The 71547-nt window shown below is 40.1% G+C and overlaps 5 protein-coding genes and 1 long non-coding RNA gene across 8 annotated transcripts in view; 3 read left to right on the top strand and 3 right to left on the bottom strand.

Moving 5' to 3' along the window:
- The window catches only part of LOC116195361 (protein transport protein SEC23-like), a 10304-nt gene extending 7659 nt beyond the window's left edge, over positions 1 to 2645 (bottom strand). Inside the window, exons 1-3 of the mRNA XM_031524501.1 lie at positions 1789 to 2645; positions 1525 to 1698; positions 1270 to 1431 (exon numbers count right to left, since the gene is read on the bottom strand). Of these exons, the coding sequence (XP_031380361.1) occupies positions 1270 to 1431; positions 1525 to 1698; positions 1789 to 2553 (1101 nt within the window). The 5' untranslated portion in view covers positions 2554 to 2645. The remainder of the gene's footprint in view (positions 1 to 1269; positions 1432 to 1524; positions 1699 to 1788) is intronic.
- Positions 2646 to 19385: 16740 nt separating this feature from the next.
- Positions 19386 to 27341, top strand: LOC116195976 (protein transport protein SEC23-like). Its single transcript, XM_031525453.1, has 12 exons — positions 19386 to 20341; positions 20448 to 20621; positions 20713 to 20874; positions 21697 to 21839; positions 22739 to 22814; positions 22961 to 23133; positions 23246 to 23327; positions 23742 to 23819; positions 24160 to 24321; positions 24416 to 24679; positions 25393 to 25497; positions 26697 to 27341. The coding sequence occupies exons 1-12, from the start codon at positions 19568 to 19570 to the stop codon at positions 26841 to 26843; spliced, it is 2340 nt and encodes a 779-aa protein (XP_031381313.1). The 5' UTR covers positions 19386 to 19567; the 3' UTR covers positions 26844 to 27341.
- A 2699-nt stretch (positions 27342 to 30040) lies between these two features.
- On the bottom strand, positions 30041 to 32839 carry LOC116197387 (pentatricopeptide repeat-containing protein At4g14190, chloroplastic). The gene is made up of 3 exons (XM_031527529.1): positions 32343 to 32839; positions 30570 to 31994; positions 30041 to 30481 (listed from the first exon to the last, which is right to left on the bottom strand). Exons 1-2 carry the CDS (start codon positions 32766 to 32768, stop codon positions 30864 to 30866), a joined length of 1557 nt encoding a protein of 518 aa, XP_031383389.1. The 5' UTR covers positions 32769 to 32839; the 3' UTR covers positions 30041 to 30481; positions 30570 to 30863.
- Positions 32840 to 45437: 12598 nt separating this feature from the next.
- On the top strand, positions 45438 to 50483 carry LOC116198018 (auxin response factor 4-like). 2 transcript variants are annotated; one of them, XR_004155137.1, is made up of 2 exons: positions 45438 to 45979; positions 46903 to 48218. XR_004155137.1 is itself a non-coding variant. In XM_031528318.1 (2 exons), the coding sequence occupies exons 1-2, from the start codon at positions 45731 to 45733 to the stop codon at positions 50212 to 50214; spliced, it is 252 nt and encodes an 83-aa protein (XP_031384178.1). In that variant the 5' UTR covers positions 45548 to 45730; the 3' UTR covers positions 50215 to 50483. The 2 variants fall into 2 exon arrangements, 1 of the variants encoding a protein (XP_031384178.1); XM_031528318.1 differs by lacking the exon at positions 46903 to 48218 and adding an exon at positions 50212 to 50483 and having other exon boundaries at positions 45548 to 45979.
- On the bottom strand, positions 48443 to 49261 carry LOC116198017 (cysteine proteinase inhibitor B). Its single transcript, XM_031528317.1, has 2 exons — positions 48935 to 49261; positions 48443 to 48804 (listed from the first exon to the last, which is right to left on the bottom strand). The coding sequence occupies exons 1-2, from the start codon at positions 49190 to 49192 to the stop codon at positions 48631 to 48633; spliced, it is 432 nt and encodes a 143-aa protein (XP_031384177.1). The 5' UTR covers positions 49193 to 49261; the 3' UTR covers positions 48443 to 48630.
- Positions 50484 to 52081: 1598 nt separating the features above from the next.
- On the top strand, positions 52082 to 56457 carry LOC116194870. 2 transcript variants are annotated; one of them, XR_004154543.1, is made up of 3 exons: positions 52082 to 52772; positions 55689 to 55834; positions 56233 to 56457. It is a non-coding gene; the product is annotated as an uncharacterized LOC116194870 (long non-coding RNA). The 2 variants fall into 2 exon arrangements; XR_004154544.1 differs by lacking the exon at positions 52082 to 52772 and adding an exon at positions 54106 to 55065.
- The last annotated feature ends 15090 nt before the right edge of the window (positions 56458 to 71547 follow it).

The following is a 71547-nucleotide window of genomic DNA, read 5'->3' as shown; positions in this document are numbered from 1 at the left end:
TTTTACTAGTAGCGAGGTACTTGGTTCTTGATGTAGAGCTTATTATTTTTCGAACATACCAAAACACTTCTTAAAAAGTCACTTGCTTTTAGTTAAGATTATGTATTATATGATACCTAAAGTGTTATAATAAAAAAGAAAAAAAGACTTCCGTGGAATGATAGGGTATTGCTAAATACCAAGAGTATTCTTTTTGAGGCTCCTAACCCCAGGAATGCTGTAAAATATGGTTGCAGCCTGCTTTTAACTAATAATCAACATCCAATATAAAAACTGAAAACTTGTGATGAGGCATACTGATACCATGTTCTCGCATTCAAAGCTGTCCCAAACTAAAATCCAAATAAACGTGTATGATATCTCCTCATTAATTCTGGATTTCTCTTTAACATGCTGCACCTAGATTATTGAGTAGCTACCAAGAAAACCAAAGGGCCATCTATGTGAGCAACTTTCCTAAAGTTACATCACAAGACATACAGTTTGAAATTCACAATTAGGATAATGACACCCTAGAATGACCGATCTTACGGATTGCCATTTGCATCCCTAGATAATAGCTACAAAGAGAAAGAGTACAAATTATCAATCTTAATTGTCAGCATTTATCAATCTAGATTCTCAAATCTAATCAAATAACCAAAATCAAGTATCATTTCTGGGGTTAGTCAGATTGTACACATAAAAAGCTAATGGTTAATAGATAGTACCCAAAAAAAAAAAGCAGAGATAGTACCAAAAAAAAAAAGGCAGAGATACTCAACCTCACGACTGATCTATTCAATACAAGATAGGCAATAGGAAGTCCTGGTATCAACTAGACCAAAGAGGCTTAAATGAGACAGCACATTTAGCACAAGCAGGAGCTATTATTAAAGAAACATGAAAGTTTTCAGGAAGCGGCCAAATCCGAATGGAGAATATAAAGATATATTGCCCAGTTGACAACATTATCAAATCAAATAAAGCAAAAAGAAGCAGTGTCATGACTCATGGAACTTCAAAAAGATGGAGATAATTGTAAGAAGCATGCTCCTAAAATCGTAAATGGACCATCAACGAGGGTCTCAACATGAATTGCAAATTGGAAGAATTGATACAGCTCAATTCATCATCAATCCTCTTTATATTCACTAGATGAAGAAGAAGCATTTTCAAGCCATTAAGACCTAGAAGTGTAACTTCATTCAGGCAGTTAATGAGTCGAGATGCGACAATCTACTCTGAACAGATTCATTCAAAATAAACAACTGGGGTTCACTGATGCACCTGATCAAGAGCAGATGCAAACAGGTCCAAGACATGACCCTGGCTGACGAGCTGCTTTGCGAGTCCCTCGTAGAATGTGACTGCCTTCTTAAAAAAGGGCACCGCATCCTTATCAAGATCCTTGTGCGACCGCACAGGATCAGACAAATCCTTTGACACAATCTGAAAGGGATGAAATTACAAACGATAATTGGGTGGATCACAAATCATGGACAAACACAAACATCTCATCCAGTTAAAATTGATAAAGTATACCGTGCCAGGGCCTTCGGTGCAAGGACCACCAACCAGAGCCACAATGCGGGCTCCAGTGCCCGGCATACAAGCTCCGAGCAATCCAGCGGTAACACTCAATGCCACTCCTGTGCACCTCGATTGCCTGTTTCCAGGGGTAACAGGCCACTGATCCGTTTGCAATTCATCCAACAACTAAACAATAAATCAGAAATACATCAAAATCAAACCGGTTGGGGAGTCGGATTTGTAAATTTTCATCATCCAATCGAGAAGGTAACCTACTGAATCAAGGATGTACTCGCACTCTGAAGCAGGCAGCAAGAACCGGGTGACTCCAGAATTGCTGCCCAAAAACCCATTCTGCACCGCACCCTTCTGAGGCCCCGGCGCACGCCGGCCAGAGACGGCAAGACCCAGCTGCTCCATGACCTGGTCATTGCTGATCTCCTTGCTGCCCCTGAAGACATAGACTTTCGATAGCTCAGAGAAACCCAACTCGTGGACCTGAACCTGGGTCCCGAAGGACACGAACCCAACGAGGGCATTGTCGGGAAGGAGCCCAACGGCCTGCTTGAGAGCGCACTTGGCAAACCCCAGCTCCTCGTTGATCATGCACGTATCGAGGACGAAGACAAACACAGGGGGGTGAGAATTGGGAGCGGATCCGGTGAAATTCTGGGGGTGGAGTGGGGCTGGAGGGAGAGTGTACTGGACAGTGGTGTAATGGGGGTAGAGCTCGCCGGGGAGGTTGGTTTCGGAGATCATGGAGTAGTGAGGCGGGAAGTGGTTGCGGTTGAAGCAGAAGGGGCAGATCCATAGCTTGGCGGAGAAGTCGACGTGGGCGAAGGGGTTGAGGGCGGCCGAGCACTTGCAGCGGAGTGGGGCGTAGGGGAGGGTCTGGATGTCTTGATGGGGGCGAATCGGAGCGATGGAGGCGGCGAGCGGGATGACGCACTTGCTGGCCTCCACCTTAGTCCGCGGCCAGACGTTCCAAGTCATCCTCACCCCGTCGATCCCCTCGGGATCCGCGGCCGCCATCTCCGACATGATCGCTCGCTCGGAAAACCCCTCTCTCCCCGATCTCCAGACGCTCTCTCTCTCTCTCTCTCTGCAACCTGCTGTTCCTTCCCTCTCCTTCTTGTATGTATCTGTACGTCTTTTTACATATTTTATAAAATTACACTTTAAACTCTAAACTGTTCCTTTTTTGGAATGTGACCACCTTACTATCCTCTCTGTCTTCCCTTTGGTCGATTAAAATTGACGAACATATACGGCGGGCGGATACGATTTCCGTCAATTTTGACTGATTAAAAGTGGGGGAATATATGGGGGACATCTGTCGGTCTATATATTTATATTTAGACTAGGGAGTTAGCCTATGTTATAGATCATAAATATAAGTATGAATAATTTTTGTTAGTCATTGTTAAGCAATAACATGTTTGTTTACACTTATTTTCCGCACTTATTTACCACTGACATCCTCTACTTATCCCATTGCCACCGTTTTTGCCCTTGACATATTTTTACTACCATTTTACCCCAAACGTTATCATTCAGTCTACCATTTTTGCCCATCCGTTTTCCCTCTTGACAGAAAGATGACCTCGCGTCCGACCTGACGTTAATGCCGTTGTCGACAATTATTTTTTAATCGCGGTGAAGGCCAGTGTCGCACACGACCCCCCCAACAAAAAAAAGAAAAGGTCAAATGACATTGTTTGTCGTCGACCTTCTCCCCCAACTTGCCCCTTTTTATTGAAAATCGAAATTTAATCCCTAACCCTAATTTCCAATTCCCCCAAATTTGGCTTTGTTGCAGGAATGGATAGACAGAAATTGAAAGCCTCAATGAGTTCATACTTTCAATCGCACTCTCGATGGTGCAATTTAGATGGCGCAAGTGATCCTATTGTCGGGAAAGAGAGATATTATCCAAGGAGCACGACTTTCAACAGCTCAAGCATTATTGGAGCCACATCGGTCTTCTACAATTGTGGGGTAACAGCTGCGAGATGACTTACACTAAAGCAAACCATGGAAGAGCATTCTACCGATGCCCATTTTGGAAGAACGAGAGAAGGAGTTGTGGGTACTTCGAATGGGAAGATCTGCTTGGGAGCTCATCCATGGTTTCTGAGGAGCAGAGGTTAATTAGTTGTATGCGGAGGAGGAATATCTCCAATGAGAAACTGCTGAATAGACTTAGAATTGTTTGTTGGATTTTGGGAATATTGGTAGTGTTTATGGGTTTGGTGATTGTTCTGGTGGTGCGAATGAAGTGTGGTATGAGAGTGATATGAGACCGGTTGTTTTGGAGTTGCTTTATATTTTGATATTCTTGTTTGAAGCAACTCCTATGGTGTGTGTATCGAATGATGAATCAAGCAATGGAAGCACTGTTATTCTACATGAATGTTCTTACTTTGCTACTGCTTTAACTTTGTGTATCAGTAAAAGTGCATCAGAACCATATACAACTGCTTTAACTTTGTCATTTATTTAAAAGTGCTTCAGAACCATAGACAAACTACTTGATTGATGTATTTGTGCTTCACAACTGCTTTAAAAGGCTTGTGCTTGACAGAGCTATACATTTCTGGCATTATCAAAAACTTCCCTACCCAAAAGACAAACATGCATACTGGAATCCCTACCCAAAAGACCAACCATATACAATTGCTTCATTGATGTACTTGTGTTTCATAACTGCTTTAAAAGGCATTGTGCTTGACAGAGCTATACATTTCTGGTATTGACAAAAACTTCCCTACCCAAAAGACAAACATCCTTACCTAAAAGACTAACCATATACAACTGCTTTATTTATGACTTCATTGATTTACTTGTGTTCCACAATTGCTTTAAAAGCCATTGTGCTTGACAGAGCTATACATTTCTAGCATTATCAAAAACTTCCCTACCCAAAAGACAAACATGCATACTGAAACCCATCGCGACTGGTTGTTGGAGTTGGGTGATGATGCCATCTTCTTTGACATAGCCCTTGTGACCTGGGTTGATGGCTGCATAGATTCACTTGTCACATGATTCTACCCCTTAATGTCAAATGGTGCAGGGGTGATTGTTGGAGGATCATGCTGGACAGGTGGTTGAGGAGATGGATTTGGTTGCTGAAAGGGACTCCTTAACTGTTGTCTTATCTGAACAGGTGATAGAGGGGATCGGAATGGATATCGCATGCTCGGCTTGTGAGGTGGGGGTCTCACAGGTAGTGTTGGAGATGAATTTTGCATGATTAGCCTGTGAGGTAGGGGTCTCACTACTGATGTACTTGCCATGGTTGGTCGGGGTGGTGTATATACATATGGCCTACTTGGAGCCATCTCTCATCCATAGGTCCAATTTTCTGTAATCCATTGCACAATATAGTATATTATAGTGGATTTTACAACCAAGCCAATATGATATAATGGATTTCAGTATGCATACCAGCACTTGATTAGAAATGGTTGGAGTTGGTATGAATAGTAGAACATCTTCAGGTTGAGTAACCTACAAAAATTATAAAGAATACCATTTTAGTTATAAAAGATTAGAATAACTATTCTAAATTGAATGAACTACTCAGTACTTGAACTTGAATGGATAAGGGAGATGCATCATTGCTACTGTTCCTATATTGTTCTTCTGGCCCTCACCATTTTTGCTACTGCCTTGACCTTGACCATTCCTGCTGTTCCCATGTCCTTCACCAGTTGTGTTAGCCCTCTGTCCTTCAGCCTTGATAGTTGCCATGCACAAGAAGAAATGTGAAATTCACATTACAAGCATCTTTATTAATTCTTTTCAATACTCAATTATTCAAGTAATTACTTTATCCTTTGCAGAAGTCTTGGCTTTCTTTGATGGTATTTCCTTTTCTACAGTTCCCCTACACAATCTACTATTATGACCTTGCCCACCACACTTTCGACATGTGAATGTTTTCAGTTTTCTTTTTGCCTTGAATGGATTATCAGGCAAATCATTGGCTATGTTTCTCTTCTTCTTAGGTCTCCCTACCCTTGCAATATTTAGGAGGCTGAATAGGATCATCTCCATTATATTCCCATTGGTCAGACCTCTCACTAGGTGGATGTATGGCTTGTACATTTTCTCCCATGTCTCCATCGAGTAATACTGATGGACAAAAAGCTCAGGTTGAAGGTCATTATGGCCCATACAAGCTACTGCATGAGCACATAGGATCCCACTAAGTTGTCACTCTCTGCAAGAGCAAGTGCACTCTTTAATGTCTACAACATATTTCTCATTTAATCTCACTACATGTTGCACTTCGAACTTTGAGATATTTTCATCTCCTACCCACAGTGTAATCCATGAATTGCTCTTTTGTTTGGCAACCTCAAGCTTGGTCTGTGCAGTAGGAGTAATTGGACCCCTATATTGTGTCAACTGCTTCCTGATTTTGTTCATCTTGTTCATCAGATATATCATTGTTTCTTCCAACATTGAAATGATGGGTTTGCCTCTCATTTTCACTATAGCTGCATTGAATTGCTCTGACATGTTGGTCAAAGCACAGTTCTTGCTTGTAGTACTGAATGCAGCTCTTGTCCAGTTGTGATGTTGTAAATTATTAAGGTATGTCCATGCAGGCATACTCAGCTCCTTCAGTTCCAAAAACTTCTTTTCAAATTCTGGCATTGTCAAGCATCGAGCACAGTCCCACAACAGGTTTCTCAACTCTGCAATTATCCAATATTTCCAAATATTTGCCTCTAATGGTGCGTTTGATTTCAAAGTTAAAGTAAATTTGATTTTGATTGTGGAAAAGGACAAATGATTGTGTAGTGTGTTGAGTTAAAGTTAAAGTTAAAATTTTTGACTTAGGAAATGTGTATTTTTGTTGTGTAGTGTGTTGAGTTAAAGTTAAAGTTAAAATTTTTGTGATTTTAACTGCGAAACCAAACGGAGCATAAATGTCTCAAACAGAACCCATACTTTGAGCCAGCATTGCTTGTCAAAAGCTCCATACAGTGATTCCTCAATCTTGCATATTGATCCTTCTTAGAACCTTCAACAACTTCCCTAGCAATGCGCATGGCTCTGTAAATTTTCTTGTCAGCCAATCGAACTTGGAACATGCTGGCCATGTACTTAAAGGCATCAGTAATAGTCATGTTAGGAACTTGCCTCATGAATTCGACAAGTTTGTCTGCAACCCATTTACTAATAGCTTGATGGTTTTTCAACTTCTTGCTACATGTATGAGTGGGATTGAAAGTCTTGATTTGATAACTCCCATGAACTTCTGCCCAATAACAAAATATGTTCAGTCACAATTTTGTTCACATATATACTTGTATCTCCCTTTGTCAGCCTTCAGTAGTTTCACTGGCCTCCCCAATGCTATTGTGTAGTCCTTCACAGCTTGCTTAAACATTTTCAATGTTGGGAAAAGCATATATAACTGCAAATCGACCTGTCCAAATGGTGCCCCTTCATTGAACTATGGAGGCTTAATCTCATTTCATCCTTCATCATCACTGTCCCCTCTAATGCTTCCCATCTAATAAGAATGGTAACCCCCTTCATCATCAACTGTATTTCTTGCCTCATGGGGCCTTTAAACATCCTCAATATTTGGATACCTGGGCCTACCATTACATGCCCTCCACTTTTGTTTCTTTGGCTTCTTTGACTTTGGCATTGGATTACCAAAACATCTTGGAGTGCCACTTCCAATATTTGCAACAATTTTGTCCTCATCATCTGCATCATCCTCATTATCTTCATTGTCTCCAGCCTCATCTTCATGTCTTGGTTTATAAACATCATCTTCACTGTCTCCACAGTCATCATCTTCACTGTCTCCATCAATAACTTCCACTTCATCATCATGCTCAAAATAGAAATGTATTTCTTTGTTTTGAGCTTTTTCACGAATAATAGAGTAAAGCATTCTAACGTCCGTGTCATTTTCAAGAGGTCTTAGCCCATCCTTTACTTCTAAACCTGGATCCAACCAATAAACTGTCTTGTATTTTCTATTGTCCCCATAAAGCTCTTCAAACCTCCACTCAACAAATGGAATTGATATACGATCAATGTCCACATTGTCCCACGAATCAACCATGCCCCCAATGTACTCCATCTGGGGTTCAGACACAAGCACGCCCCCATGATAAAAAACGATAGTATAATAGTCATACTCAGCCATAACTATGCATAAACAAATGATTAAACTAAAAATCACAATCATTATGTAGAACAAAGAAAATGGGGACCACGCTCTAGCACAATGACAAAAGTAAGGGACCACAACCAGAACAAAAAATGGGGGACCACATCGAACAAACCGAAAAGAAGAAAGAAGAAGCTTTTCGTCACCTTGATTGCTCCAATGCATGGACAGGATCTCGGAGAATCTTCCACAGTTCCTCATCAACTAGTCTTCTTTCAATTGTATCAGAAGATACATGATAGGATTTCAGATTTTTTCAGAAAAAACTGGGAGCAAATGTCAAATTGGTGCCAAAATGGGGGAAAGAACTGATCAGTTGGGGGAGAAGGTCGACGACAAAAGATGTCGTTTGACCTGTTTTGGGGGGAGGGAGGCCAAAACGACGTCGTGTGCAACACTGGCCTTCACCGCGATTAAAATATAATTGTCGACAACAGCGTTAACGCCATGTCATCTTTCTATCAAGGAGGAAAACGGAGGGGCAAAAATAATAGACTGAATGATAACGTTTGGGGTAAAATGGTGGCAATGGGATAAGTCGATGATGACAGTGGTAGTCTACTCTTATATTTAGACTAGGGAGTTGGCTCGTGTTATAGATCATAAATATAAGTATGAATAATTTTTGTTAGTCATTGTTAAGCAATAACATGTTTGTTTACACTTATTTTCCGCACTTCGTGATAAGTTAGGCTTAGATGTGCAATGAACTGAATTAGGTCCGAAGATTAGCTCACAATTGAAGCCCATGTGAGAATCGACCCGAATTCATGGTAAAATCTGATCATGAATAGCCGCGTATGGTGGGGTAGCTGAAGGATAGAAATTGTGAGAAGTTTCCAAACATGAGCTAAAATGAATACGGACAACTCCAAGGTTGGTAAGATCCCTTAATCTCGGGAAATTTCATATTTAATTGCCTCAAGAGTTACCAAGAAGAAGAAGACATGGGTGTCATATATGGAAGCAATATTTGACTCTAAGATGGAAGAAATCCCCAAAGAAGGAGACAACCTTTAAATTGCCAAGGGAATGGAGAATTATATATTCCCACGTATAGAACATTCCAAATTGAAGAATGCATGGTATGGAGAATTGGACGTGCACCGAATTTGAATTTATTTCCTTTTACTTAATCCTGTTAATTAAGAAATAATGGAGGATTGTTCTCAAAGAATATTAGGCTTATTTCTTGCTTTCATTAGACAATGTTAGCTAGGCAATAAGAAGTAGAGTATTCCCTTGTTAGGAAAATTACCCTTATTGTTCGATGTTACATATTTGATATCTCGAGCTCGATTATAGATTGAGGCCTCTAAGTATTGGCTCGGTCTAGTATTGTAAACCTTCTTCGGCATATCAATCAAACGCACTTATATTTTTCATCCTTACTTATCGCACCCGCACCTTTCAATATCTATTTTTCCCGCACATTTATATACCATGCACTAAATCACTTTCCGGAGCAACCCTATCAACTTTTTGGGGTCACCGTACCGCTGATCCGTCGGCTATCACAATTAATCTTGTCTTTAGGGTCCAGGTAGTCATCGAGCTAAGGTTTCGGCCTTTAGCTCAATTCTCTCGGCTATCCGTAGTCTAAACCAGCTAGCTCATTGGCCTCCTTAGACCATGACTCATTAACCTCAAGGTCGGCTTCCAAGCCTTCTCTTACTAAGAGTTGTGCTACAACAATCACGAGCACGTCGGGAGAACCAAAGCGGCCTTTCGCTCATGGCCACGACATCGTCTATCCAAGCATCACACACCCGACTAGCTCATCTCCTTGGAAACACAGCCGCCGACTAGTCCTTCGGACCTGAGGGACCGAGGCGCTGCGCACTAGACCAGTGAGGACGGTTGGTGGTTTTGTCACCTCACTATCTTGGGGCTGCACCTTGGTAGGCCTGACGTCGTAATCGCAACGCGCGTGCCGAAAGAAGGTTCGCCAGAAAAAGAGGTGGAACAACTGTCTGGCACACCCGGTGGGACCCACCGGTGCGGTTATTGCAAGCCCGTCCTGACTCGTGCCCAAACAAAGAAACTTTCGGAGATGGATCCCTCATACCAAGGGAGCTGAGTGAAAAGAAGATTGAAGACCCGTCCCACGACAAGTCAGTCGAGCGCAACATGGCTGGAGATGAAGCGGTCAATGGACATCTAGTTACTTCAACAGATGTCAATGACCAATTATCTCGAGTTGATAAATATATAGAGAAACAATCCGAGAATAATTCTTTTACCATGAATGATATGATGAGGGAACTCAGGCGCATGAATGACGGATTTGATTTGCTGGAAGCTTGGTCGGTCACTGCACAACAAGTCACCGAGTCGTCACTAAGCAGATGAGTCAACCTCTAGCCATCAAGGAGGTAGGAAATTCATCTAATTCATATGCTCAAGTACAAGCAGGCCAATCATGGTCGTAGTACGGTGGCTCGACATATTTGACGTATTCACCGTATTCGCCATATTCTTATTCTTCTTCCCACAGTGAGACATTGCCACTTGTACCCATGACTTCTCAAGCTTTGTAGCCATATCCCGTGCTAGAGCTGTAGGTATCGCAAGCTCCTTGTGTGGATCCAACGATGCAAGAGCTCTTTCATACATTAACCACGGCAAAAGCCAGACTTCAACAGCTCATGTCTTCGTCTCATGGGCCATCAGCCTCGTTACCTACATCCTATGGACGCCAATAGTCTGGGATTCAGTCATTAACTAATCAGCCTACGCAACAACAGCCAACGCTGTCACCAACTGCGACTTACTAGCTTGTGCACCAGCCCGCTACATCAGCTCATCAGCTGCAGCAATCTGTGCCACCAGTTGCAAGCACAAACCAGCTAGCTGCTGTCATTAATCAACCAGTGCAGCAACAACACATATATATGCAATTGGACCACAACGGCAAGCAACACAAACACCGCTAGCAACGCTGGCTAATCAGTCGATACAACAATTACAACAACGTCAGCCGATTGCAATCAATCAGCCAGTACAACAACAATCTGCTAATTAGTTGCAGCCAGTCGTTGCTGCCTCTCAGCCCTAGGACTACTAGCCCCAGCCAGTTTTTGCTACCTACTTACTAGCTTAGCTACCACTACAAGTTCAACAAAGGCAAGTACAACCCGCACAACTATTGCAACCAGCTAATTAGCTGGTACAACAAAAAGTTCGATGACTACAGATTGATCGGAACGACTTGCAAGAGTTGATCTGAGATATGTATGGGCCTACTTTAAACCGCGTGGATAGGCCAATTTACCTCTAGCCATATCTCGATGGGTGGACCAAGACCATCCGTTTCATAGGGGCTTTAAGATACTCTTTTTTTTTCTTTTTTTCTTTTTTTGGTGACGACTCGCAATCATCTATTGAACATATTGTGAGGTTCACAAGCCAATGCAGCGAGGTAGCCGGGAATGATTATCTAACATTGCAGTTGTTCTCCAATCCGCTTACCAGCACGACCTTTAATTGGTATTCTTCTTTGCTGGCCCAATTAGTTAGGAGTTTGGAAGACATAGAGGCAAATTTCACCCCTAGTTCTACCAGACTCAACCTGAGACAACTCTCAGCGATTTGTTTAATCTATCTCAAAAGTTGGGGTGAAAGGGTTTAGGAGTATATTGTCTGATTCAAACTGGCAAAGCAGACGTGCCGAACATATCTTCCTGAATATGAGTTTGTTCGGATGTGCAAAAACGGCTTTGAGCGAAGGCTGTTTCAAGATTTGGACTTTCAAGATTTCTTTAAGTTATCAAAGAAGGCAGCTAGATACGTGAGATTTCTAAGATTTCGAGAAAAAAATATGGTCGCTTAGAGGATAAACAGAGAGTCCATGTTATTTTAAACGACTATGATGAAGATTACGAGGTCGGCACGGCTGAAATAATCGTCGATAAATTTGTAGCATGCCCACCTTTTGTTCAGGCAAAAGGAGGAAGAGATGAAAGGCCGAATGTCTTTGGCCAAGTGAAGTATTATTCCTTCAATGTCTCCAAGACTGAAGAAATTTTTGATCATCTTGTTAAGGCAGGCTTGGTTAAGTTTGGCTCGGACCAAAAGCACCTAACGACGGAAGAATTAAAGGGCAAAGACTTTTGTCATTTCCACGATTTTTCGAGGAATGCCAGTAAAGATTGTGTGAATTTGTACAATGTCATCTAAGACAAGGTCAATCGGGGAATACTTACTTTTGTCGAAAAGCCAATGAAGGTTGACACAGACCAATTCCTCGCCTCGACTAGTGTGCTTGTTGGAGCAGGTAATTTGGAGTTCATTTTGCCCAAGCAGAAGCCTGAGAATGAGCAATACGTAATGGCTGAGGAGGTGAAGGAAATACTTGAGGCGCTGCTTGGTAAAATATGCCTTTATTGTTTGAATTTCTTAGTCAAAGGAAATACTTCATCTTATTCGGGGTCAGTTGAGAAGAAGTTGGCTACTATGGAACAACCAATTGTTGTCATTAAACATGATCAATTGAGTCTCAAGAACGCTCGGGGGATTGCAACTGATCCACAGCTATGATCGGGAGTAATAGGCCGAGCGAGAAGTACGCTCGGGGGGTTGTAGCTGGACCTGTAGTCATTGCCCGACAATATTAGTCGAGCGCCAAGAACGCTCAACGGGTCGCAGCTGATCCTATAGCTATGATAAAAACCCATCAGTTAAGCATCAAGAAAGCCCAAGGGTAGCGGCTAATGCTGTAGCCGTGACCAAAGTAAAGCAGCCGAGCGATCAGCACGCTCGAGGGATTGATGCCACGCTTAGATCAGCCCTAAGAAAAGTTTAGAGGATCACAGCCCAACCGCATCAGAAGTAGCTGAGTAAGTCGCAGCCAGCTCCTCGAAAGATTCTGGTTAAGTAGCACTTCATCGTCCAACCTGCTAATGTTCCCATTGATCAGTAGAGAACATTGGTGCATCCAAAGAATCCACTACCGCTCACGAAAACCCAAAAGTGTCGTGAGCAACACCGCCGAAGAACGGAAAGGCTAGCAATTAATCAGTCTCCAACTAATCCGTTTCCAACTACCCAGTCTCTGGCTAGTCAGAAACAGTCATTAGTTAATCAATCTCTAAGTGTTTAGCTACCAGTTGCTCAGGCTAACGAGAAGTTATCAGTCGAACAACTGCAGTTGGAATTCCCATTGAAGGCTGAGGGAGAGCTAGTTGCGAGTAAAGGGGCTGAACGCAATGTAACAATCGGCTCCATCATCTACAAAATATCCCAAGCTTCGTGTAGAGCTTGGAAGGTTGGTTTCTAGCTGAATTCGATTAGCGGCCAATTACGGCCAACCACCCTAAGGCCGACCCCACGACTAGAAAATGCACTCATTGTGCTAGCTTGCTACATGGCCGCTAGAATTATTACTACGAGGAACATTCAGTTTAGAAGTCTAATGGCTGATACACGACTAATACATTCCATACTATTCAAGGATCAAGCTAGGCTCGTGCGGAAACTAATAATCAAGATTGTTAGAATCGCGATTCTACCTAGAATCGGTCGAGGGTCGTAGAATCGTGAATCGTAAGATTCTACCTGTAATTAAAAAAACAGTATATATATATATGTATCATACGTTCCTGAGAAAAAAAAACTAAGGTAATAAGTGAACTAAGGTTTAGAACTTTCATAACCCAACACATAATGCTACATCCAGAGGAATTAATTATTAACCGGTGCTACCCGAGTGCGTCTAGTGAACTTGCAAATCAAGTGCTGAAAATGGTTACAAGTGAAACATAGTGAGAAAGCAAATGTCTGAAAGTATAAAAGGTACAAAATGATACAAAATGATAAATCACAGAGTGACTAATAACATAATTAATGAATCCATTTGATTTTCGCCTAACTAGTGCTCAAACCTCTCTTTATTATTTGTCTTGCCATTGTTTTGCCCTTCACTTGCCCTGATTCTTTCCCCCTTTCACACCTAAGATTTTCAACTAACTTAAACAATTCCTTCCGTTAAACTTGGAGGGGGGGTGGTTTGGGGTGGGGCTGGGAAATACTTCCCATGAAGCATTAGGTCCTGCGTTGATGACCTTCTTAGATAGGCCTAAGGAAGGATTAGGCTGGATGAAAACCTGGGAAACCCCGACTGCACCAACCTACTTCAATGCTTTAGTGCTAAACCCTCATATTCTCTCTCTCTCTTTCTTGGATGGTCGAAGCTTGGGCACTGGCAGAATAAGACTCTACCTGGTCGAACGGAAAAAGGTACCTAGTCGGAGGATTAGGGCAAAGTCGCTGATCGATGAAGAAGAAATGGGAGACTGGAGTTTGGAGAATAGGGGAAGTGTCGAAGAAGAAGAAAGGGAAAAGAGGGAAAAAAAAAGGTGTTAGGCTCAGGACCAATGGGCTGGGCTTCGACACAACTCAGGCCTGGCCTTCGCCCGATGGCTCGACTTTGGGCTGGGCTTCACCCAAGTTTGGGCTGAATCCGAAATCGCAGAATCGGCCCGATTTCGCAATTCTGCAATTCAAGGTCCGATTCACCAGCGATTTTACAAAAACTGACTCAGCCTATTGAATCGGAATCGTGTACCCCCTATGAATCGTAGAATCATACGATTCTAAGATTCGAATCACGATTCTGACAACCATGCTAATAATTACATCTCTAGCCCCGTTGGTACTCTCCCGGGACTAGACATGCGGGAAGTATTATTTACACTAATTTTTCACACTTTGTAGTAAGTTGGGCTTTGATGTGTAATGAACTAAATTAGGGCCATGAAGTTTAGCTCACAATTGAAGCCCATGATAGAACCGACTCGAATTCACGGCAAAACCTGATCATGGACAACCATGTATGGTAGGGTAGATCAAGGATGGAAATCGAGAGAAGTTTCCAAACATGGGGCTAGAATGAATATGGACGACTCCAAGGTTATTAAGATCCCTCAATTTGGGAAATTTCATATTTAATTGCCTCCATACAAGAATTACCAAGAAGAAGAAGATATGGGTGCCGAATACGGAAGCAATATTTGACTCCAAGATGGAAGAAATCCCCAAGGAAGGAGATGAACTTAAAATTTCCAAGGGAATGGAGAATTAACATGCAGTAGATTCCAAATTGAAGAATACATGGTATGGACATTTGGATATGCATCATATTTGAATTTATTTCCTTTTACTTAATTTTGTTAATTAAGGAATAATGGAGGATTGTTCTCCAAGAATATTAGGCTTATTTCTTCCTTTCATTAGACTATGTTAGTTAGGTAATAAGAGGTAGAGTATTTTTCTAGTTAGGAAAATTACTCATATCCTTTGATGTTATTCCGTATTCGAAATCTGGGGCACGATTCTAGATTAAGGCCTATAAGTATTGATTCGGTCTAATATTGTAAACCCCATTTCGGTACATCAATCTAACGTACTTATCTTTTTTGTCCTTACTTGTCGCACCTGCAACTTTCAATATCTAATTTTCTCGTACCTTTACATATCATGCACTAAACCGCTTTCCAAAGCAACCATATCGACATTCTGGGGTCACCCTACTACTGATCCGTCGGTTATCACAATTAATCTTGGCTTCCAGGGTCAAGATAGTCACCGAGCTAAGGTTCTGGCCTTTAGCTTAATTCTCTCGACTATTTGTAGCCGAAACAAGCTAGCTCACGGGCCTCTTTAGACCGTGACTCGATGGCCTCGAGGCCAGCTTCCGGGCCGTTCTAAGAGTCGGGCTATAACAATCACGAGCACATTGGTAGAAGCAAACTAGCCTTTCCCTCGTGGCCGCAACATCGTCTATCAAAACATCACACACCTAACTAGCTCATCTCTAGGAAACCTAGCCGCCGGCTAGTCCTTCAAGGATCGAGGCGCTATACACTAGACCGGTGGGGACGGCTGGTGGTTCTACCACCTTACTATCTTGGGACTGCAACCTGATATGCCTGGTATCCTAACCGCCACACGCGTGTGTTAGAAGGTGTTTCGAGTGGAAAAGAGGCGGAACAATGTTATAAATGTTTATATATAGATTTATATGATTCATATATATTCATTGAAATAATGATTACAACTTATTCAATGAATGAAGAAATGCTTGCTTCACTTAATTGATGTTGACATGTCGTGATAGTTTTATGAATTGCATGATTTTCTTCAATACACAATTGTAGTTTGCTCCAACTCCTAAAGATTCTCTCTATAAACCTCTCTATAAATTGTAGTTGGCTCCAAACTTGTTGAGATTCTCTTTGTAAAAGGAGCATTGTTTTTCATGACTTGTAAGAGAAAATTTTATTGTCAAGAAAAAATATATGAGAAGGGATAAAGAGGAAACTCTCTCCAATACAAAACACGAAAAATTTAATTGAATGAAACTTATATGGTTGTGAGGCTTACATATAGAGTAATAAACTGATAAAAATTATACACGTTAAAACACACATCAATATTCAATTGATTGCATGATAATAGTTTCGTACATATTGACTGGTGTATTTTGTAAAAAATAAATAGATGTGTTGAGACTTGTTTTTAGTTTGTTATGCAGCAGTTTTAGGATAAGTTTTTGGAGTCAGTTTCAAAATTAAATATTTAAGAGATATTATCTATTATATATGGCATGATACTGAAATTTTTAAGTCACATGGCTAGACTTCCAGCCTTATTTTGTCAACTCGAGATTATTGTTCATCTCTTTAACAAAATTGACCACATTTTTGGGTTTAAATATATTATTATTATTTTTTACAATAAGCTTAATTATAAGGAATATTATGTGACTGTATTATAACATGAGAAATTTTCTTAAATAATAGTGTAATATAGATACTAGCTATTGGTAATTCGTTTTTTCCTTTATGGAATTGAAAATTCAAAAAAAAAGTTGCTGGGGCGCCAGTAAAGGAGATTATGGAGGCATCATGGTAGTGAAGGTTTTTTTTTTCCTATGTCCTTAATTGCCAATCCTAATTATGTGTTAATGTGACATTTTTTTTTACTAATTATGTATGAAAAATCAATTTGATCCCTCAAATTCTAAATTTTTATTAATTTATGTTTTAATTATCTATAATAAGATTTTAGTAACAAATTTTTTTAAATTAAAAAAAATTATAACAAACGTTTTAGATACTTAATATTATTTTATGAATGAAGATAGAAGAATATATTATCTTTTTTTTTTGTTAGGAGAGAGGAATATATTATCTCGATCCATGTAATTGCATGATCTTGAAATTGTCATCCCAAATAATCGATCACATCACCTTTCCCGATCCACGGTGTTACCGCGAGAATTCACCTAGTAATATAGAAAAGCGAAAGAGTGGAATCGTAGGAGTTTCATTTGAGAACCTGCAGCTCCTAGTAAGATATCATCGATTGCTCAAGTCAATCTATTTAATAACCATGAGTTCCCTGTGAATTGACATTTCATTTTTCGTTAAATAAACTTATATTATATTTTATTGATGTTATATTCAACGAATTTTAAAATTTGTCTAGATTATTTGCATGTAATAATATATAGAGAAAATAACCCCATATAGCACAATTTTTACTTTATTTTCACTTCCTGGCACGTTTTTAAAAGTTGTCACGATCTAGCACGAATCACCATTTTATTCTCGGATCTAACACACTGTTAAACTCCGTCTAAAAACCGTTAAACACCGTTAGACGGAGTTTAACTGCGTGCTAGATCTGGTAATAAAATGGTGATTCGTGCTAGATCGTGACAACTTTTAAAAACGTGGTAGAAAGTGAAAATAAGGTAAAAACTGTGCTACATGAGTCTATTTTCCCTTAAAAAATATTTACCACTATTTTTCGGTGTTCTGATTTTGATAGTTTTTGTGAATCGTACGATTTCAAAACGAGGTGAAATTTTTACCCCATGTTCCTGATGTTATTATAAACCTCCACACTAATTTTTAGATATTTCTGGATAGTGAATTTTCAGATAAAAAATATTTACATTTTTTTAGTGTTGTGATTTAGATAGCTTTTGTGAATTGTCCGATCTCAAAATGAGGTGAAACTTTTACCCCACGTTCCTGATATTATTATAAAGCTCCACACAAAATTTCAAATTTTTATGGGTGGTGAATCTTCAGATAAAAATAATTACCTTCTTTTCGATGCTCTATTTTGATAGTTTTTGTGAATCGTCCGATCTCAAAATGAGATGAAACTTTTTTCCCACGTTCCTAACATTATTATAAAGCTCCTCACAGATTTTTAGATTTTTCTGGGCTGTGAATCTTGAGATGAAATATATTTACCCATCTTTTCGGTGTTTCGATTTTGATAGTTTTTATTAATCGCTCGATTTTAAAACAAGATGAAACTTTTACCCCATGTTCTTAATGTTATTATAAAGCTCCACACAAATTTTCAAATGTTTTTGGGCAGTGAATTTTCAGATAAAAAATATTTACTTTTTTTTTTGGGTGTTGTGATTTAGATAGCTTTTGTGAATTGTCCTATCTCAAAACGAGGTGAAAATTTTACCTGACATTCCTAATATTATTATAAAGCTCCACACAAAATTTCAAATTTTTTTGGTCAGTGAATCTTTAGATAAAAAATAATTATCCTTCTTTTCGGTGTTCAAATTTTGATAGTTTTTGTGAACTGTTCGATCTCAAAACGAGATGAAACTTTTTCTCCATGTTCCTAACATTATTATAAAGCTCCTCACAGATTTTCATATTTTTCTGAGCAGTGAATCTTCAGATAATATATATTTATCTATCTTTTCGGTGTTTCGATTTTGATAGTTTTTGTGAATCGCTCGTTTTGAGATGAAACTTTACTCCATGTTCCTGATATTATTATAAAGCTCCACACATATTTTCAAATTTTTCTAGATGGTGAATTTTCAGATAAAAAATATTTACCAATTTTTTCGGTATTTTGATTTTGATAGTTTTTGTGAACCATTCGATCTAAAAAGTAGTTTAAACTTTTAACTCATATTCCTGATATTATTATAAAGCTTCACACTAATTTTCAGATTTTTCTGGGCGGTGAATTTTCAAATAAAATAAAGGGAAAATAACCCTATATAACACAATTTTCACCTTATTTTTCACTTCATAGCACATTTTTTTTAAAGTTGTCACGATTTAGCACAAATCAGCATTTTGTTTCAGGATCTAGTACACCATTAATATATAATAAATTACTTTTGAAAAATTTTAAAGTTTCTTCTATAATAGGAAAGAATTCATCGAAATACTTAATATGCTTTCTATTCATTATGCTAAATTCTTTATAAATATTTGATAAAATCATTTTATTCATCACCATTATATTCGCTGTGTTCTTTTTTTCTAAGCACTTATATATATTATAATATTACCATCTCTATAAGCATATTGTTTGATTTATATATTTAGAGTACGTGTTTGTTTATTGTGATTGTGATTTTACTTATGCAGCTACATTTTTCTATATATTTTTATTTGTATTCATTTGTAATTCACATCTGTTAATTATTTTATAAAAATGATGAAAAATTGCTGCGCCACGCGCGGGATCAGCTAGTCTTATTGACAACAATAATGAGATACATTATATAATATAATATAATATAATATAATATAATATAAATTAATTATTAATTAAACAAGAGACTCAGACATAGGTAAAAGTAAAACAAAAAAAGAAAAAAAAGAAAAAAGGGGAAATTGAATCCATCCATCCCTTGCCCTTCCGGCAAATTTCACCTTCGTCCCCAAACCTTCCCACCAAACAAACCCGTCGTCGGAAGGGAAACCGATACTTCTGAAAACCTCTGGGGGCGGAGGAGAAGGCGGCATCGGATCGGAGGTCAGAGAGATTCGTTCACGAGCGATCATGTCGGAGATGGCGGCCATGGATCCCGAGGGCATCGACGGAGTTAGGATGACTTGGAACGTCTGGCCGCGGACCAAGGTGGAGGCGAGCAAATGCGTGATCCCGCTCGCCGCCTCCATCGCTCCACTCCGCCCTCACCAGGACATCCCCACCCTACCCTACGCCCCACTTCGATGCAAGTGCTCGGCGGTCCTCAACCCCTGCGCCAGCGTCGACTACACTGGCAAGCTCTGGATCTGCCCCTTCTGCTTCAACCGCAGCCATTTCCCCCCTCACTATTCCATGATCTCTGAAACTAACCTCCCCGGCGAGCTCTACCCCCATTACACCACTGTGCAGTATGCTATCCCTTCCAGCCCCCTCCAACCCCAGAGCTTTGACGGCTCCCCACCCAATTCTCACCCCCCTGTGTTTATGTTCGTCCTCGACACCTGTATGATCGAGGAGGAGCTGGGCTTCGCCAAGTCCGCCCTCAAGCAAGCCGTCGGGCTCCTTCCTGAGAATGCCCTCGTTGGGTTCGTTTCCTATGGGACCCAGGTTCAGGTCCACGAACTGGGTTTCTCGGAGCTTTCGAAAGTCTATGTCTTCAGGGGGAGCAAGGAAATCAGCAAGGAACAGGTTATGGAGCAGCTGGGTCTTGCTGTTTCGGGCCGGAGGGCTGCAGGTGCTCCCGGGCTTCAGAAGGGTGCCGTGCAGAATGGCTTCCCAGGCAGCCATTCTGGGGTTACCCGGTTCTTACTGCCTGCTTCTGAGTGCGAGTATACCCTGGATTCAGTAGGTTTACCTTCTTTATAGGATGAGTGAAATCTATTGACTTTGGTTGGGTTTTCGGTGTTCTCTTTGATTTATATCTGTTTGTGGATTTGGATTTGCTGTGTAGGTGTTGGATGAATTGCAAACAGATCAGTGGCCCGTCGCCCCTGGGAACAGGCAATCCAGGTGCACAGGAGTGGCATTGAGTGTTGCTGCTGGATTGCTTGGAGCTTGTCTGCCTGGCACCGGAGCTCGCATTGTGGCTTTGGTCGGTGGTCCTTGCACGGAAGGCCCTGGCACGGTAATCTTTGTCAATATGCCCACAGATGGGATGTTTGCTTCTGTCTGATCCATACAGTTATTATGTTAACATTTTGTTTCTCCCACTGCAGATTGTGTCCAAGGATATGTCTGATCCAGTGCGATCACACAAGGATCTTGACAAGGATGCTGCACCCTTCTTTAAGAAGGCGGTCAAGTTCTACGACGGCCTTGCGAAGCAGCTTGTCAGTCAGGGCCATGTGTTGGATCTCTTTGCTTCTGCGCTTGATCAGGTGCACCAGTCAATCCCAATTCTTTTCTGAATAAATTTGGTAAAACTACCACCACATCTGGACCCATTCGAATTGTTAGATTGGCTTGTAAGTACTCATTATACTCCTAGAAATATGACTGGGATTAACGCTGTATTGAGCTTTATTAGATGGTACTAATTTACAACGCATGTTCAGACTGGTTGATGTTCCATGTAGGATGGCACGGACATGCATCTGACAGTTCTAATATCTAGGGAAAGGAAATGGAAGGGGTTGATGCCGTATATCACTGTCCTGTGCTTAAGTTCCGTGATACACTTTTTTCTCTCTATTTGACAATGTTGTCAACTGAACAATATCTCTTCAATTCTCCATTTACTATTTGCACAGCCTTGAATGCCAGAGCATTGCGTTCTGTATTTTTAGATAAGTACATGAGAGCATTATATTGATATGCCTCATTGACATAGTATGAATTTGCATGATGTTTATAGAGCAGGCTACTACCCCTGCAACATTTTTGTATGCTGTTTTACAAGGTCCTAGAGAAAACAGAATTTCAAGGAATACATGTCACATACCTCCAATATTTGGTTGAGATTCTTTTAATGGAGCTTAGAGTGGGAGGACGTTACAATTTTAATGCTTTATTTATAGCGACAATCAGTTGGTACACTAGATATATACTTAGTTGTAAAAGCAGTATGCTATCTCGACAGTCAACATGTTTTTGTTATATGATTTTTATAATTAAAGAAACGCTCTGCACAGAGCCTGTGTGCTATCATTGTTTGCTGTACTTCTGTGTGTTTGTTTAATTTTGACTCTCCCACTCATTAGGTGGGGATTGCAGAGATGAAAGTTGCAGTCGAAAGGACCGGGGGGCTTGTTGTCCTGTCTGAAAGTTTTGGTCATTCAGTTTTTAAGGACTCTTTCAGACGTGTATTTGAAGATGGAGAACAATCACTTGGCCTTTGCTTCAAGTGAGTAATTTCATTCCTCGTTATGCACTCATTTATGCCACTTTGGGTGGAAGTGACTGGTTTGGAGACAGATTATTGGGCATTTTTTTCCCTCTTTTTTTCCTCCTTTTTTTTTTCCTGTAAAATCAGTTAGGTTTTCTGATGTTTAGCATAATTATATAGCAGGTTAGATTTATCTTAAACTCTAATACTTAAACAGCTAGAGAATTGATATGTCAAGTTAAATTTATCTTGAACTCAGTAATACATTATCGAAGGATTCTGGGTTACAGGACTAGTGGAATTATAGATGTAAAGCTATACTGTGAGTTACAGGACTAGTGGATTTGTAGTTATAAAGCTATACAGGACTAGTGGAATTATAAAGAATTGTGAGTTATAGGACTAGTGGAATTATAGATATAAAGCTATACTGTGTTATAGATAATTTGTTTTTGAAACTTAGACAGCTAGAGGCGCTGTTTTATCTTAGGTAGAACAAAGCATGCATATTCAGGGAATATTTAGAGGCATGAAATCGGTCGTAGAGCTTTAACCTTGAAGATTGCTTGAAGTCGTGAATTGCAAGTCATCGCACAATTGTAGAGAATTCTGGGTTACAGGACAAGAATAATCATATGTAAAAAACTAAGTTTGATATGTTGAAAATTTTGTGGAACTTTCAAAGCTAGAGGGGACTGTTTTACTTTGGTGGGTCAAAGCATCCACAGAGGGAGAATAGTCAGAGTTGCATGCTCTTCTGAGCCCTGAGAAATATCTCTTGCCTACTAACATCCTGTTGTCCTCTTCTGGATCACATTTATGTGCTTGTATATTTATATACTCTACATTGACTCCTCCGGACACTTCATTAAGCTGAAATGGATTTTAGAGTCGTACCATGTTTCTTAATTTTGTAGTGGCACTCTGGAGATCATCTGTTCTAAAGACATCAAAATTCAGGGAATACTTGGACCATGCACATCTCTGGAGCAGGTTGAATAAGTTGACTTAATGGCCTACTATTTTTTTATTTTTTAATAGTTTGATTATAGTATCTTTTTTTTGGCCATGATTATAGTTTATTAATACGAGATAAAGTCAGCTCTTCCAAATTGACGATTCTACCTGTTTGTTTGCAGAAAGGACCTGCTGTTTCTGACACGATTATTGGAGAAGGGGGTACTACAGCATGGAAAATGTGTGGCATAGACAAAAGTACTTGCTTGACTGTTCTGTTTGATCTTTCAACAAGTGATAAGACATCTACTTCAGGAACTGTAAATCCTCAATTGTATCTACAATTTCGCACAAGGTTTGATAAGTTTGCCTCAACTCTTTACATTTCTTTGAGGAGTGGTCTATGGCCAAATGTTGATGAGTTCTGCATTAGTCATGGTTGATATTCTTCTTTTCGTGATCTGCAGTTATCAGAACCCAGATGGTCAAACTATGCTAAGAGTTACAACTGTTACTAGAAGATGGATTGATAGTGCTCTTAGCTCTGAGGTCTGTTTTTCACCTGTCATTCTTGCCCGAGGATGAGTTGATAAGATAGTTGATAGCCAGAGTCAGTACCCATATCATTGATTTGCAAAATCCTTCTCTGTAATGTTGTCCAGGAACTATTGCAAATGTTACTACAACCAGTACACTGGACTTAGTTTTTAATTTTCCCAGATTTCCTTGGTGCCTATAAGTCTTGTAATGTTTCTTTGGATTTTAAAATATGCCTATAGTCTTCCACTTGACTCAAGTAGATTCATCACTTGATAGGACCATGTTCTTACTCACTTCAATTTATTTTGAAAGCTGCCATAGTTTTGATTGATTTTGCCCATTAGTTTTCTTGATTATGCATGCCATTTGGTATGTTAATGCATCATTTCTGAGAATCAGGGAATTGGGATGTGGTATTTGCAGGATTTGCTACAAGGTTTTGATCAAGAGACTGCTGCTGTAGTGATGGCAAGAATAACTTCCTATAAAATGGAGACAGAGGTAATATTTTTCTTCAGTTGAATTGATTTTATGGATGCCATTCACTATTTAGCTCTTATTTTACCTGTTTTCCATTGCTATGAAAGGATATGTATGATCAGTACTCATTTCTTGTTTGGCAATAGTTTTGCTGGTAAACATTTGCTTAACTCATCATTGAAATTGAATGTTTTGTGCTGTAAATTCTGCAGCAGAGTACTTGAGATTTTCCTTAAAATTTATTATAAAACCTTAATTTGTATTCTTATTGCCATTTCAGTTTTCCTCTGTAATGTTTGAAGTACCTAAGGAGTAAAAAATTGAATCTAAATATGTACTTCTGACTGTCATGTATATCCAGGATGGGTTTGATGCTACCCGGTGGTTGGATCGGAGTCTCATTCGTGTCTGCTCCAAATTCGGCGATTATCGAAAGGATGACCCGGCATCATTTACCCTGAATCCTTCTCTCTCTTTATTCCCTCAGTTTATGTTTAACCTACGTCGTTCACAGTTTGTACAGGTAAAATATGATGGTAACATCAAATCTTTCTCTGGATTTGATTATTTTAACCTTATATCCTTAAATCAGTGAAATCAACTCCTTGCCTTCACAGGTTTTTAATAACAGCCCTGATGAGACTGCTTATTTCCGCATGCTGTTGAACCGAGAGAATATCTCAAATGCAGCAGTCATGATTCAGCCTTCATTGATATCCTACTCATTCAACTCATTGCCTCAACCAGCTCTGTTAGATGTGGCTTCTATTGCAGCGGATAAAATTCTTTTGTTAGATTCATATTTCAGCATTGTCATCTTCCATGGAATGACGATTGCTCAGTGGCGTAACATGGGCTACCACAATGAGCCAGAGTATCAGGTCTTTCTGTGCCTCCTGTTCGTAGACATTTGATAACTGCAATTGAGTCTGCATCTGTAGCCTAATCTTATGAAAGCATGGTCTCAGTGGTTTCCGAACTGACTCCTGGAACTGGCATGAAGTATCAAAAGTACATGTAAAGTGGTACCATATATTTGGACCATTTAAAAAAAAAGAAAAGAAATTCACCTTTGCTTTGATTCTATATAGAAGTCACCTTCACTTAACTCTCCTGGTTAAAGTCCTTTTCAAGCTGCGAACATGTGATTGCCATCATTGTTGTCAACTTTCTTAAAGCAGCTTCTCCCGTTGAAACTGAGAGTGAAAGAGGTGCCTTTTTTTTTTTTTAATGTTACAAAATCATACGAGATTCTTTAGAAGAGATTATCTAGATAATAGTTGAGGAACTTGGTGAAGCGATTTAATAATATATCAGGAGACTTCCTGGTACAGTAAGATATGCATTCAAAATCTGACTGGAAACTCTACATTGGGGCCCTGCCCTTTATTCTTGCTTATATTACCTCTAGCATAGTGCTGGATATGCTGCATATAAGTTGGTTCTAAGAAAAAGTTATTCGACATGAAGAAATTATACTTGCTTTCCCTTGTTTATGGTTGCATTTAATGGAGTTTTAATCTATACACAATTAACAGATTTTAGTGCCAATGTCTCAGATTGACCTCTCGTAATTTTGAAATAAAATTTACAGGCATTCAAGCAATTGCTGCAAGCTCCTCAAGATGATGCACAAATGATCATCAGGGAACGCTTCCCCGTCCCGAGATTGGTGGTATGCGATCAGCATGGTTCCCAGGTCAGTAACTGCATTCAATACTTTCAATAGCAATTAATTTCAAGTAGTACCTCTTGATTTCTTTGTTGTTCATCTATATATATTCCAGTATGGTGATTGGGAAACCAATTCACTTGGCCTTAATTAAATTGAGAAAAATTAGAAGTTTCATTGAGATCCATAACATCATCGTCTCTGTTCTTTTTGCTTTTTCGAAGCTGCAGCTTCTTGTCGAGACATGAAAATGTGTTGCTCTTCCTGAATTACAATGAAAAGAAAGTTTTCCACCCTCATCCTCCTCAGCTCTTGTGGCAATAAATCAATTGAAAGTATCCTTATTTTGGATCCCTTCTACAGGTTCTCTTTTGCTGGGTCTTTTGCACTCTATAACATTATTCCAATGAGAACAGTTCCGGTCCTTTCTGTCTCAATTTCCTCAGGCACTTAGCTCCTAAAGAATTCCAGAAAAAAAATTGTCTTCATTATTGATGTAGAATTAGCGCAAGTTCTTATTTAAGATCAACTAGTTGCAGTTAAATTCTTTTCTACCTCCATCCTCCTCAGCTCTTGTGGCAATAAATCAAGTGAAAGTATCCTTATTTTAGATCCCTTCTACAGGTTCTCTTTTGGCACTTTGTAACATTATACCAACGAGAACAGTTCCGGTCCTTTCTGTTTCAATTTTCTCAGGCACTTAGCTCCTAAAGAATGCCAGTAAAAAAATTGTCTTCATTCTTGATGTAGAACTAGCGTGAGTTTTCTTATTTAAGATCAACTAGTTGCAGTTAAATTCCTGTGGAGGTCAGGCCATGTTTTTAATAAAAATGAAGACTCCTATAAACTCTTAAAAGGTGTCGTGAGTAAAAGATGTTCCTCCATTTCTGGTCATTCTCACTGAAAGGGTAATCATATTTACATGGATGACCTATATTTTTTAGTTAGATGCTTAAAAATGTTCTGTTGAATTTGTCTGTCAAGATACAGAACATTGATCTCCTTTTGCAAGCCTTACTCTTTGACAAAAAGTTGCCATGGAATTGCTTTTCTTTTCCGAATACCATAATTGATATGTGAAGTAAGCAACAGGATTGGGGCAGTGAATTTATCTTTTGTTTGCTTTCAACAGTTGAGCAACTTCTTTGCCACAGCGGAGGGTGCTAGATTGGTCGATTGTTTGTTGAACTAATTCTAAATATTGAATTCTTGGATATGCTTAACAGGCAAGGTTCCTGCTGGCTAAATTGAATCCATCAGCCACTTATAGTAATGCCCACGAGATGGCTGCGGGATCGGATGTAATTTTCACAGACGATGTTAGCCTTCAAGTCTTTATTGAGCATCTGCAGAAGTTGGCTGTTCAATCCTGAGGAAGGAAAGACTCCGTAAAGTAAATGGCTTCTTGATGTGGGTGAAATTCCTGGCGGCAGATATCCTAGTTATATCATATCCTCTCCCTGACGGTGGTAATGTGGTCCTTTTTCCTCCTTCCCTTATTAAAGTTGTCCTGTTTGTAGAATATCGAGTTGAATCCCCTTGTGCTATTTATGGTAAGATAGTTAAGAACACGAGATTTTTGTTTCGGGGTTATTAAAGAGGTATACATGTACTCAGTTCAGAAATAATTGGGGGCAGTCAGAAGGCAGTTAAACGAGGAACAGATGTAAGATGCGATCCTTTGTTTTTCCTTTTTTGTTTTTGTTTTTGTTTTTGTTTTTTTTTTTTTTGTTTTTTCTGGTTTTTAATTATAATTCTGTTTGCAATCCATTATTGAGTTAAGTATGCGATGCCTTGTAATTTAAGTGTATGTAATCTAAATGAGATTTATTTCATTGAGGTTGAGAAGCTTAAGGAGTGTCCTTCATGCATGAACTTTCACTTTCTTCTCATTTTGTTGAAGCATTTTATTTGTACGACAGTAGTTTGGCCTTTGGCCTTTGGCCAATTGCCCAACGCAGGTGGACTTCATGATTGGACTATTGATACACATTAGGCTGCCTCCAATGGGGCTTTGGCCTCCTTTCTCCCTTTCCAGGGAGAGAGGCGCGTCAGAGGCACGTGTGACTGGAGAACCAGCAGCCCGCGTCTCTGACGCGCTGGGCATCTCTTGGCAGGCGCCTGTGCCAAGGGACGCCAAGCAGCCAATTTTGGGCTGTCACGTGGGAGCCCAGTCCCCCTTTGAATTTTTTTAAAAAAAGAAAAATTGGCTTCAACGGCCAGAAAATTGGCCGTTTGGGTTTTTTTTTTTTATTTTTTTTATTTTGTTCATAAAATTTTCCTATAAATATCATACAAAATTCACTCAAAATCTACCTCAAATTCTCTCTGCGTCTACGGTCAAAGAGAGTGGCTGATCCAAATCAATTTTCGAACGCTCTTGGGTTTTTTCATCCCAAATCTGAATTTCCTCCAAAATTCAAACCCTTAAAATTCGAATTTTCGCCATTCAAATCCGAATTTTTCCTTTTCTAAATCCGATTTTTTTTTTCCATCCAAATCCGAATTTTCCCCCTCCAAATCTGAATTTTTCACAACCAAATTATCATCCATATCATCATTCTTTGTTTTATCATCATCCACTTCCTTTTTCGTATTATGGATATGCGGGTTCACCCTCCCAGTTTATGGGTGGCACCGGGTCTGCATCTGAAAAGTGTTGTTGGCTCCGATCAATTCTCACATTCGACATTGGGAGATTCACCGTTCACTCCTTTTCCAAATGGCGTTCTAGAAGGTATTGACCCTAACGATGATTGATGTTGACGCTGTTGAAGGTCAAGACACGGTCGTTCGCAATTGAATAAATGGCAGTAGGAACAAGGTCGATTGCTAATCGGTGCATAGCTATTATATGGAAAATATTCTGTGGTCTACGACGATCAAACGCCGGGCAATTCTAGGACAAAATTCACAACCATTATGGGCAATACAACGGCTTCTTCTAGAAGAAACAGAAAACTCCTGCAAGTAATGATGGTACAAGATCAACTTATACTGCGGGAACTTCAAAGGGACCAAACTACTGAGCAACGTCGTCAAAGCGGAGCAAATGAAGTTGATGTCATAGAGGTGGCGCAACAGCTATTTAAAGATCAACACGAAATAAAATCAAATTTCAATTTCCTGTTGCATTGGAACATACTTAGGAAGGAGCCGAAATTGAGAGCACTTTGAGATCCAACTAATAGTTTGAAGAGAACTAAGACAAATTCTTCCGAGGGTCACACGGCATTGTCCAAACCCGATGAAGATGGAAGCACTCTACCTTGTCTAGAAGGCAGAGACGCAACAAAGAGAGGGAAACAAGGTAAAGGTAAATATGTTCTTTCTGCAAATGAGGCGGCGGTGGAAGTTATCTCTGCCTGATGTGATTCGAGAGCTTCTCGGTATGAGGACATCATGAAGTTCAAAGCAGAGGAGTTCGAGATGAGACAAAAGGGAATTGGAGGTGAAAAACAAGGAGTTGGAGGCCAAGATGTTGTCACATCTCATTTCTATAGACAAGTCTATCATGCCTCCGAAAGCACGTTTCATTCATGAACAGTCGATAACAGATCTTATGGAAAAGTTGTACCTCTCTAATTAGCTATGTAGTAGTAATTTTCTTTTCAGTTGTATTTTTAATTTCTAGATTAATCAAATTGTGTGCCGTTATAATATAATCTATTTAATGAAATTTAAATTTCATTAATAATGTGTTATTGAAAATTAGTAATTTATCTATCTAAAAAAACTAGCTGTTCGGCATGTAATTTTTTCATAATGGGTGTATTTTTCTTTTTACGTTGTATATTTTTTTTTAACGTTACATAATATTATTTTTATTTTAATGAATTTTAATTAATTAACATATATATATATTTTAAATTTTAATAATTTATTTTATTTCTTATGTATTTTTTAATTAATTTAATTAATTAAAACTATTAAGAATATATATTAATTATATATAATAGTAGTTATATGCATTCAATTCATATAATATGTATGTCGGCCCGGATCAGAGACACCAAAATCAAGAGACATATTAGAGTAGGTGTCTCCCTTTTTTTATTTATTTATGGAGTTGTCTTTCTCTGACGTGGCGCTTTCGTGACAGTGTGAGACCCAGTTCAGAGATGAGAGAGATAGCCCGATTGGAGAGAGCTTTAAGCCTCACGCAAATCTGGCATGGCATTTTGAGCATCTGTTGCAGCCGTAATGCGATGCTACTGCAATTGATCAAAATGCATGTCCACAATCATCAGAATATGTGATTATGGATCGACTTGGTCCGTTTGTTATGTGGTGTAACCGTTGTGTTTCACGAGACATCTCTAGTCGAAGGGTTAAATCTTGGGTGATGGATCTGCAGCGCGGTGATGCACTAATGATGCTGACGGGATGGGATATCTCTTTGCCTCTTGATGATATGGAATTGACTTGCTAAACACAAGATCCTTTGTGGGAGTGTTGCGTTTTTACTGTCATTTGGAGGGGCTTTCGAGACAATTGTAAGGTGAGATATTTCGAAAGATTCTCGTAAAGCATTGTTTTATTTCAGATCAGGCGGACATGTTTCGAGTTTTGCTCCATGAATGAGGTGTTTTCCATTGACGGATGCCTTCCCCAGGCAACATCCTCAGAGGACATGCTGTTTTATGTATCGTCACAAGCCAAAAGCTAAAAGCACCGAAACCGAACTATTCAGATTGTGTGCTGAAGCTCAACCGAGTGCCTAAAACAGCCACCAGATTCAAAAACATGCAGATATCAACCTCCCATGGTTCCAATTCCAATTCTAATTATAATTAGAAATTTAAGGAAAATGACATTGGAACAAACCATGAAGAACCGACAGTTTCACCGAGACAGCCATTGTTTGAGCCCCGAGGATTGAGATAGCCATCACTTGAGCCCCAGCAGTGTGAACAAGAATCCTCATGGGGTCATCTTCCAACAGTGATGCAATATTCTGATAAATGGACGACCTCCACTGTGGGGGCCAGCTCGTTGTGGTTTATTAGAACTGTGCATGTCAAAGGTAGTCGGATTTTGATAATATTAATAACTTAATGATAACCTCTGCAATTTAACTGTTATCGGAAATCAGTTACCTTATTATAGTGAAAGAGAAAGGTGATCCTCCTTGCTGCTTCTACATGTCCGATAATCATCATCCTCCTTGAGCATACATCTCTGCTGTAGTCAGAGTATTCATTGACATAATAGTGTAGAAAAGATTTATCCCCTACTGAACTAATTGAATTCCAGATGCGTGCAAATGACAGACTTCATTCCACCTGCATCCTATCCGAGTTCGGTCCACCATCAATAGATCCTCCGGAAGTTTTGAAGGAACGGTTTCCAGCTATGAACATATTCTTAAACTGACCGGACCTGCTCAGTTCTCAAACTTTTGATACCAAGTCGATGAGGTTAGCATAAGTCCACCTTTTCCTACCTCTGGCCTCAGGCTCAAGACTAGAATATACCTCCTCACAACTTCTTAAGAAACGACCCTTCCCGAAGGCAGAAAGAACCAGAGGGTCAGTCCTCATTTCCGCATCATGATCCAGAAATCTCATCCTTCTCCACCCATGTAATGTCCCGGTCGCATCAAACCCAATTCTCTTTGCATCTAGCAGCACTCCTACGGTCACCATGTCGGGTTTCACATTTCCAGCAGGCAGCTGTGAGAGTGAAACCCTCAAGCGCTTGATATCCTTCATTTTTAGGTAAGCAAGCAAGATAGTGTTGATGAATGTCACACTCCATGGAACCCTCTCTTCTTCCATCTTGTCAACAATAGAATCGATGCCCCTCTGACTCGATAGACAAGCATGAGAAAGCAGGCGGAGGCACCAACTTAGATCTCCAATATCAGTCGAGGGGTGATTGAGTCCCAGGTCATCTAACCTCGAGAACATTAAATTCTTTATATAAACTGAGGTCATTTTCCTAATCAAGTCCTCCCGTAAGAGAACTTTTGAGTTTGAGACCCTCACGTAAGCCCTCTCCATCTTATCCAGGATTCCCAAGTTTGTGTACACCTCGAGAACTGAAACCAAAGTAGAGGGCTGAATATACATTCTTTTCGAGAGCAGGGTTCGATACACACTTTCCATACAGTGGATCAACCCACCCCTTGAATACTCTCTGATGAGTACATTATAGATCACATAATCCGGCAAATGTCCGTTGGCTTCCATCTTTTTCATGCACAAACCCATCTCATCGAACTTCTTGTGTTTCCCATAGGCCCTAATCAGACCTCTGTAAGTATCAGTGTCAGGCACAAAACCTTGTTCCTTCATTTCATTGAGAAAAGATGACACCTCCTCGAATCTCCCCAGGTTGGCAAAACTGTGTAATATAGAGTTGTACGTCTCCAGAGAGGCCCTCAGGCCGCTGGTTTCCATTTCTTTAAGCACCGAAACTGCATCATCAAGAAGGTCCTCCTCGCATAATAACTCCATGATCCTCTCATAGTCGGTTGCAGTGATCCATGATGGCTTTACATTCTTCCACGCTTCAAGTAACTGTTCAGTTAAATCCGGAGGTTTCAGTTTGCCAGCAAAACCAACAATCGTTCCGAACACGATCTAAAACGAGACAGCAGGGAACAGAGACGAGACAAAGGTGCCCATAATGTCGATATCAAAATGACAATTCAAGAAGAGGAAATGTAGAACAGTTGCTCCGGATTCAAACATACTCGACAAAGAGGTTGTTCAGAGCTCTCCCGGGTCGAGGCCAAGACTCAGACCGATACTGGTAACATCTTCTACGCGAAGATGCAGAATTTCATAGATATTCCAAAACAACAGGCAGTCCGGCGATGGAATTAGATATAAAAGATGAAGCAAAGAAGCGAGCAAGAACAGTACCCGGAGGATTTCACGTGATCTTGAGGCGTGCCTGAGGGATTTGACGTTAGCCCAGAACCGGTCCCTGCTCCAATCCCCGTCGTTCTCCCGGAGCTCTTGCAGAGGACATGAATCCTTCACCCGGAGCCTCTCGACCGGAGAGCTGCGACTGCCCTGCTCGCCACCGTAGGCCTCGGCTGCTATCAGGGGTGCGTGATTTGGAGAGCTGGTGGTGGGTGCCGCTTCAGGCAGGTGGTGGCGGGACTGCGGGTCCCGGCTGGAACCACAGTTGGGTCTCGTCCGACATTGAGGTTTGAGGGAGGCCTCCGTAATTGGGGCCCGAGGGAGGAGGAAGAAGAAGCTGTGGATGGTGCCGGAGCTCCCATTGTTGTGGTTGATCCTTGCTGCTGCTTGCAAAGGTACGAGTGGTGATGATGCTGCCGCCATTAAAGTTCCGCTTGAGAGCTTATTATCCGTTACAGGAGGACGCCCTCCTCAAGTCTTTCCTCGCTGCGTTTTTTAGTTGAGAGAACTATTAATTTGGTCCACACTTATGCAAAGTTGCATCATTTTGGTCCCACGCATAAAATCAGCATCCCTTTGATCCCTAGGAGCATCAATTTGGTTCTTTCGAATATCAAATTAGTTCTGAATATATCAATTTAATCCATGATAACATCAATCAGGTCCTTATAACATCAAATTGATCCTTTGTAACATCAATTAGATTAGGTCCTTATAACATCAAATTGGTCATTTGTAACATCAATTAGGTCTTTTTATAACATCAACAAGGTCCTTCAATCTTTATGGTCCCTCTAACCTTATGAAATGCATCAATATAGTCATTACTGTCTATCTTTGTTAACCTTCGGTAACAGTCCCAATATTTTTATCAAATAAGTCTGTTAACCTCCATTAGCTATCACAATATTTTTATCAAATAAGTCTTCTTCTTCTTTTCCTTCAGAGAATACAGGATGGATAAAAGGAGTCAAAGATAGACGCTTTTCATTCGTTACATATGTGTGGACTCGAATCTTTTCTCGTTGGGACTCACATGTGTGCGTGTTGATTGCACGGTCTAGGAGTTACCACCTTCTCCGGGGACGCCTGACGGACACGCGTGAGAAGAAGTTGCCAGTACCTGTTTACGACCCAGAGGTTGAGGGCCAATGAGTTGCATGGGTTTAGGGATAAGGGATGCACCTAGTTTGCTAAGGCACGCGGTCTTGCGAAACCAGGAGTTCTGAATTCAGGGATTCTGTTACGTGCAAGTCTATATTTCGCACACCCTATCGATACTCTAGTTTGTCTAAGGTTTGCCCTTTTTTAATTTATTTACCGCTTGATTAAGTTTTGCTCGTCTTGCTCGGTTTGACAATGTAAATTCGTAGAAACAATTGATTCGGGTCAAGGGATCGAAAGAGGAGCGGATCCTCGTGCCAGGAAATTGGTCCGCCGTCCTCGCATGTCTGCCAACCAAACCGTGATGGCCGGTCAACCGCGTGGACCGTGCCCGTGACTCATGTGTCCCGCTCGTTTGAGGGACCATAAACCGACTCGATCGGTACGACACTTAAACCATTCGCTCGCCGACTAGGATCGTTACATGAATAAATGTACAAATAAATATCTCGCAATGCACTCTTAATAATAAATATAAATTACAATAATAAGATCTCAATCGGTTTATAAATACAAATTACACGTTCTCCGTGTGTTTGGAAGATCAGAGATGAAATTAATGTGACGCAGGCTTATGAGAGTCGGAGGTCAGGTTCGATCGAACCAACGGATCCCAAGAGGACCGAATGATCCTTGAGATAGTCGTGAGACCGGTCGAACTCCCGGATAATTGTCTAATCCTATTTCACGCTTCCCGACCAAAGCTATCCTCCGCTTGGATACTACGGGGGTTGAAATGGTGACTCAATACTAGACACTATATGGCAATCGAGTCACGGACGCTCATTGTGTATGGGACATTGGACCCCGTGTTGACCGTATCCTAAAGATTCGGACCGAATAGTGCAGAACAAGCAAAAACAGGTAAGAAACATATGAAAACAGAAAAACAGACAAAGTGTGAATTAATTGTCGTGTTTGCGTGGTTATCAAATTATTAACCAGGGTAGCTTAACAAACACGTTTCTATTCTAGATAGACAAAAATAGAACGGTACAAGACGGGAATCTGCCATGGATCACCCCTAAAAGGGTATGTAGCACTCGACATTGTTTGAAGGAAGGATTTGATAGACATGATGTCTGTTATCGAACCCCGAATATGTGGGTTTGTTTTATATTTATCTGTTTTGTGACACTGAGAGATTAACAAATTATGACAAAGTGTGTTTTTGTCAGGATCCTAAAACATGAAGTTTTGTTCATCCCATTTTCCTATGTTTTGATTATGTCGGTTCGAAGTAAGTTGATTTTCGTGTTTTATGATGGATAAGCCCAATCTAAACACAAACTTAGGAAGATGAGGACGGGAAACACTACAGGGGTACCAGGTCTCTGATTCGTTATTCTCGTTAAAAGGGTCCTTTTTTCTGCTTGGGAGTCACTCATGAGACCTCAATGATTTGCTGAGAACAGTATAAAGATATGGTTAGACATGTCCACGGGTGTCCTCGACTCACCTAATGGGCTGGTGACTCGGGAGCCTCATTGAAAAGGCTATCTGCGAATGCTCGGGGGTACCTCGACTCAAGTAGATGACTTGCGAAATATGCTCCTAGGTGTTTTTCACCAGTTTGACACCATGAGGAATTTTTAGAGCTCCATATTAGATATTTTTCGATGTCCTTATGAGTCGGCGACGAATAGCGCTGCAGAGGCCGACTTCTACTGGCCCTAAGTCAAGTGTTGTCTGAGCCCTCCGATTGCTCTCTGTGATCCGTAGGGAAACCCTGATGTCTTCTCTGTTGTCATGCCCCATAGTTGTCTAGTTGACCCTGTTGACTAGGCTGTGAATAATAATTTGTGGTCTGCCGAATATTTTTTTGTTATAGTTTTGGTGTGGTAGTCAAGGGCTCGATTGATGTCCTCTTCTAAAGCTGGTGGACCAAAACAGAATGTTGAGAGCTTGCCCTTCTTTGGCTGGATGCTTGTGTAGAAGATGTGGGCAAAGACTTTGAGAAACACCCCGGTTTGGTCCCGACGATTACCACGATATACCTCTATTGGTCATTTCCTCTCCTCATCTTTGGATTATTTCGGTTGAGGCCGCGCAAAAGCGGGCTTATTTTTGCGGGCTGGGGAGTGTCTCCCAACACCAAGCAACAGTAAAAGTAAAAGAATTGTAATGGGAAAAGGGAAGATGCATGGAGTAGAAATTCGAAATCATGCTAGGCGTAGACGAAAATGCAATAGTTGGGATGATCCCAGTTGTGCAAGAAGCAGACTAATAGAAAGACAACGTCGGGATGATCCCGGATGTGTTGGAAGCGCATTGGTAGAAAAATAAAGTCGGGATGGTCCTAGTGTGCCCATGAAGCGCGAGTAGTAGTGTTAAGCATGGGGAGTAAACAACTATTGTGCTAGGCTTGAACTATTCTCTGGTTGAGTAGGAAGGGAAAATGATAGAGCAATTGTTGTGTTAGACATGCGTTGTGCATGGATTGTGCAAAGCACAAAATGAAAGCAAGAGCATAGGAAGCGCGGGATGACCCGAATGATGCAAGCGTATGAAGCGCGGGATGACCCTAGTGCTTGTGCAGGAAGCGCGGAATGACCCGAATGATGCAAGCGCAAGAAGCGTTGGATGACCCGAATGATGGTGCAGGAAGCGCGTGATGACCCGAATGATGGCGTACGAAGCGCGGGATAACCCGAATGATTGCGCAAAGCACGAACAGGAAAGTGTAGAGCGCAGGAAGCGCAAATAGGAAAGTAAAATCGGGATGATCCCGGGGTGCGCAAGAAGTGTGGACATGTAAGTTGGTGTTTGTATGAGTGGGATGTACAAGAAGCGCTAACTGTAAAGTAAAGTCGGGATGATCCCGGATGCGCAGGAAGCGCAGATCGAAAAGTAAATGTTTGTTTGAATGGGATGCGCAGACAAAAAAGTAAAGTCGGGATGATCCCGGATGCGTAAGAAGTGCAAACAGAAGGTAAATGTTTGGGGCATGGCCCAGATGTACAGGAAGCGCTAACAGAAAGGTTAATGTTTGGGCATGGCCCGAATGCGCAGGAGGTGCTGATGTGTTGGGGAATCATGCAAGGTGTAAAAAGTGCTTGGGATCCGCGTTAGGCGGAGGAGAGTTGAGTTTAGCTAGATTAGGAGTCGGCTTTCTTGAGGGAAGGCCGCTGGGGCAGTTGTTGAGTCTGTTGGAGACCGGCCATTGTTGCGCTTGGTAGGGATGCCCCGATCAATTTTGAATGTGGCCACGGGGAGGTAGTGTTATGAGTTGGACTGGCTCTAGGGACCGTGACTCGTTTTGTCTCGGTGGAGAATGAGATTTGCGGGTGGTTCACCCGCAAAGGTGGGCACGACTCACTGTCAGTCGCGTGGGTGGCAGTACGCGCTGAGTGTGCATGAGGGAGATGTTGTCTTGAGGGTGTTGATTTGTTAGAGACTGGCCTCGCCGTTAGGGCGATTGGTTGTTGATCTGTCGGAAGCTGGCCTTGCCGCTGGGACGGTTGTGTGACTACCAGAGGCCGACCTCTCTGCTAGGGCGGTTGGTTGTTGATATGCCAAAAGCCGACATCGCCGCTGGGGCGATTGCTTGTTGATCTACCGAGAAGCTGGCCTCGCCACTGGGGCAATTGTGTGATTGCCGGAGGCTGGCCTCGCCGCTAAGGCGGTCTTTATTCAACGGAGGCCAGCGCCTTGTGATGAGGGACTCGAGCTTTGGGGAGGAGCACCTACGTACCCTGTGGGATCGAGAATCAGAGTCTTTCGTAGTTTTTGTGACTTGTTGTACCTGTTGTCCCAGCATCATTAGCAAGTCATGGGTGAGTTACTAACAATGTGTAAGCACATGGGGCTGTGAAAAGGGCATTGTTGTGATGCGAGGTTCTTCATTCTCGGGTTGCTTGAGTGACCCGTGAAGAGTTTTGTTCTAAAAATACAAGTGGGTTCCGTTTTTGAAGGCCTCGATGCGAGGCCTCCGAGGGGAAGGGAGGCTCCCGTTGGCCATGCATGGGTATATTGAGATGTTCTCAATGATACCCTAGCAGCTCTATCGGTTGTTCAAAGTGCCTGTTGGCTTTCAACTCTTCTCGACAAGGTGTCGTAGGGCGGCTGCGTTTGTAACCTGTATGGGGATTTCTGTCCCGAAATGGTCAGACCTCAGTCTAGTTATTTCCAGAGTGTTATGAATAGACTCTCGGAGGGAATTTATGGGATTTTAGACTCTGTGGTAGCTAACTGAAAGGTGGTTGTGATCCATTTGGAGGTATAAAATGGAACGAGAGAAAAGAGAAAGCTTGTAAAGCATGTTGCCCCAAAACCAAAAGGATACACTGGTTCATGCCTGTAGCGAAATGTACCCCCTTTTTCTCCATTCTACTATTATGTATGCTATTCCGGAGCTGCTTAGATGGTGTGTCCGGTTGCGTACGAAATTTGGAGATGAACCCACCTTGGACGGTTGAGCAGGTAGGAGAATCGATCAGGGATTGTGTTGGAGTAGACAACTTGGTCAATTCCCAGGGGGATCCCTAGTCCGCACAATGTGTGAAGTGCTAGGGGGTGAACTCAGTTTATCTTTCTCTGATTTTGCTTTCCTTTTGCTACGGTCGTCTTCCTCGGGATTCAGACATTCATCTCAATTTAAAAGGGATGAGCTCTTCTTTTGCTGTGACCGTCCACTTCGAGATTTTCGATCGTGCTTTTCTTTTACCATAACTTTTGCCTCGGTTGCCTATTAGCACCCCGTTTTGGCTCACCAATTCAAGCAATGCACATCAACAACAATTCAGCCTATGACTTGAACATCGATACAGAAGAAGGCTCGATAGAGTAGCGAGTAACCATTCACCCTCAAGTCAACAGAGACAAGTAGATGATTTAAGCACATAACAGAAGAACTCCCAGGATCATCCAGTGATATACAGAGCAAACAGAGAGCCTAAACAACCTCCAAACCGGCATTTTCAGAATACAACACTGACAGTGCTATTTTCCGTCGGTTCAATGGACCATCAGAAGATAGTCAATATTGGGCTTCAAAAATCTCTTACTGTGCCAAACAGATGAAAAGTGTCTCCAAACATATTTTACAGGTCATATGCTCTATACAGAGAAATTTTCTAAATACAGACAACTTTTCAGAAGAAGTTCAAAAACGCCGGTTCATTAGGTAAAAGTTAATGCCTGATGTCAGACACAGTCATACCTCGCGGTTCTACATATCATGAGCATCGCTTTAGATTTCTTCTCGGAAGTCACTCGGACTCCTTGAATGACTCATGAGTGACAAAAGAAGCATACCTTTAAATGGAAATGCATAATTGGAGACTGGTCTGACGAAACATTGGCAAATGAAGTTAGCCATGCATTGCCCCAAAAATTACAGCGGACAGACGCAATTGGCCAAATCAGACTGCATAATCCATTTCAGTTTCCCGAGTGACATCCGAGGAGCAAAAAATGTCATTTTCTACACAAATCCATAACTGGAGGTCCTTTTAGCGAAAACTTAATACCGGACGATTGGCTAATACAATGCTAGCAATCCCAAGGCTCAATGTGGAATTCTCAGACTGAACTACATAAGTCATCTAGGCCTCACAATGGTTCTAGAATGGTTCCAAATGCCCTTTGAGATCTGTTTCCAACGAACGGAGATTGCAACGATCTCCGGCTCACCCAAGCAACTCAGGAAGCAATATGAGAAATCCGATTGCAGACTCCTAGGACGTCTCATGTTCAACATTTGCAATATCGGCTTAAGGGTCAACTATTCAGTCTGAATGACAATGCATGTCAAAACGACTAACGCGGAATGCAGATGCAAGATATGCATTTAGAAACGGCTAACTTTGCTCTGATTGCCTAAAACTAGCGAATCCGGCTTCCGAGCCCCAAAACTACACCAATATTTCTCATGCAAAATGAGAGATCTTAGACCCATCGGGATCGTTTCCTCTCGTACAGTGTCGAACGTCATTCTTTCGAATCACGAAACTCGAACACGCAACCGATCGACACCCGAGTTTTCCCGACTCACCTCCAAATCAAGCGGAACCCATGACATCTTCTTCCCCTTGCCAAATCCAAGCCTAGCCGCCACCTCCCTTCCTCTTTGCCCACTTGCACTAAAATATCCTAAGTCTTTCATTTTTGCACTCAACCATCAACATCCCTCCATTAATGCATTCTTATCTTTCATTTCCCCTCTAATCTTCATTAAGCAAACTGCCTTTCCTAAGCCATGCCCCTAATTGCACTTTGCTTTCCTTAATTGCACTTGAGCTTTGCCTATATATACTCTTAAAGTCATTAAGCTAATCACTTCTCTCCATGCCATCAACACTTGTCATTTTCATAAAAAAAAATGCTCTCAAGCTCCCTTGCAACTAGCAGCAAGCACAGCAGTCGCAACCCCTAGCAACCAAGCCAAAACGGGGCAAAACTTAAGTCGGAAACCATGGCGCTCATCATCCCAACTTAAATCCGAACTTAACCAAACTTTATATTCCACATAATTTGGACCCCTTGAGTTCATTTCCATGCTTAGATTTCCCATTTGAGGGCTTTAGCTCATCATTTCAGATCCATTTCATGCTCTCGGGTGATGCTCGCGCACCTAGACGCGCGCTTAGACGCACGCCTGTATGCTCCAAATGCGCGCTTAGACGCCCGTGCGTGTGCTCCAGACGCACGCCCGCGCGCCCCCGTATGCCTCGAACGCCTACGCCCTTACACCCAAGCACCCGTCTGCGTGTCCAGCCGAGTTACCCAACTCTCCTACCCTTCTCCGACTCTTTTCTCGTATCCCGAGGCTAGGATAACACTACCAACTTATAGGAGCTAAGACTTATAGTTTCCTTGAGTGTTGTGGGGTAATAACGCCGTTCAAGACCGATATGCATGCAAGATTTTATACGTTTTTATGTTATATCATGCATGTCTTTATTATATACTATGCTGGTATGTCGGGAAAATGTTTAAATCTAAGTTGAGGAGACCATCCCGACCCTAAAAAATCAAGACACCTTTCGGCCTTGCCTCCAAAAGAGGTGGCCAAGAGCTTTCTTAACATGGAGGCATAACAAAATGCATGGTTTTGTCATATAGGAACTGTGCTATCTAGAGATGGAGGTTCCTGACTCAAGGGTGTGAATTCCTTGAAATTGGTTGGGGATTCTTAGGGGTTATGCCAATGCCCAGCTGTGTAGCGCACACTTACTCGAAACTCTTATCTATCATGTGCTCTTAGTATTGGTCATGGGACGCGACCCATAGGTACTTAGAATTAGGATGATATGCGATGCATGTGCAGAAGCTAAAGTGAAAATGGTAAATAAACACAACTATCAGACAAAAGGCATCGAGCCCGAACCCTCTAAAATGTTTCCGATAGAGTCGCTAAGCTGTATGGACCCGAATTTCGTCTTATCGAGACCCGCATGCGTGCACATTGATCGCACGACATGAGAGTATCCACCTTCCCCGGGAAACATGTGGCGAACACATCTGAGAAGGAGTCGCCACTACCTTATTATGACCTTCGAAGGCCGGTGAGTTGCTTGGGTCTAAGCGTAAGGGATACACCTAGTTTACTAAGACACGTGGTCTTGCGAAACCTGCAGTTTCGAATTCAGGGGTTCTGTTACGTGCGGGCCTATATCCCGCATGCCCTATCCATACTCTAGTTTGTTTAAGGTTTGCTGTTTTTAATTTATTTACCGCTTGATTATGTTTCGCTCATTTTGCTCGGTTTGACACCATAAATTTGTAGAAACAATCCATTCGGGTCAAGGGACAAAAAGAGGAGCGAATCCTCATGTCAAGGGATTGGTCTACCGTCCTTGCATGTTGGCCAACCAGACCGTGATGGCCGGTTAGCCATGTGGACAGTGGCTGTGACTCCTATAGTCTTGCTCGTCTTAAGTACCATAAATCGACTTAACCGGTTCGACATTCAGACTGTTCGCTAGCTGACTGGGATCGTTACATGAACAAATGTACAAATAAATGTCTCGCAATGTACTCTCAATAATAAATACAAATTACAATAATAAGATCCCAGTCAGTTTGTGTTCGGCCAACATTCCACTTGTGCTCTCTGTGTGTTTGGAAGACCGGAGATGAAATTAATGCGATGTGGGTTCATAAGAGCCAGAGGTCAGGTCCAACCGAACTGACGGATCCTAGGAATACCGAATGATCCTCGAGATAGCCATGAGATCGGTTGAGCTCCCAAGTGATTGTTTAACCTTGTTTCATGCATCCCGACCCAAGCCATCCCTCGCTTGGATACTTCTCGGGTCGAAATGGTGACTCAAGGTTAAATCTTATATCGCGCTCGGGTCGCGCGCGCTCATTGTGTGTGGTGGCGTTGGTCCTTGTAATCGAGGGTTTGGGGCATTGGACCCCATGTTGATCGTGTCCTAAGGATTCATGACTGAATTGCGCAGAAACAAGCAAAAACAGATGAAAGCCCGAAAATAGACAAAGTGTGAATTAATTGTCTATCCAAGACAAACAAAAACATAAGGGTACAAGATGGGAATCAACCATGGACCGCCCTGGAAGGGCATGTAGCATTCGACATTGTTTGAAGGAAGGACTTGACAGACATGATGCCTATTGTTGAGCCCCGAATGTGTGGGTTTGTTTTATGTTTATCTGTTTTGTGACACTAAGGGATTAACAGATTATGACAGAGTGTGTTTTTTGTCGGGATCTTAAAACCTGAAGTTTTGCCCATCCTGTTTTCCTATGTTTTGATTATGCCGGGTTTGGAGTTAGTCGATTTTCGTGTTTTATGATGGATAAGCCCGATCTAAACATAAACTTAGGAAGATGGGGACGCGAAACACTACGGAGGTGCCAAGGTCTCTGCTCATGTCCTATGAAGGACCAGACAACCTTTAACGAGCCATTTCCGCTCGCGCCTTTGGTCCATTCTCCTAAGTGCCCGAATTTATACTAAGATGATAGAAACACCCTGGTTGAGTAAAGAGGGCTATACAGATAAGACTTGTGCCTGTACGGGCTGCTTGTCTTTACCCATGGCTCGAAGCATTTCGATCACCCTAACCCTAGGGTTGTCGGCAAGTTGCGAACAACTAGTCGTGCCCTTGAATCGGAAAATGTGCGTGTGTGGAGTGAAAGGCCTGAATATGTAATATGGACCGTTGAGGTCTGTAGCTGGTGTCAACCGATCTCTTGAATCCTCTAAGGTCATGTGGCCCCGAAAGAGCCGGGAAACCAGTTGCTCTATTCGGAAGTGGTCTAAGGAGAACTCCTATGTTCCGATTCAAGCCACCTCAAATCAGTCCCAGACTCGAGTCAGGACACGCGAGTCCTCCCTAGATGTCTATGCTATGCGTACCGTGTGTCTCGGTATTTTATTAAAATTTGGGTTTTGAAAAGGTCATGGCTACCGGTTTATGATCTGTCAACTCGATTACAGATTATTAGCCGGTTCATGCAATTTATTAAAAAAGTAGAGTGGATTTATTAACCGAGTGGAACATTTCGATTACCATGTGTGTGGAGTTAATTAAATTGAGTGAATTTACCAAATGCTTTGGATTTATGAGTTTCGGATCGTTGAATCGATCATAGATGGACTGTTCGAATATGATTCTAATCCCCGATCATTTTAATTATTTGGAAGCGACTCGTGAGAAGACCGTAAGGGGTCCTCATGGGCCAAGGAGGATTGGCCAAGGGTGGCCGAGAGTCCCTTGGGCCCTTGTAGACAAACACTCGTCACATTTACAAATTGATCGAAGAACAAGCATGACTGAATCACCAGACAAAACGCACAATTTTCTACACATTAATTAAATTCATTTCATCGGACCATCAAGCCTTCACACTTGGAATCAACTATATCAAAAGTGAAATAACAGGCAGGAATCGATTTGAACAGATATCAACACTAGCAATAATCTCACTTTCTCACTGATTTAGCAGAAAAGTTGGAGCTTAGAGATGAATAAGTCGAGCTGAATTCGTCTGCTCAGCCCATAAATGAGAATCAACTCAAAGAAGACACAAAATTAAATGCCTCAGCAAAGCAATCCAGGGGAATCAGAAGCACGGGACTCAAATCATTGGGCCCCGTCCACATCCGACGTACGGATCTGAAATTCCCTCGGTAATCTATCCTGGAGATCATTAGTGGCACTACTAAACCCCCAATGCGCAAATTTGATCTAAAACCACAGAATTGAAGCGTGACTCCGAGTCCTCTCGAAATCGGATTCGGCTTTGAATCTTAAAATTTAAAAATACTAGACACATGTACGGTCAGAATTTTAAGTAAAATGATCCGACGGCCAATAATAAAAACAACCGTTATAATTATTTTTGAGTATGAACCTCTGTAGCATTACCCATTGATTATCCTATTTATATATACGTGATAGAAAAATCTTAGTTAATATCAATGTTTGGGTTTTCTTGAATATGCACGATACATAAATCTCCTTTTATATATATATATATATATATATATGTTGACAAGAGGATGGAGTAGTAGAAAACGAAGAAAGTAATTGGTAGTGTCTAAATATACATTGATATGTTCTTACTTGCAATCTCAGTTTTCTGAGTGCGTGGGCTTTACTTAACCTAGGAATGATGTATAAATTTGTCTTATGTGATCCATTTCGTGTAGGCTGGGGTTGCGAGACCTCCCAATCATTAAATACAATTGAAATTGTTTTTTATAATGAACAGGTGTCGCACCATTAAATTTTGCACTTTTTTCCATTGCCTAAATTTTATAAGTTTGAATGAGCTAAGAGGTTAGAATCGCTAATTTGGTAGAGTAGTAAAGCATGCTTCCCTTATTGTCGGTGTCAGGAGTTCAACTCTCTGCCCACCCTTATTTAAGGTAAGATTATTCTTTCTTTTTATATATCCCTAACATTTTTCCTCAACCACTCGTATTTAGTATTTATAATTTTTCTTTTTTTTATATGAGACATAACTTAATCGCTTTGATATAAAAAATAATTAATTTTTATATAAATAATTATTTTTTCTTTTTCTATATGAAACATAACTTAATCACTCCGAAGGTAAAATGCTTAACTATTTTACAAATATAACCATAAATTAAGTATTATCTCAAAATAACTTAATCAATTCATTATAAAAGCGATTAATTTTTGGTAAATATAATGATAAATCAAGTATTATCTACTATATATAAATGATAATATAAAACGTAATACAATAGAGTTTTTAGTTTTGTTTAATGACTAAATAAAGTTACTTCCACAATATTGATGTAAAAATCTCGATACATGCCATTTTACATACTTATTTTAAATTAAAATGACTTAAATATTGAGTAAGTACAACCATAAATCAAATATTATATACCAAATATAAATTAATGATGATATAACACGTAATACAATAGATCTGCTAGCTTTGTTTAATCACTAAATAGAATCACTTTCTTAATATTAACATGCAAAAATTATATCTATCATTTATAGTATTTTTTTTAAAATTATATGTTTACCATTAATATTTTCTAAATTCACTCTTTAATCCTCAAATTTTCTGTTTTTTTTGTTCACATCCCAAAACAAAAACCATAAAATTATGAATTGTTATACATCTATTAGGTATTATGCTATTCAAATAATACTAGGCGATTTTTGTTAAAATACATTCTATATGCACATTTTGTTTATGGAGAGACATAAGATAAATAAATAAAATAAATGGTAAGTTATCGAAAGGTAAAGACAATAAGAATTTGATGATATATAGAAACAATTATATTCTTCTCAAAAGATAATGGAACTATCATTAGAATTTTAGATACAAAAAGATTTTAAAGAAAGGATAAATAGTTTAAAAAAATATGTACTATTCAAACCTTTTTTAATTTACCACGAACTTTAAAATTGTTTTAAAAAAATATGAAATTTTAAAATCTTTTCTAATGTAGCACGCCGTCTCCTTCCGTTCAATGAACTCATTAAATGCTGACATTACCGTTACATTTTGGACACATGGCAGTTATCCTCCACGTAAACGCCATTAAGGCGACTGGCAGGCCCTTTTCCCCCATTTCCTTTTCCGTGGTTTTCGTGGTGCCATACCCTTCCGTAGAGTCACTGTTTCCTCCATTATCTCTTCTCCCCAAGCCCCAGCACCTGAACTAGCTCCCCTCTACTCCCTCTCTCTCGCTTTCCCCCCATTCGCTGCCGGTCTTGGTCTAGGGTTTTCTGCTCATCGGAGTCCGATCAAACATGGTGTCTCAGGAGGGCTCGATTATGATCAGGGCTGACCGCAGGGAAGAGTCCGGTGACTCAATTTCTCGAATCTTCTCCGATCCTAGTTGCAGGAAAGGAAATGGAGGAGTCCTTAACCTTCTTGTTTTTCTAGGCTCCGAGGATGCGCTGTACAAGGAGTTGTGGCGCGCCTGCGCCGGTCCCTTCGTCACCGTACCCCGGGAAGGAGAGCTCGCCTACTACTTCCCCCAGGGCCATATCGAGCAGGTGAGTTGATTGTTTTGCCCTCTGTGTTTACTGATTGCTCCCTCTGCGAGCTGCTCCGAGTCGTGAGGATGGGCAGATTGTGTTAATGTGTTGGCGTGCGGAGTTCTGCTGTGAGCTGGTTGTTTGATATCTTCGGTCTTCTTGAAGAGCAGGGGAAGTGGAACAGGTTTTGGAGGGAAAAGGAAATGGTGGGGGGGGGGGGGGGGGGGGGGGATGGCCCGCCCGCCAATTGCCTTAAGGGCGTTTACGTGGAGGATAACGGCCATGTGTCCAAAACATAACAATCACGCCAGCATTTAACGAGATTTCTTGGACGGAAAGAGACGATGCGCTAGATTAGGGAAGATTTTGAAATTTCGTATTTTTTAGGCTATTTACCCTTAAAGAAATGATGATACAATTAACTTAAAAATTTAATTTTGTTTGATAAAATGATCTTTCTTACATATTAATTCTTTATTACAATTTATGTGCACATGATTTAATAGATTGCAAAATTTTTATAGATTATTTAAGTTTTACAATATGATCTGCTCCTTGAACAATTGTGTAAAATTTATAAATAATTAGTATTTTTGGATTAAATCAAATATTATGAAAAAAACAAATGACCCGTTAGACCCGCAGCAGAGCGCAGAAATTCGGCCTAATAAAGATGAATCTTGGAGTCGAAGTCTTAGATTAATGTACAATGACTAGGACGCTCAAGGTAAGAAGGAAGAGGTAGGGTTCTCATACAATTTCACTCTTTTTTTTTTTGGTAATTTAACGAGGTAAAAGCCTAAAAGGAAGTTAAAATATACAAAATTATGAGAGAAATTGCTCACGCAATTTCGATAGATCGTGCATTAAATATTATTCTCTCTTTCAACTGGTGTGCTTTCTGAAATTCGAACTTGTATTATCTTCTGTATTCTTTACAGGGATTGGAGCCACTTATTACTAAGCTAACACTTTGTTGGTAACATTTTCATGATGAAAAGTTTGATGTATCAATCATAAAGATTTATTCTTCCCTTTACTCCACTCAAGGTAAGAGGGAAGAGGTAAGCTTGTCATCCAATTTCACATCTATATCTATATATAGTAAAATTACACTAAGTAACAAATGCGCATAATAAATTTTATAAATAAAGATACTTAAAATAAATATTATAATTAATAAAATATAAATAATTATATCATTATAACAAAGTTCTTTTATTTTATATACTTCACATATATAATTAAAATATAAATTATTAAAGTCATTTTTAATTAACAAATTAAATTAATTAAGTATTTTAAATGATGTCACAATTGTTTATTCCAAACGAGATTCGTTTGGAACAAAAAAATGAGAAAGTCGCAAAATACTATAAAAATCATCATTAAACTGTTTAATAAAGTCTAAGGTATTATTGTTCAAAATTAGAATAGTCAAGTTGGACATAAATTAGAAAATATAAACAATTAGAAAAAAAGGAAAATATAAAAAAAGAATTGCAATTAACCAATTGACTAATAATGAAATTTGACAAATAACGAAATTGAAGAATTAGTTGAAAGACTAGAAATGCAAAACTATTATTGTGCTATTTAACTTACTATAATTTTAAAAAAAGAATTATGAAAAAAATATTGTTTAAAACTTGAAGCTAATAAAAAAAATATTATTAGTCTTAATAGAAAAATTAGTCTTTAAAAGAAATTACAATATAAAAAATATAAAAAGTATATTAAAATGAACTCATACAATGAATGGGCGCAATAGTAGTTTAATGTACCAGCGAAATGGTAGTTTAATTAAGTACTGAAAATTTAATTTGAACATTTAACTTAAATAACAAAACACATGCTTAATTTATTAAATTAAGTCAATCTTATTTTAGTTCATTAAACAATTAAATCTCCAATTATATACTAAAAGTTTAATTTAAGCATTTAATTTGAATAATCAAATGCCACCTAAATCACCAACGTGGGTAAGTTCAAACAGTTTGGCATTTATTCCACTTTAAGTAAGGTCTCTGATTTTAATTCTTGTGAATGCAAAAAATTTACGCTAAGAGAACTTTACTACTTCGTAGGTCGATCCGACTCAACTAGATTAATCGAGACCCAATTGATTTTTTGGAGTTCACACCGAAAAAAAAAAACCTAAATCTAAATTTCATCCAACAAATGCCTTATAAGAACACGCAGATACATCTATATAAATGTTCAATAATATGTTCCTAGCATAATCCAAACAAACTAATGACTTGTTTGGTTGGATCGACGCAAATTCGATTAAATTCCTTCTACCACATTCCGAAACTTATTTGTTTATAATTTGCTGGAATTTCCATAGCCGATCCCGTGTTCCATAATTTAATTCAAAATTTTCTTCGACCCAGAAGAAAAAATTTAATTTTGAAAGATAAGACTTCGATGGACAACAACATTTGGACAAAGTACTCTCACGAGTGGGACTGACGATGCTTTGTGCATATACAATTGCCCGTTATTCATGACATAGCTCGAAGTTGGCTCACATAGTACACAGGCAATACATGCCGAAATGTCAAAACCTCCGCCGGGAGGGGGGGAGCACAGAAAGTTAAAGTTGCAAGTCTGGGACGAGTCTCAGCCTATCCGCAAAGTTGACTGGCAGAAATCATCACATGCCTTCAGAACCCTAGAATGCGATCTTTGGTGGGTCCGAAGTTAAGCAGCTGCTTCGAGTGGAGCCAGGGCTTGACCACAACGACAGAGTCGAACACCTGCGTTATTCCATGCTGCCGCGCCTCAATCTTCAGGTAGTACTTGATCCCTGCCACGACCTGCATCTGAGCCGCCACCACCTGACCCACAGCGCCAAAGATATAATATCAATCACCACTGATATCGACCATGCGAGGATGATTAGCTAGCTTGAGTACATACAGATATTAGCATTTGCTATTTGGTTTTGCCGGCCTAGCTCTAGCTTACCTGAGAGAAGGTGACCTCTCCGTTGCCCTGGCCGCTCTGCCGCCGCATGCGGTTGTACTCCTCCACGGAGAATCGCCCGAGCTGCTGCACCTCCTCATTCGACTTCACGTCCTTGACCTCTGTCCGCCCTCCGACTCTTCCCCTGAAGCCGCTCACTTCTACTGTACTCGAAATCACTAGGAGAAGTACCGAAAGGAGCGCGGTCGTTGTCGTCATCGTCAACGGGTAGGAGTTTGATCCGCAGGCAGAAGACACCATTAATTGAGCCGATCCAGCTGGCTCCGAATGATATGTAGATATTTATATATGATTGACGACCGTGTCTGTCTTATGAGAGATGTGATCACAACCATGTATGAGGTCTACACACACACAAATATATATATTATATCCACATAGAAGGAAGATGGGCATATGATATGTTTGGAGTTTGTCGCTTTTTTCTTTTTTCCTTTTATTATTTATGACACGATCAGAGTGGACACGCAAATTAAGATTTTAGAGAGACATCCAGAGACAGAAGGATAGCTGATGTGTCCGTCCAACACACGAACGGCATGCCGCGTCTTGCGAGACGCCAACGTAATCCACTGCTCTGCTCTCTGCTCTGCTAGCTATTTGCGTTTTTTTCCTTTTCGCGATAAGATAAATCATGAATGAATCTAATATATATAACAAAATAATTTTTTTCTAGGCTTTGAATTGTACAATGAAATAGAACCTATAATAATTAATAGAGAATATGGGTATAATCTTATTGGATATCGAAAATGAAACTTTTTGTTTACTAAAATCTATATTATCTTTTTAATAAAATCTTTTTTTTAGTGTGAAAGCTAGTATTTCAAAACCTAATTAAGTTTAGATTAATCCAGTCAAATCGGATCGATTCATTAATGAGTAAAATTCTCCTAATATAGATTTTGTCCATTTTTACAAGATTCTTTAATAAAATTTTAATAATTAATGAAGAGATACATAATAATCTTTGTATAAGTATTGTATTTAAAACCTACTAGAGCGTGCTCGTACTGCATCCTCTTTTATATTTGCTCCTTTGTCTTTTCCCCGACGGGATTTTTTCTTTTTGCTCATTTTGCTGATAATATCAATTGAGCGAATGATTTTATGTGACCATACTCCCAATTTGGCAGGATTATCGTAGCACAAACTCTAATTTTAAATAAATCACATTCTTTTCTGATTGTATCACGAAATTCTATATATTCACTAAATAAGACGAAAGGCCTTTGAATTTTTCCGTGATCGATTTGCAGTGATTATATGGGAATATCGTGGCTCGTCATGCTTATCTTCTCGGGCGAGGGTTTTGATGAGTTTCGTTGTCTGCATGCTGAGAAGATGTCACTAGCAATTCCCACAGTAATCGACACGCAGCAAACAGGGAAACGGACAAAGACATAAATTGCATGCATGACAACTTTCCTATAATTAATTTTTTTTGATTAGTTGGAAAATTTGGACGTTTAATTTCTTGCATGTCCGAGGAGTTCTGTGTTGTGGTACATAATCATGTGAGTAAAAGTCGAGAGACTATGAATACTAACGGTTTTTTTATGATTTGTCTCTTAAATCTTGTGGCACATATGAAAGAGCTGTGTGAAATAAAAACCTTGAAGATCAACATAAAAGCAAGAAATCATTTTTTCGGTTACAAGAAAGACCGTGAGTTTAGTATAATGAAATATAAATTCTAATATATAATAAAGTGACACGGGAAATCCCAGAGTATCGAACATAAAACCTCCTGATTGTCAATGTGCATCGCTGCATTATGCCATCTTTAATAGCAAGAAACCATTTAATTATGAAACCAAAGTGCATAATTGAAAGAAACCAAAACAAGTGAGATGCAACAAATAAGGTCTGGTTCAAGCGATTCGGCACTGTCTCGAGTTTGAGTTGTGTGAATGGAAAAAATCCATACTGAAAGAGTTTTACACCTTTAGTAGGTCGATCTATCTCGAACTGAATTAGTCGAGTCCTATTACCAGATATCAAAGTAAAAAAGAAAAAGAAAAAAGAAAGGCGATAAAATAGTCAACCTACTCCCACGTCCAACTGAGAACTAGTAAAAATTCAACATATATGTAAATCTCGCGTAAATCCAATCTGATTTCACCAATATGTATGACATGAAACTAAAAGATATCATTGAAATTAATTCACTATAAGAAGATACATCTTTCAACTTGGGCTAGTGCCGTCAAAAAGTAAAATAAATTCTAGACTGGGATATCACAACGGGAAAGCCGCGATGATCATATTAACCTTAGTGAATCTCAATGAGTTCGCTAGTAGCTGGGAGTATCAAAGACGATGTTATCCCAACTATATTTTTGCCGCGATTGATTGAGGCCTGACCAGCCAAGCCAAATTTAGGAATGCAATATCTATCTCAGGCTCATCTAGGGAGGCGAATAAAGGGCAACTAAAGAGGAAAGAACGACATGACATGTAAAGAAAGAAGTATATTGATTTTAGGAGATAATTATCCTATTTGATTTCAAGTGCACGTGCGAAATGTTTAAGTTAGAAGTTTGCTTTAAATTTTGGGATCAATTTTACTTAAAAAATAGAAAATTTTACAAAAAACAGAGTAAAATTTTAAAAACGTAAAATGAAATTAAAAAATCAAATGAGATAAAGAAAAATAAACATAATAAACTAAAAAGTTTTAAAATTCAAAAAGTTGAATAATTGAAACAAATTTAAAGATAAGAGAAGGATAAAAGGGCTATGTCCGCGATCCTACTACTACTACTGCCTAAGGAGGAAAAATACTGCTAGGAAAGTCGTCGGCTTTGTTGGCCTCAGTGAAGCCTACAGGCTTTTACTAAAGCTGGGAGTTTTAGAGGCAAGATTAGCGTAGCCGTTGTGATTTTGTTGGACTTGATTATGATTAAACTAGCTTCAGTTTAGTATTAGCAGAACCGGACTGGATATCGAACCGGTCGAGATATGTGTTCATGAATTTATAACTTCAACCGGAAGTTTGATGGATATGACCGCATATTTAATTAAAAAAATATATATTATTTTAAGAAAATAACATAAAATACAAGAAAATAGTGATAAATATTAAATAATAATTAATATGTGTTCAAATAATACAAGAAAAGATAGAATATTAGATTTCTTTTGACACGGAAGAAGGCGATAATGGCCACATGGTCTTTTTCTTCTCTCCTTCCCTCCTGGCTTCCTCTGCAATCTCCCTCACTGTTCTCTCCACCCTCTTCTTCTTTTTCTTCCTCTTCATCTTCCCACCGACCCCTTCTTGTCCCATAGCTCCTCCTCGTGGAGGACTCTTCAACAGCCCCAAATCTTGTTCTTCGGTCAGGCGCAAGGATGACATCATCAACTACTTTGGCTTCCATTACTACACCTTCCGCTAGAACTCCCTCCTCTCCATCCCATCCCTCTCCCTCTTCCTCTTCTACTCCTACTTCTATGTCCTCATCAAGACTGCCCAGGACCACTTCTCCATCGTCACCACCAAGCTCGGCCTCCAGCAGAAGTGATTGATGAATCTAAAGTTTTGAACTGAAGACAGTGAAGAGTGAAGATGAAGAAGACAGTCAAAACTTTAGGAGGACAATTATCCCTCAATATCAACTTAACTTTTTCTTTGCTTGTCGTTGTCATGTATATATTCTCCACTTCGGTTACCCTTTACATGCATCCCAGAATGGACTCAAGATACCGCGAGAAACGCACAAGGATTGAGCTAACCTCGTCTTTAGAGCTCTCAGCTGCTAGCAAGCTTACTAAGCTTCATTCAGGCCAATAAGGTTCACGCAACGCTCTAGTCGTGGTATCCTCCTAGTATTATTGTATAAGAGATAGATTTTTTCCCTCTTTCAATTTTTTTTTTTGCAATTTTCTTTTTCTTTATGATTTTTTTGTGAACTGTGCTTTTTATTTGATTGTTTATTTTTGAATTTTTAATGCCAAGTCAAAAAATCATCTGCTAACTAATTAAAAACAAACGGAAAATCTAACGGTTAGATTTGGGAAAAAACAAAAGTTCATGTACTTTTATGAGAAAAAAGTTTGTGCTAGATTTATGAAGACATGCAAAGTTCATAAATTTTTGACTCAATTAACCCTAAATTTTGAATTATAGAACGTAACAAATAATCACTCTGTATTGAAAGCAACATTAAGTTTGAGAATTAGAGAGGCATAAAAACATATATTTGTAGATTTGTGTTTAAGCCAATCTCAAATTCCTTACTCGGCTCAAATTACTTCCTCGCACTTCTAGTTTCAGTCTATAATTCTGATACATGCATATAAAAAATTATCCAAGATTTTTTTTGGACGAGTGATGTATTTTCATTCAATCAAAACATAGGCTTTCTTAACGTAATTTGAAAAAACACCTACACAGAGACTATGTCAAATTAAGTCCTCTTGCGGCAAAAGGAGAAGATAGCTTGCTTTCCAAGTTTGTCAGGGACAGTGCTCGCATCATGATCATGGACATAATTTACTGAATAACTGCAACAGAAGAATTCCTCCACTAAAAGATTCTGCAAGTTTTCTCCTTCCATATATAATAAGGTCCTTTTTTCATATATAATAAAGCCTTACCGCAACGGGGATCCTAAATTCATGTCCCAAATACAACTTAAGTGATCTTTTGCTTAATAATTAAGTAGTTTAAATCTTTATCTCTCATCTTTTCCTCTTTCTTGCATTCATTTTCTCTTATAATTAACTTGTAACTAACCTTTAAGTATTTATTTGATTAAGTTGAAACAAACACACACTTAGGTGGTGTTTGATAAATTAAATTTTTAAGCATTAAGCACTTAATTAGTTAATGGAAGAAATGTATAAGAAAAAAAGAGGAATGAATAAGGATGAAAAAAGTTTTGTGATACATAAAGAGTGTCGATAAGTGAAGAATGATTTATTTTATTAAATCAAAATTTCTATTTATTTCATTAAGTGAGTTTTTGCTTAGTAATTAAGTAGTTTAAATTTTTATTCCTTACCTTTCCCTCTTTCTTACATTTATTTTCTCTTATAACTAACTTGTAATTAATTTTTAAGCACTTATTTAATTAAGTTGAAATAAACATACTCTTCATCTTTTAAATTATAAATAATTCTAATAAATTTGTTAATAAATAAAGAAAAAAAGTTATTTTTAATCATGAACCTTTTGTTACTTTTTCGTTTTCGTCCTAAACTATATTTCTCGTTCAACTCCTTCCTAAATGTTATCATAGTTTGTTTATAGAGTTAAGTTAAACTTAACGTAACATATTTAATGCACTACAAGACAAAATAGTGAACCCGTTGAATTGAATTTCTAATGTTTTTTATTCTTCTTACGCTACACTAGGGTCAGCAATATTTGACACGACATGATAACGCAATATGGATACGACACGAAGTTGAACGAGTTCAAGTTGAGGTTTTTTGATATTTGGTCTAAATGGGTTCAACCCGTTTAGATACGGTTAATAAACGTGTCTTAACGGGTTGAACCCGCATAACCCAATTAGACATGATTAAACCTGTTTATTAGACGTGTTTAATCGTGTAATCCATTAACCCGTTTATCTAACCAAATTTACCAATATACCCTTCCACTAATCCTAATTTTGAAATTCCTCTTGCGTTGCTTGCCTTCCCGTTCCCGTTCCTGTAGGTTGTAACCCTAACTCGTAACCCTTTGCGACTTTGTCCCTTCCTCATTCGGTTCCGCCTCCACCTATATTAGCTGAAGAAGCCTCCACCGCTCCACTGTCCACGATCCGCTCCGCTGTTCCGCTCGACCCCGCGACCTCGGACCCCCGCGACCTCGCGAACCTCAACTCGAGCCCTCTCTTTGACCTCAGAGTCTCAAACGAAGCGACGTCGGCTCGGTCCTCGACCTCAGACGAAGTCGAACTCGAACCCGGCTCGACCCTGCGACCTCAGCGCAGTGACCTCAACCACGCGACAGCGATCGCCACCCTGCGACCCTCGAGTCGTCGATCGTGGAGGCCTCAACCTCGAGCCCTCTTTAACTATTTAGATGTTGCGACGTCACCGAGACCTCAGACGAAGTCGACCTCGACCCCGGCTCAACCGCACAACCTCGACCTCGGGTATCCTTGCTGGTTGCTCTGTAGACCCCGCCCGCCGCACTCCCCTTCCCTGCTCTGCTTTGCTGCATCTTTGATTTCATCCAATTTTTCACTCTGCTTTGCTACATCAAATTAATTGATAAGTTTTACAAACAGCTAACTGCCTGCCACTGATAAGTTCTTTCACAACCAAATTGATTGATCAAAAACTCCTTTTAGGCCTCACGACTTTAATTTCCAAAAGCATCCACCTGGATTCTCGTTCTAGATCCTATCCGGGGCATAGCATTTTCTTATTATGGCAATTCCGGCTTTGATTTCTCATGCACATGTTCGTCAAATTAATGTTGCTTGTTGATTGTGATTTGTGAAATGCAGTTACTTGTTGAATACTTGCAATTGATTAGCTAAGCATCATGTGCTGCAATTGATTAAAGACTCTTTATATGCAGCAGATTAAAGATTCTATAGAATTAATTAAAGTGGAAGGATACTGAGTTGAATACTTGCAATTGATTAGCTAAGAAACTTTGCTGCTTGCTGCTTGTCTGATCCTAGTTAGTTTTATGGATTAGCCGGTAAGTTTACTTTTCAGTTCTGATTTCAAAAGTTCTTTTGTTGATCTCTCTCTTTTGTGAATGTAGATGGTTGTGGGATTTCTGTGGATCAACTTATAGAGGATGTGATATACTTAAATATTAGCGAGGAGCCATCAACTCAAGGGTCTAATACCGTGGTTAATTAAAGGAGCCATCAATTCAGATGCCATCACTGCAAGGGCACTCTCAAGGTAATAGAAGCAGTTCTCTTCCGGGTTCCGGTAACATCTTTCGAGCTTCTTATAGTGCCCGAGTTAATGTTGGGAAGGTTATGAATATGTTCATAAACACTAGGGAGAATTGGTTGAAGCTAAAGTTTCTGTTTTCTAGTACTTTGTCTTGTCTGTGTTTTAGTTCTTTCCATTTGACATCAAGGACCTGTTCGATGATCATGATTCGTGACGGTAACTCGTTGATTTGTACCCTAAAATTGATCTGTCTGGTCAATGGTTCGATATTCGTCGATAGCTGCATCTTGGAATGATTGTCTTGTTATGGCCTTCTCTTGTGAAGATCGATAAATTTGAGATGAGTTTGAGTTCTTCGGTTTCTATGCCGTTCAGTGTCTGACTTCATGTATGTTTTGCAGCTGAGTAATTACTCCTCCAACGACAGAGTGTTATACTGCAAGCCCCATTTCTATCGGCTCATCAAGATGACTGGACGATTAGATAAAAGTTTTGAAGGTGATTGTGAACATATATATTTATATGTGTTTATGTTCCTTCTGATGGTGAATGCCTACTTTGGAAGCATTAATGATATGATGCTATTACAAGTTATTGTAATCTATTTTAAGACTAGATTTATATCTCATCATCTTTGTACTTCCTAGATAATGATCCATTTCTATGAATGAAATGAGCATGGTTAACTTTTTAGAAAATTCTGTTCGGAATAAACGGGTCGTAATCGTGTTAACATGTCAAATAAACGGGTCGTGTTAACTTGTCGAATAAACGGGTCATGTTAACGTGTCCGTGTAATCGGGTTGATCGGATAAGTGGGTCGTGTTAACTTTTCCGTGTAAACGGACTAATTGAATAAACGGATCGTGTTAACGTGTTGGGTAACCGGTTATAATCGTGTCGTGTACGGACACGTGTACCTATTATGACACATTTTGATAAACAAGTTTAAACGTGTCGTGTCTGGGTTGACACGGATATAAACAAGTCGTGTTCGTGTTTTCAAAACCTGACTCGTTTATTAATCGTGTCGTGTACAGGTTATGACTTTGATGACACGAACCCGTTTAGACATGACACGACACGAATTACCATACGCAACACCCCCTACAACACCTTGGGGTATGCACGGATAACGGATATATCCGGAATCGGTCGGAACCTACCTGTTGGAGTAGGGTATGGATGGCTCGTATTGAAAATAGGATAGGATCCTGGTATTAAAATACGTAACCTGTAAAAAACTGATTTCGATTTTGGTTCTTGCATAGAGGATATTCGGAACCGATACCCAAACTCGGATAATAATTTCTCTAATTATATATATATATATATAGTTATATTCAGACATTCATATATTTTAAAAAAATAGAGTCACTAATTTAAAAAAAAATCTAAATCTATGTCGACATTCTGTTTTGCGTGATTACTAATTATGAATGAGATATTTTCGATTTTATTTAGCGAGTCAAAAAATTTACAGGTTCCAACATGGTACATGAAACTTGTGGTATACTACAAGTTTCGAGTAGATTCCGATTCCAAGACGCAACGGGGTAAGGTCCGGTTCAAAAATCTTGAAACTCGTCCCTTACAGGGTAGGGTTCGGGTATAGTGAAAAAAAAGGGATATCCGGACCCGCATACCCTTAACAACACCAAACAAAAGCAAGGCACAGTCATGGCCAGATTTTTTTTCCTTCCTAATTTTCCAGTATATCACTCCATTAACACATATTCACCACGTGTGATCGATTTCCTCTTAAATTGGTAAAAGTAAATACGCAATTCATTAACAACACATCGAAGAGTTGTGCAGACTCGAATTTCGTTTTGTCGAGCTCGCATGCGTGCTCGTTGATCGCACAGTTTGGGAGTGTCCACTTTTCCGAGGGACCGTGATGGATACGTATGAGAAAGAGTCTCCACTATCTGGAGGTCGAGGATTGGTGAGTCGCCCGGGTCTAGAAGGAAATGGATAAACAAACAAGTGCGGTGTATTAGTAGTCATGTTTACATGATTATCATATTATGGACCGGGGTTGTTTGGCAGACAGGTTTCTATCCCAAACAGACCAAAATATGATTTCGTGCAGGGTGAAATTCGGCCATGGGCTACCCTGGGGAGGGCATGTAGCATTCAATTTTGTACATAAAGGACTTAACAGATATAATGTCCTTTGTCAAGCCCCGAATGTGAGAGTTTGTTTAAGTTAATATGTTTTGTGTCATTGACGATTTAACAAATTATGATAGAGAATGTGTTTTGTCAGGAACCTAAGACTTGATGTTCTATCCTACCTATTTTTCCATGTTTTGATTATGTCTGGTTGAAAAGTTAGTTGATTTTCGTGTTTTACCCGATCTATGCACAGACTTAGGGACGTGGGGACGCGAAACACCACGAGGATGTCAAGGCCTCTACTCATACCCTTTGAAAGGCCAGACAACCTTTCACGACCGTCCACACTCACGCCTTGGGTCTGCATCCCTAAGCACCCAAATCTATGTCAGAATGGCAAAAACACTTTAATAATGTAAAGAGGGCTATACAGATGAGACTTGTACGCTTGCACAGGTTGCCCGTCTTTACTCGTGACTTGGAGTGTTTCGACCATTCTAACCCTATGGTTGTTGGTAAACCATAAACATATAGCCATGCCTTTAAGTTAGAAAAATGTGTTTGTGTGATGATTAATCGAGACTGCGCGATCACGGACCGTCAAGGTCAGTAGCTGGTGTCAACCAATCCCGAGATCCTCCAGGGTTGTGTGGACCCTGAGTGAATCGAGAGATCGGCTGTTCCGCCCAAAAGTAGTCTAGGAAAGACTCTTGCGTTCCAACTCGCGCATCCTCCAATCGGCCCAGAAGTGAGTCAGGACGCATGAGTCCTACCTAGATATCTATGCTACGCGTGTCGCACATCTCGGTGCTTTGTTAAATTGTGGGTTTGGAAAAGGGCACAAGTATCGGTTCGTGGTTTATTGACTCGGTTACAAATTATTAGCCGGCTCGTGCGATTTATTAAAGGTTGAGTGGATTAATTAATCGAGTGAATCTTCTTGATTACTACACGTGTGTAGTTGGTTAAATTGAATGATTTACCAAATGTTTTTGGATTTTTGGGTTTCAGATTATCAGATCGATCATGGGTTGACCGTCTGAATATTCCCTAATTCCCGACCGTTTTAACGACTCGTGACACGAGGACCATGACAGGTACTCATGGGCTAAGGAGGCTCTGCCAAGGATGGCCGAGAGCCCTTTGGGCCTGCAATAGTTATGTGAACCCGAATTTCGTCTCGTTTGGGCCAATATGTGTGCGATCGATCGCACGGCTTGAGAGTGTCCACTTTCCCTGAAAACCATGACGGACAAGCATAAGGAGTCGACACTGCATGTTTACGACCCGTAGGTCGAGGATCGGTAAGTTACCCGAGTCTAAGGGTACGAATACACCTAGTTTTGCTAAGGCAATGGTCATGCAAAACCGAAAGTTCTAGATTCGGGGCCAGCATGCACGTGATTGATCGTACGGCTTGGGAGTGTCCACTTTCCCCGAGGACGCGTGACGGACAAGTATGAGAAGGAGTCAACACTACCTGTTTACGACTCGTAAGTCGAGGGCCGGTAAATTGCCTAGGTCTAAGGGTGCGGATACACCTAGTTTTGCTAAGGCAATGGTTATGCAAAACTGAAAGTTCTAGATCGGGGGTTACCAACACGTAGACACGAGATGCCCATTCAGAAATGGCTAACTTTGCTCTGATTGCCTGAAACGAGCAAAATCGGCTTCCGAGTCCAAAAACCACACGAGCATTCTTTTAGGTAAAATGTATGATTTTGGGCTCGTTTAAACCGTTTTCGCGCACACATTGATAACTCGACGTTCGTTTGAGTCACGAACCTCGATTACGCGATCAATCGAGACCCGAATTTCATCCAGACTCTCCCTCATACCCTATGGGACCCACGGTCTGCCCTAGGGCAGCTGTGACTTGCCATTGCCGCCCTCCTCCTTTGGCTTCTTCTTCCAAGCCAACTTGCATCAAAAGATCAAGCCTACAATTTCTCTTCAACACTCCATCTTCATCAATACTCTCATCTCTTCTTCATTAATGCAATGGAAGAAGATTTGTCATCACTATTCCTTAAGCAAACCACCCAAGACCTAAGCTTGCTCCTAATTACACATTGTTTCATTAATCTTGTCATTAAGCTTGCTTATATATTGCCCAAATATCATTAACTTAATCACTGACCCTCTAGCCATTTTTCTCAAGCTTTCTCACTCTTCAAATGCTCTCAAGAACTTGAAGAAAAACTGCAACTTCCAGCAGCTTCAACTCAGCCATTTCCAAGCAAAGCTCTCAAGAACTTAAGTCGGAATCATGGTGTTCATCATCCTGGCTTAAGTCCAAACTTGTCAAAACTTTATATCCCACATGTTTTCGATCTCCTTAGACCATTTCCGAAGTTAGATTTTCAGTTTGAAGCCTCTAAGCCATAGAACTAGCCCACCACAGAACCGAATCGAATTTGTGCTCAGTCTGGTCAAATTTTCCAACCCAGGTTTCCTAGCCTTACGTGGGTCGGTTTGAGCTGCCAAAACCCATCAACCACCTCCATACATGACCTAAGAGTGTCTAGGAGTCGAGAGATCCCAAGAAAACTAGTTGGTTTTAGCCCAGCAAGAAGAAACACCTCGACTGCCCACCCGGGTCGGATTTTCTGGCTCACCTGTGATTTTCCTTGCAAATTGGGTCAACCCGAGACCCTTTTCTTCAAACGACCATGACGGACACCTCTAGGGGTCTCTTAGGAGTTGGGAGCCACCAGCCTTGCAGCAAAATACCATCGGGAGCCACCGTTGAAAAGTCCGACCCGAAACTTGCCCAGTCGGGTCTGTCCCTGGGTGTTTTCTATTTTGCTTGATCTTTGAAGGGCTATACGGGTCAAACCGTGACCACTAGACCCAAACGACCACCACCACGACCTAGAGGGGTCCCTTGGGTGTCCAGAACCGCCATGAACCACCAAGGAAATCAGCTGAAAACACCTTAACCAGATCGTTCTTTCTCGGGTGTCAGTCGGGTCTGTTGCTTCCAATTGGGTCTGTTCAAGCCAAAACAGCCCAAACCCAACCCACGAATGGTCAAACCTGACTTTTTACAGTCCCATCCCGCATCTCAAGACTAGGTATAACAATTCCCGGCTTAGAGGAGCTAGGACATTTATATTTTTGTTGTGTTTAGGGAGTTACAAGGTGTTTCAAGCATGATTTACTTGCAAGATTCCATTTTTATGCAATTTTCATATTATATCATGCACGTTTATTATCTTATTACGTGTTAACATGTCGGGAAATGTTAAATCGAAGTCGGGGAGACCGTTTTAAACCCGAACAACTAAGGAAGCTCACGAGTTCCCTTTGAGGAAAGGTAACCGTGAGCCTTTTGTTGGTTCTTCAGGTTATAACCGATTTCCTTGCCCCGATTTAAGTCACTTCTCGAGTTTTTATGTTTTCCCATATCCATGAAGTCGGTATCGTTTTATCGATTCCATAAATAACGTGTTTGTGCATGCTTGTATGTTTAAATGCGTTTTCCAAAATCATGACGATACCGGCTTTGTTAAATACGTGTTATTTGTCATGTTTAATGCTTAAACATATGAAAAATAGTCGAAATTGGATTAAAGAGACCGCTTGAAACCCGAAACGGGTAAAGGGAGTTCACGGCTATCCCCAAGTGGAAAGAGCCGAGAATTCCTTGACCTCATTCGGTTAAAAAACGACCTCTTTACCTCGATGAAATCCATTTCTCAGATTTTGTGCAAATCGCAATTTCAATATCATCGCAAATACCGCATTAAAATCCCTTTTAGAATATTGTTTTCCAAACAAAATGCATGAATTCATGTATCAATGACTCTTTCGGGCCCATTTGGGTACCGAGCATGGTTTTCAGAATCATGATTCGAATCGTAGAATCGTATGATTCTACGATTCAAAGAGGGCCATGCGATTCCGAGTCAGGGTGTTGAGTCAGAAAATGTACAATCGTATGTGAATCGGGTGTTGGATCGCAGAATCGTGGAATCGGGCCGATTCTGCGATTCCGGATTCAGCCCAGATTCACGTGAAGCCCAGGCTTGATCCCGATAGGCCTTTTTTTTTTTTCGCCCTTCCCCTTCGTTTTCCCCTTCTTCTCCAACGCTCGATTTCTCCTCTGTTCTGTGCCCTAGCCTCCCCATCTTCGACATTTTTGCTTCAATTTCTTCTTATTTTCTTCTTGTTCCGACGAGCTTGAAGCTCCGTGACCGTGGGTCTGTGGTTCTGAGTCCAAATTCCGCTTCCACAGTGACCGACTCTGCTCAACCTCTACCTAGTGACGGACTCTGCTCTGCCTCTGCCGAGTCTGCCCAGTGACCGACTCTGCGTCGACTAGCTTCGACGGTTCGACCGCTGTCACCGACTCACCTCCCAGCGACATCACCTTCGTCGACGGCTCGACCCCCCCGACCGTCTACGGCCTCCTCACGCGGTGTGAGTCACAGCAACGAGATTCTCCAGAATCTCCACGGTGTGTGAATTTCTTGATTCTAATTGATTTCTGAATCGGACTCAAAATCTTCATGGTTCTAGTCTGGAACTTCCAGAGATGAATCAGATGATAATAGGTGATTTATCATTTCTATTTATGGGTAATTTGGTTGTCTTCATGGTTCCAATCTTCCAGATGAAATTGTGATTTCTGTTTCTGAATGATGGTTCCATATGAAATTGTGATTTCTGTTTCTGAATCTTGGTGATTTCAATTGAATCTTGTGCTAATGAATTTGTGCTAATTGTGCTGATTGCTGAAGAAATTGTGCTGATGAAATGAAAGTGCCCATTTGCCCTGTATGTAATAATGCTGATGCCTGATGGAATTGCTGATGTTATTGTACTGAAATTGTGCTAATTTTTTTCCCGCATTGTGCTATAATTTTCTATTGAGTTAGATTTGTTGAGTGAGTGATTATTGAGTTTGGAATCTTTGGATTGAACAGAGATGGCTTCTGCAAGTGGATCTGGGAGTGCATCGGCTAGTAATACCAAGGCAGTAGCCAAATCTAGGAAAAATGCAACTGGAGTTAGAGATGATCCGGCATGGGCACACGGTTATGAAGTTCCAGGAGAGAGGCTGAAGATTAAATGTAAATATTATGACAAGGTAGTTTTTAGAGGTCCCTATAGGTTGAAACATCACTTGGGATGTACCAAGATTAATGTGGCACCTTGTCTAGCTGTTCTTGATGATGTTAAGAATAATATATTCGCTATTTGTATGCGTTTAGAGGATCTTTCAGTGAAGAAAAAATAAGCTAGTAGTTGTGGTTTAGAAGGTGATGATGTTGTAGATGTTAATAATGATGATGAAGATGCAGGGGTTAGTACAAAGAGAATGGGAAATGAAACAGCTGAAATTTCTAGTTTCTTTAAGAAGAGGAATTTGAACATTCAAAGCAAGCAAAAACAATCATTAATTAATCAGATGATGAAGAAAGATTTGAGAGAGGATGTTTGCATGCAGATTGCTCGTTTTTTCTATACAAGTGCAATTCCATTTAATTGTGTCAAGAATCCTGAGTTTGAGAAGATGTGTCATTTGATTGGGAAGTATGGTATTGGATTGAAACCGCCGTCTTATCATGAGCTTAGTGATAAATATTTGAGAAAAGAGGTGGATAAGACTATGTCATTGCTTGAGGAGCATAAAGCTATGTGGAGAAAGTCGGGGTGTTCTATAATGTCAGATGGTTGGACTGATAAGAAAAAGAGGTTCATATGCAATTTCCTAGTGAATAGCCCTAAGGGAACAATTTTTTTGACTTCCAGTGACACATCAGACATCTCCAAGATTGCAGTAAAAGTATTTGAGATGATAAATGATATAGTGGAGCAAGTTGGGGAAGAGAACGTAGTTCAAATTGTCACGGATAATGCTGCTAATTACAAGGCAGCAGGTGAGATGTTAATGGAGAAACAGAAGAAGTTATTTTGGACTCCTTGTGCAGCTCATTGCATAGATCTTATGTTAGAGGATTTGGAGAAAAAGATTAAGGTACATGAGCTGACAATAATGAAGGGTAGGAAGATTACGACATTCATTTACTCAAGAACATTTCTCATCACAATGCTGAAGCATTTCACCAAGGGCAAAGATTTGCCACTGCTTATCTGACTTTGGGATGCCTCTTCGACAATAGAAATGCTCTAAGGACTATGTTTGCATCCAAGCAATGGAAATAGAGTCGATTTGCGAAGTTAGAAGGTGAAAAGTATACAGAACGTGTTATTATGGATACCGGATTTTGGAGTAATGTTAATACATGTTTGAAGGCTGCATATCCTCTCATTAAGGTCCTCCGCATGGTGGATTCGGATGAAAAGCCTGCGATGGGCTTTATTTATAATGAGATGGAGAAAGCTAAGCAGAAGATCAAAACAAACTTCAAGGATGATCGGAAGAGGTAAAATTATTTATAAGCTGTTATAACTTATATGCTTAGTCTTTACTTACTTATTTATCATTATATTTGAAATTTGTAAGTATCTAATAATGATTTGTTTCATGCTTTTAGCTATGATCCTATTTGGAAAGTTATTGATGAGAGATGAGAGGTTCAATTTCATAGGCCTCTATATGCTGTTGCTTATAACCTGAATCTCCAGTTGCATTTTTCTTCTGAATTTAGAGCTGATAGAGAAGTTATGCGTGGATTATATAAGGTTATGGATCGGATGCTAGATGATGAAGAGAGGGATAAGGTTGATTTGCAGCTAGAGGAATTCAAACATGAAAGATGACTCTTTGGATTCTCATCTGCAAAGTCTATGAGGTTTAAGAAGACACCGGCAGATTGATGAGAATCATATGGTGTCGATACCCCAGAGTTGCAAAGATTTAGTGTAAGGATATTAAGTTTGACTTGTAACTCTTCGGGATGTGAGCGTAATTGGAGTGCTTTTGAAATGGTATTTTATGAATATGGATTTCGTTACCTTATCAGAATTCATGTTAATATATCAACTAACTGTTTTGTTGTGCTTAGGTACACACAAAGAGAAGAAATCGGTTGCATCAAAAGAAGATGAATGATTTAGTATTTGTGATTTACAATTTGAAGTTGAAAGATAAGAAGATCAGGAAGCAAGTTGATCTTAAAGTGGAGAACATTTCTTCTGATAATGAATGGATTGTCGAAGAGGAGACAAAGAATACCGCAACTTTAAGTCATAATTTTAACTTGCGTTCTCTTGGTTGTGGGGATGATGGTGATGAAGAAAGTGAAGGTATTCAAATTGGCGATGAACATGCATAGAATATGCGCACACAAGAGCATGGCACGGTTGATGACTTAGAGCTTCCTGAAGAAGATGAGTTTGATATTTTGTATGATGATGATGTTGGTGATGATGAAGATTTGGATGAGATTTGATCTATTTGTTCATTTTATGTTATGAGTTATGACTTATGTTGTTAACTTTTTATTTCGGGAGTTTGAGTTATGATTTGAAATTTTGGACCTTGAATTTCGATAATTTGTAACGATATTTTGTGTTTTTATCATTTTATGACTTATTGTTAATTTGTTGGTTTTGAGTCTTTATTTGAATGAACAATGATTGATTTTTTTTGCTCAGGAAAGTATGTTACATATATATATATATGCTATTTTTTTAATTATAGGTAGAATCTTACGATTCACGATTCTACGACCCTCGACTGATTCTAGGTAGAATCGTGATTCTGAAAACCTTGGTACCGAGGGTATTTTGGTAATTTTGACCAAATTATCCTCGATCGTCCTAGACTCGTCTTGGTTGTTGTGTCATGAATTGTTTCCATTAAATTAAGCTTTTTAGGTATTCAGACTCTATTCAATGGATCAATTCATGATCTGTCTGATTATTTGTAACTCGCACATTTACTGCATTCGACAATAATTTACAAGCAATAAATCTACAAACGGGTTAATCGAGATGCTCACATGATTAAACCCGCTTGACATTAATAAACTTGCATTAATTGGCCATTAACTGATAACTCGCTTCGACAAGTTGTCAAATGACGTTAATGTTCTTTTCAAAACTCGCATTTTCAAAATCCCGAAATACACGATTCGATGTAGGAAGAACGTCTAGAAATGACTTGTGTGTCTTAATTTGAGTTTTTACCTGATTTCAAGTAATTCAGGTCAAGATACAAAAAATCTTTCTAGATCACTTCCCGTTAGATCGACCGATTCTTTAGCTTTTTCGGGGTTCTTGCATAACCCTGGACAATCTAGGGAATTGGTCGACACCGGCTACAGGCCGAGGTGGCCCGCACTGCATCGTTTCCCCTTCCTGAAAATAATTTTCAAGTCAAGGGCAAAATCGTCTTTTCACAAATTAGCGACGCCCATAGGGTTAGCTTGACAAAAATATTACATTATTAGGATAATAATGGGCTATATGTTTAGGTGCAAGTTCATCTGCATAACCTTTTCTTATCCAACTGATAAGTTTTTATCATCCTATTGTAGACTCGGGTAACTAGAACTGTTATCTCTGTCACGAAACATGCAAATCCTGATTAATCATTCACTCGACCTAACCAAACATTAGACAATGATTAGATGGAACTCTAGGTTCTAAATCTAGAGTCAAAATATGAGTTTGGCGAATTCAGTGGAATTGCAGCGTCACAATACGTAACAACTTTAAAAGCAATCCACACACAAAGGACTTGACTATACATACCATGTCTGTCAGATCCTTGAAACAAAGCCGAATGCAAAATGCTTTGCACACGCTTACTTGCTTAGCATAGGACATTAGCATGCCAAAACACTCAGAGTTAATAATCTATTAACTCATGTAAACTTGGCATTGAAAAACAACTTGTTTGCAATGAACATGTTGTTTGTTACTTTTCTGCTCTTGTTTGTCCATGCGAGTCGAACCCGACTCATAGGACGCATTGCACTTAGGGTTCAATGCCTTAACTATCAGTCACAGAGTCCAACGCCCCATTCACTGAGAGCGTATTTGAATTTCAGTTTTCGATTTTTTCTCTGAACTCACAGCGAGTCAGAGTGGAATAATAACCGAATGCGAATTGACTGGGATTCAACCATTTGTAATTTGTATTTATTGTTTTTGAGAGCATTGTAAGGATTTTACTTTGTACATTCATTCTGTAAGAATCCCAGTTGGTGAGCGAACGGTCCAAGAGTCAAACTAATCGAATCGGTCCAATGCTTGCCCAGACAAGAGTAATCCCAAGATCTCGCGGTTCCGGTTCATGCAGGAATTCAACCATCATGGTTTGATGAACTATAATGAAAGATAGTGAACCGATTCCTCGACATACGAGCCTACTTCTCTCTCGGCTGTTCAACCGACATCGTTTAGTTCACCGAATTTTCGGTGTCAAAACGTGTAAGCTGAGTGCAACCTAATTCACGCTGTAAATAAATCAAACTACAAGCTTAGCAAGTCAGAGTACCAAAACGGCGTGCGGGATATAGGCCCGCACGTAATGTAAATCCCCGAATTTGGACTTTCTAGTTCCGCATAATCAGTGCCTTAGCAAAATTAGGTGTATTATTATCCCTAGACTCGGGCAACTTATCGGCCCTCGACCTTCGAGTCGTAAATAGGCAAGTGGCGATTCCTTCTCACGCGTGTCCGTCACTCATCCCCCGAGAAGGTGAACATTCCCGAGCCGCGCGATTCGATCGTACGCATGTGGGTCTCGACGAGAGCACATTCAGGTCCGTACAAGCACTGTCGAGGCTCTCATGTTTCCTGAAGCTGCTGCACATCAATTTGTTGCTCCCCTAAACATGAAAGACCAAACAAAAAATGATATGGACTGTCATTAACGAAGTTACTTAAGCAAGAAAAGATGAGATTACATGGTCATACTTGGCAGAGGGGCCTCCAGAAATCGTCATCAATAGTGATGGTGTTTGCAAAGGATCTCATCCAACACCAGTCCGATTGATCAAGTTGGTGAATGCGTTGAATGCAATCTTCTCCATGTTCATCTTTTCTTTCAGTCTATTCACTCCCCAGCACACATGAAATTTGTGTTGCATCTCCGCGTCGATTGGCTTCCAATCAGATCACTTGAATTGTATGTTCATCCTAACCCTTTCAAGCACGCGTTCTAGGAAGAACTTCTCCATTGGTTGGGGCTATTTCATCGTAGTTGACTTACCAGCACCCGTTAAAGCCATGTACTAAGAAATTGCAATGCATTATAACAAAAATATAGCTCAAGTAACAGTATTTATATGGACAGAATGGCAGCACCAAGAATCCAAAAGAACATGACATAACACTAAAGTAATAGCATGCATATATAGAGAGAATGGCAGTACTGACAAAGCCAAGAGAACATATCAGAACAAAGAAGTAGAGCATGTATATATTGGGAGAAAGGCAGAACTAAAGGGCCAATAAAATAGATCAGAACATCAGAAAGACATATTTAGGCAACAAGTAGCACAACCAATATTAAGTTAGCATCCAGAACCTGAATAATAGACCATAACAAAGCAGCTCTTCTAACTCCCATTATGCCAAAAGGTCAGGAACAATTAAATGTGAACACAACAGATCATAGTACTAGAAATGGAAGGCATCTTAGTAGCAAAAACCAACATAATATAGCACAATAAACAATACCTTGTTCCTCCCAGTCCTCCAAAAGGTAAGGAACAAGCCAACATTCTAACATCATAGCATAGCAGAGCATTATGGAAGGCATCTTACCAGCCAAAACAACCATGATAGAGCACAAAAAATCAAATTTTTTTCCTTCCCAGTCCTCCAAATGGTCAAGAACATCACATACATGTACACACCACAACATATCAAACCAATTGGACGGCAACTTAGCGTTCAAAGCTAGGAAAATAGAGCATAGTAGACTAGTATTTCAGGGCTTGTCATCGACGACGAAGTAAATCAAATTTCCTATGAGATGGCCAGTTGATTCCTAGCCAATTGATCGGAGATATGCAACTCCACTGGTCTCTCAACCCTAGCCAACTCTGACCTTCAGAGACCTATAGACATGCAAGGGACGAATTGGGGTGAGTAGGAGCTCCGAGTCCTTTAATAGCAATAGCCCAAAGAAGTGCAAAAGCTTATTACCTCGACAACGTAGGGGACACAGGTGGGAGACTGGAAGGAGTAGCATGATTCCTTTCCAAGCAGATCCGTGCAGCCCTCTATGATCTACAACAAAGAGTGGACAATGGTAGGCAACTCACACGTAGGAGATAGGAGGAGGGAATCACAACACAGTCAATGGAGCTGATTTCGCGTGCAAGGATTCATGGAGGAAAGGATGGCAATGAGGAAAGGAAGGTTTGTGCTGAGTATTCAGTGGCCTTTCTTAAAAGATGAGTACTCCTTTGAATGGCTGTAAGACCCGACATTTTTCAAACATTGCATACCTATACATATCCTTACATGATTATATATATACATATTATATGTGTTGCTGTAGCCAAAAAAAAAAAGAATGGAGGGAATGGGCTCCACGTGGCCCTACATTCTGCCCCCCATCTTCCACTACCTTAACATCCATTTCATTTGTTTTTTTTTTCTTTGTCTTCTCTATTTGGTTTGACTGGGGGTAAATCAAAAGAATGAAACAGAAGAAACGGAGAGGGAGAGGGAGAGAAGCAGCGAGAGAAAAAGAGTGAAAAAGAGAGGACAAAGCAAGCTGAAGATGGGGAAATGGGCCTCCATTGGAGGCCGATCAAGCCAACAACTTGAGGAAGAACAGAAACAGAGGGGGAAAATGATGAAAAAAAAAAGAGCACTAAAGAGAAAGAGAGAGATCGAGAAGGAGCGGGCTGAAGAAGAAGAAGAAGAAAGGAAGGCTCTCGTCGAAAGAAAGAATACAGAGAGAAGGATGTGAGAGCGGCAGCAGGTTAGTGACTGGATAACCGAGCAAAGAGGGAGTCGGGTTTGAGTGGATTGAGAGCAGATTGAGTAGAGGAAATGGGGGGAGCATCCGAGAGGAAGAGTTTAAGCTTATAATTGGGTAAATTAACTGATATGCTTAGGGGCTGAGGACACCGATATTGTGCATCCTGAAGGTCAAGTTTGATTAACCATTTTGGGTGTTCGGTGAGTACTCTATTCCCTCGTGAAATGGGGTATATATATAAATAAATGTGTATATATGTACATATATTAAAAAGGATCATTGAGATGATTTACTTAATGGAAATTGGAAGAATAAATGATTTTGAGAGATATTGTTTGTGGTGTTATGATTTGCTTGTTTGAAATAATGCGACTTCCTTTTAAGAGGCATGCGATGATTACAGGAGCTTTAGTTATGTAATCCTTCAAGTATGGATGTTATAAATTGATTATGTACAAATAATTTTAATGTCATCGTTAAAGCATGTAATGTGATATTGAAGGGTCTATTTGGTTGCAATTTGATTGAGTTATGCTGATGATATTTGTTCGTTGTTATAGTCATTCAACTGCTAATCCGACGGGATATAAAAAGGACGCTAAACCGCTGATCATGTACTCTATACAGAGCAATTTTCTGAATACAGATAACTTTTTAGTGGGAATCCAAAAACGTCGGTTCACCATAGAAAAGTTAATGCCCGATGTCAGATGCAGTCACATCCAGCAATTATACAGAGCATGAGCATTGCTTTAGACTGTCTCTCGGAAGTCACACAGACTCCTCGAATGATTTCCGAACAATAGAACAAGCATACCTTTCAACAAAAAATCATATTCGGAGACTAGTCTGACGGAACATCAACAAACCAAGTTAGCCATGCATTGCCCCGAAAACTACAACGGACATACGCAATTGCGCAAATCAGATTGCAATATCCCTTTCAATTTCCTGAATGACCTCCGAATGACAGAAAAGACCGTTTTCAACGGAAATTCATAACCGGAGGTCCTTTTGGCAGAAACTTGACGTCAGATGGTTGGCCAATACAGTGCTACTCATCCCAAGGTTCAATGTGAAGTCCTCAGACGATATTGCACAATCCATCTAGGCACTCAGAATAGTGCTTCCAAGGACTCAGATGCACTTTTTCAATCCTTCGGAGTCCATTCTTAACGAACAGAGATCGCAGTGATCTCCGGATCATCTAAGCAACTCAGAAAGCATTCTGAGAAATCCGACTTCGAACTCCTAGGACGTCTCCGACTTCACATTTGCAATACTGGATTATTCGTCAAATTTGCTGTCTTATTGACAATGCACAACAAAATGACCAATGCGGAATGCAAATACGAGATACGCATTTAGAAATGGCTAACTTTGCTATGATCGCCTGAAATGAGCAAAACCGGCTTCTGAGCCCAAAAACCACACGAGCATTCCTTTGGGTAAAATGGATGATTTTGGGCTCGTTTGAACTGTTTTCACGCGCAAATTGACAATTCGACATTTGTTTGAGCCACGAACCTCGAACACGCAATCAATCAAGACCCAAACTTCGTCCCAAACTTCCCTCAATGACTGTGGGGCCCACGGGTCAGCCCTAGCCGCCCTATCCTTGCCCAAATTGCCCTCTCCCTTGTCTTCTTCATCTTCATGAAAATAAGAAGCCAACTTGCAACACTATCTTCTTCAAAATATCCAAAGTCTTTCAATTCAACACTCCAACTTC

This window comes from Punica granatum, chromosome 2 (genome assembly GCF_007655135.1).
Source record: "Punica granatum isolate Tunisia-2019 chromosome 2, ASM765513v2, whole genome shotgun sequence".
Taxonomy (NCBI): Eukaryota; Viridiplantae; Streptophyta; class Magnoliopsida; order Myrtales; family Lythraceae; genus Punica; species Punica granatum.
The sequence above is the reverse complement of the archived record's forward strand: the minus strand, read 5'-3'. Positions and strand labels throughout refer to the sequence as shown.

What these genes read in the sequence shown, in the direction of transcription:
- LOC116195976 (XM_031525453.1), top strand. Translation starts at nt 19,568, where the DNA reads ATGTCGGAGATGGCGGCCATGGATCCCGAGGGCATCGACGGAGTTAGG. An exon ending in GCACGGAAGGCCCTGGCACG is followed by an intron (nt 20,622 to 20,712) that starts GTAATCTTTGTC and finishes CTCCCACTGCAG; the next exon opens with ATTGTGTCCAAGGATATGTC. An exon ending in GTCGTTCACAGTTTGTACAG is followed by an intron (nt 24,322 to 24,415) that starts GTAAAATATGAT and finishes TTGCCTTCACAG; the next exon opens with GTTTTTAATAACAGCCCTGA.
- LOC116198018 (XM_031528318.1), top strand. Translation starts at nt 45,731, where the DNA reads ATGGTGTCTCAGGAGGGCTCGATTATGATCAGGGCTGACCGCAGGGAA.
- LOC116198017 (XM_031528317.1), bottom strand. Translation starts at nt 49,192, where the DNA reads ATGGTGTCTTCTGCCTGCGGATCAAACTCCTACCCGTTGACGATGACG. An exon ending in GAGAGGTCACCTTCTCTCAG is followed by an intron (nt 48,805 to 48,934) that starts GTAAGCTAGAGC and finishes GCTGTGGGTCAG; the next exon opens with GTGGTGGCGGCTCAGATGCA.
- LOC116197387 (XM_031527529.1), bottom strand. Translation starts at nt 32,768, where the DNA reads ATGGCGGCAGCATCATCACCACTCGTACCTTTGCAAGCAGCAGCAAGG. An exon ending in GATCACGTGAAATCCTCCGG is followed by an intron (nt 31,995 to 32,342) that starts GTACTGTTCTTG and finishes TTAACTGAACAG; the next exon opens with TTACTTGAAGCGTGGAAGAA.